Raw genomic sequence first — 72,089 nt, 5'->3', positions numbered from 1 at the left:
TTCTACTAGAAATCCAGGAATACACTTAAATAAAATTTTATTTTATTAATCATAACAACATCTACATACTCTTGAAAAACAGCATCTATGGACATAAATATAGAAATGATTCAACATAAAAGCAATTTTCAGCCCACCTGAAGTTTCTTGGGTCCCTTGCAATAACTCCAAGGATAACTCCAAAAATATCTGGGGAACTACCAAAATAGAGAATGAAAAGCTAAACGAGCATCCCTAAATAGAAGCTAGATCTTATTCATCTAAAGAAGATATCAAAAGTTGGGAAGCACTTAAACATGATGGTCAGGGAAGTCTTTCTGAGGAGGTGATATTTTATGCTGAAACTTAAAGAACCAAAAGAACTAGGTACACAGAACTGGGGGAAGAGCATTCCGAAGAGAGGTACACATGGCTGGGAAAGGCCCAAAATGGAATGTGCTGCACATTCCATTTAGAGAGGTTAGATGAGTGCTGTAAGGCAGATTCTTATAGTTTATCAAGGGTGTGTATTAAGACTAAACTCAAGGAGAAAACAATGAAATTTTAAAGCAGGGCAATGACATAATGCAGGTATATTTTGAGAAAAATCACTTCTGCTGCTAAATTGGTAATGGATTGGAATGGAGAGAGACAGAAAATGAAAGGAAACAGACTCATGCATTAGTCCAAGTAAAAGATGATAATGGTCTGGAACAAAGGCCAAGACAGTAAAGACAGGAAGGAAAGGAAGAATGTGAGAACATTTGGAATTAACAAGACCCAGTGATAGGTTGACTACTTGGGGTAAGGGCAACTGGGAAATCAGAAATTACTCCTAATTTTCGGGTTTGTATTACGGGGTGGTTGATCATCTTCCTGAGACATGGAAGATTGTGAATGAAGACTTACTGTGTTTCCCTGAAAAGAAGACCGGGTCTTATATTAAGTTCTGCTCCAAAACACACATTAGGGCTTATGTTCAGGGGATGTCATCCTGAAAAATCATGCTAGGGCTTATTTTCCGGTTAGGTCTTATTTTCAGGGAAACACGGTAAGTGTAGTGGAGAAAAATATATGACGTATACATGACAGTTTTCTCATAAAATTGTTTACGCAACTTATTACAAGTAAGAGAACAAGTAGGAAATAAGTAAGAGAATGAGTAGGAAACACTAGATGCTACAGGAAAATTTGACTAGAATCTATTAATATATATTTTTTCAAGTTAAAAGCATTCTAACAGACCTCTAAGATTTCTATTAACTTGGACATGTCAGCCTTTTAGTGAAAATCTTCTTCCCACAGTTTGCTAGCAGAAACTTCAACCTTAACTGTCCATACTGGCTTGATTTTTGTCCTTTCTTGTATAGCCTAAGTTCAAGTGGAGGCTTGTGTTTTAGTTACTGTCAGCCCTGAGCCCTGAGGAAGGGGAATGGCAAGAGACTGCTTAGTAACTAGTCATGACAATATCCACCCACCCTGTGACTTCATTTCTGTTTTAATGGAAGGAAGGGTAAGTGAGTGGATATTGCTCTAGGGTTGTCTGCCTAAAAAAGTGTGATACTAAATTATAGTTCTAAACCTGGCATATCCTGAAAAAAATGCAAGATGTTAATATTTTCCACATATTTATTATGAAAAATTTCAATATACAGCAAAATGGAAAAAAAATTACAGTAAACACTTATATACCCACCACCTAGATTCTGTCAGTAATATTTTAGCAAAGGTGCTTTATAATGTATCTTTTAATTTATCCATCCTTCTATCAATTAATTCATCTTAATTTTTTATGCACTTCAAGGTAAATTATGAACAGTCCACTTTCCGCCATACATACTTTGGCATGTATATCATAAAATAAAGTTAACATTGGTTCAGTGTTTTTTTTCTTTTGATGAAAACAACTATATGTATAATGCACAAGTCTTAAGTGTACATTCACTGAATTTTGACAAATCTATGCATCTGTGTAACGCAAACCCTATAAAAATATAGAATATTACCATCGCCCCAGAAATATTTCTCAAACTCCTTCCTGTTCAATCTTTACTTCCACTTCACCAGAAGCAACCACTGTTTTGAATTTTTTCCATTCTAGAACTTAATAGCAATGAATTCATTATATATATATATATATGTATGTATATATATGTTTATGTATACATACATATATTTATAAACACTCTTTTATGTCTGTTTTTTCTTTAACTCAATCTTTTTGAAATTCACCCATTTTTTATGTATATCCCATTCCTTTTTATTTATGAGTAGTATTCTAATGTATGGATACACCATGGTTTGTTTGCCCCTCTCCTCCTGTTCCACTTTCTGCTCTTATGAATAAAACTGTTGCGAATTTTCTTAAAGAATTATTTTTTCAGACATACATATTTACTATTTTGGGTAAATACCTAAGATGAGAATGCAGGGTCATGACAGAGATGCATTTTGAGATGTATAAGTACCGTGTTCCCTGAAAATAAGACCTAGCCGGACCATCAGCTCTGATGTGTCTTTTGGAGTAAAAATCAACCTTATATAAGACCAGGTATATAATATAGCATAATATAACATAACATAACATAACATAACAACACATAACACCATGTCTTATATTAATTTTTGCTCCAAAAGATGCATTAGAGCTGATAATCCACTAGGTCTTATTTTCAGGGAAACATGGTAACTTCCAGAACTTTTTCCCAAATTAGTTGTACCATTTTACATTCCAACTCGTAAGAATCCCAGTTACTCCACACTCTTACCAACATTTGGTTTATCCATTTTTGAAATGCTAGACATCTCAGTGAGTGTATAATGACATACTGTTTTGGTTTTAATTTGAATTTAGCCTGATGACTAATGATATGGATTGTTTTTTTGGTTGTGTTTATTACCATTCCTGTAATTTATTTTTATGAAGTATCTCTTCAAATGTTTTGCCTATTTTTTAATTGGGTTGTCTGTTTTTATTATTGAGTTGTAAGAGTTCTTATACATCTTTCATATTAGTCCTTTGTCAGATATATGTCTTGCAAATATTTTCCTAGCCTATAACTATTTATTTTCCTAGTGGTGTTTGTTAATAATCAGAAGTTTTAAACTTCAAGAAAGTCTAATTTATCATTTTTATTTATTTTGGGATACAGAGTAGGGCAAAGATCTCGGTTTTGTTGTTGTTGTTTTTAATATAGATATCCAGTTATTTGGTACCATTTATTGAAAAGACTTTCCTATCCCAAGCAAACAATTACCATCTCATTATATATTGTTTACTTTGAATTGTAGTTCTTTAAAATACCATTTTTCTGCAAATTTTATGTGCTTTTTTATTTTTAACAAATGTAAAACAAGCACTTTTTACATTGTGTCAATAGTATAAAACCTGCCTCATCCTCCCCAGCTAAAGCCAGTCATGATAGACCAGTTGAAGCTGGCTCATGCTGTCATTTCCCTCTCATAGACAAAGGCTTTTATTACAAAGAGTAGAACAACAACTCTATACACTCTGATAATTCAGAGATCCAGGGAAATGATGAGTTAGCTTTGACTCATATGGCACTTCTTTAATGCTTACTAGTTGTGGTTTATGGCTTATCCCCTACCACTCCCTTACAGACATCCTGCCCTAAACAATTCTAAAATATTTATTCCCAGAAAAGTCCAGGCTTTTCTCACTTCCAGAGATCTGCATGTGCTACTATCTTTACCCATAATGTCCTTCTCCCGATGTCTGAGGAACTCTATTCATGTCAGATGAAAGTTTCCTGGGCCTCCTCATACATGTTAACTATGCCCTCCCAGATGTTCCCATGGCAAGTTGGTCATCAGTGCATTATATTATTTACCTGCATTCCTTTAACTATTCATCCTGTATTTCTCTCTCCTCCCCCACACAGCATCTGAGCCTCTGGAAAGCATAAACCTAGTCTATCTTTCTTGGTACCCCAGTAAGTTAAAGCAATAAACACAACAATAGATTTGTTGGATGAAAGAATTTGAATTTTCTGACATAATTTAAATTGCAAATCTCTTTTATCTTACTCATAAGTACATTTATATTTATAAGATCATGACAAGATCTGACATCCTGATGATTTGGTTTGGAAACTTGAATCGTCTTCCTGCATCATAGAATGGAGGAAAACAACTCCTTTGAAAAAATAACAAACAAAATGTGTAATTTTACCTAGTATATATTCTGAAATGTTCTTTATTATTTACCTAGTATATGTTCTGAAATATATGGAGACTGAATGATGATTGTAGTAGGACTTATGAAATATACCTTCGCAAAGAAGTGTATCACGTGTAGCCTACTGTTTTTCAAATTAAATTTCTTTTAGCACACTATTTGAGATTCTGAAAAGAAAGTATACTAAGAAGTAGATGAAGTCCCAACTCTGCTATTTCCTAGCTCTGTGAAAGTATCAATGAGAACAGGCTGTTTTGCTGCAGTAACAGTGACCTTGAAAATCACAGTGGTTTCCTTCACAAGACTCATCATCATGGATCCTCCACTGCAAAATTTTACATTGCCATCACTCTGGGAATCAGGCTAGTTGAGCAGCCTGTATTTGCTATACTGCCAATCATTGAGGCAAAGGGAAAAGTCACGTGGCAAACCATATCCTGACTCTTGCAACTTCTTGGGAATGTCACCCACATTACTAGCGGCCACTCCAGAGTTCATCAGGGCAGGATGCATAATCTTCCATTACTTCCATTGGCAAAAGTAATTAATCTACCAAATAAATAATCTTGGGGAAAACACATTCTATTTTTATCTCAGTTTCTTCATCTATAAAATGACAATAATATAATGATAATAGTAATTATTTCATAGGCTTATACAGATCAATGGAGACAATGATACAAAACAGCACAGTACTTGGCATGTCATTATTGCTCAGTAAATGTCTGTTTAAAAACTTAAAAGGAAAGAACATCAGTTTCTCTGTCAACTAAGTAATAGACTAACAGAGCTACATAGGATCTGAGGTTGTAGGTGGGTGGTTAAACTAGCTAGAGATGACTGGGATGGCTCAGCTGTGAACATATGCCTAGAATCTTGGTTCTTTTCCATGTGGAGTCTGTTGGGCTGAAACATGAGAGATGACTCCTGCACTCACATGTCCAATGCCTAGGCTAGGATAACTGTAACTTCTGGGGGCTGGTCAACATTATTCTCTAGCCACACATGGTGGACGCAAGGTTTACATGGCAGCTGGCTTCTTCCAGAACAAACATTACGAGAGGAAGTGTTCCAAGAGGCCCAAGAAGTAGATGCAAGCCTTTTTCTGATGTAGCCTCAGAGGTCCAGAATATCACAGTAAAATTCTGTGTATTTCATTAGTCAAGCACATCCCTAAAACCGACAGTGTCTCTATATCAAAATAAGTTAAAGATATCTCTATATCAAAATAAGTTAAAAAGAAAAAAACTAGGGTGGGTATTTCTGTGGAAAAAAGTGTTATCATAGGTGTGTTTTATTGATTTTGCATTTCCCCAATGGCTAGAGATTGAACATCTTTTCATGTGCTTATCTGCCATCCATATATCTTCTTCAGTGAAGTATCTGCTCAGATTGTTGACCCATTTTCTAAATTGTGTTGTTTTCTTATTATTTTAAGTTTTCAGAGGTTTTTATATATCCTAAATATAAGACCTTTGTCAAATACGTGATTTATGATGATTTTTTTCGCACTCCACAGTGATGTCTTATTCTATTTGCAGGACTTTTGTAGAACAAAGATTTTTCTTAAAGATTGATAAAGTCCAATTTACCAATATTTTTTTTTTTTCTTTCATGGACCATTCTTTTGATGTCATAGCATAGAAAACTTTGCTTAACTCAAGGTCACAAAGATTTTCTCCTATGTTTTCTTTTAAAGGTTTTGAAGTTAGAAATCATTAAATCACTTTGGGTTAATTTTGTATTTTGTATAGTGTGAGGCAAAGATTACATTGTTTTGTTTTTTGCAGATGGATGTACAATTGTTCCAATCCCACTTACTGAAAAGCCTATCATTTTTTCATTGAATTGCCTTTGCACCTTTGTAAAAAATAAACTGACTGTGTTGGGTATATTTTTGCACTCTATTCTATTCCATTGATATGTGTCTATCCCTTTCCAGTTATCGCATTATATTGATTAGTGTGATTATTCTTACATTATCTTGAGAGCTTTATAATACATTTTAAAATAAGACAGTTTAAATCCTCTTTGTTCTTTTCAAAAAATTATTTTGCTCATTCTAGTTTTATTTTGCCTTTTCATATAAATTTTAGAATTAGCTTATCTAAATATGCAAAAAACATAAGTTGGTATTTTGATTTGTATGGCATTAAATCTATAAATAAGTATGGGAAATATTGGTATCTTAACTCTGTTTAGTATTCCAATCCACGAGACCTGTATGTCTCTCCATTTATTTAGGCGTAGTTTTTCTTCTTTCTTCTTCTTCTTCTTCTTCTTCTTCTTCTTCTTCTTCTTCTTCTTCTTCCTCTTCCTCTTCCTCTTCCTCTTCCTCTTATAAAATCAGAATTCTATAGATTTTAGTATACAGATCTTGTACATTTTGCTGGATTTATACTTAAGTATATCTGTATTTGGAGCTACCATATGCATAAAATGCATGCTTTAATTGCAATTGTTAGTTATTCATTGATATATGGAAATATGATTTATTTTTTGTATGTTGACATTGTATAATGAGAACCTGTAAAACTCAATTATTAGTTCCAGGAGTTTTAATGTGGATTCTTTGGATTTTTCTATGTAGATGACCATATCATTTGAAAATACAGACAACTTCAATTTTGCTTTCCTATGTGTATATATGTTCTTAATTTTTTTTCTGGTCTTAATACAATGACTAAACCATCTGATAAAATCCTAAATAGGCATGGGGAGAGTGGACATCCTGCCTTATTCAAAATCTTAGGCATAAATAATTTGGCCTTTCACCATTAAGTATGACACTAGCAACAGGTGTTTTATAGATGTCCTTTATCAGCTTAAGGAAGTCTCCCCCCTTTTTTTATGGATGCATATTAAATTTTGTCTGTATATTAAATGCTATCTCTGCATGAATAGTTATAAACATGCAGTTTATCTTTTTAGTCTACTAATAGGTGGATTATATTAATTGTCTTTAACTAGCCTGGCATCCCAGGAAAAATCTCACTTGGTTGTTGTATGTTATTTATTTTATATGTGACTAGATCTGAATTGTTATCATTTTCTTGATGAATTTTGTGGCTATAATTATAAGGTAAATTGGGCTCTCATTTTCTTTTCTTGTACTGTCTTTTGGCATCAAAGTAATTCTGCCCGCATAAAATGAGTTTGGAAATAGTCTCTCTTCCTTAATTTCCTGGAAGATATTGTGTATAACTGGTGCTATTCCTTCTTCAAAAGTTTGGTAGAATTCACCACCAAAACAATCTAGGACTGGAGATCTCTTATTTGAAAAGTTTTAAAGTACAAATACAATTTCCCTAACAGTCATAGGTCTTTTCAAGCTACCTACTTCAGTGAGTTTCAGTATTTTGCAGCCGTCAAGGAACTGATCCACTTTATCTACATTGTTGAATGTGTGTGCGTAGAGTTGTTTTTGGTATTTCCTTATTAGCATTTTCATGCCTGTAATGATACATCCTTTTTCATTGTTGACAGTGATAATTTTGTCTTTTCTCTTTTTTAACTTGGTTACTCCAACTAATAGTTTATCAATTTTATTGATCTTTTCTAAGAAACAGCTTTTGATATCAATTTTTCCCTGTATTTTGTTCTGTTTTCTATTTATTTCTGATTTTATCTTCATTATTCAATTCTTTCTGATTCCTTTCGGTACTGCGTTTCCCTGAAAATAAGACCTAGCTAGACAATCAGCTCTAATGCGTCTTTTGGAGCAAAAATTAATATAAGACCTGGTCTTATTTTACTATAATATAAGACTGGGTATAATATAATATAATATAATATAATATAATATAATATAATATAATATAATATAATACCGGGTCATATTAATTTTTGCTCCAAAAGATGCATTAGAGCTGATTGTCCAGCTAGGTCTTATTTTCAGGGAAACAGGGTAATATCGCTCTTCATTTTCTAGTTTCTTATGGTAGAAACTTAAATTGTTGATTTGAAATTTCATCTTTTCTAATATAAGCACTTAACGATATAAATTTCCTCCAGAGAACTGACATAGCTGCATTCCATATATTTTCATAGATTGCATTTAAAATTTATTTCAGGTCAAAATATATTCTAATTTCCCTTGAGGCTTCATCTTTGATTTCATGGATTATTTAGAAGAATGCTTTTATTTGGGGATTTTCCAAAAATCTTTCCGTTATAGATTTCTAGTTCAATTACACAACTGTCAGAGAATATACGTTGCATTAATTCAATTCTTTTACATTTTGTTAAGGTCTGTTTTATGATGCAACTATCTTGATGAATGTTTCACAGACACTCAAAAAATACATATATTCTCCTGTTGTTAGGTGGAGTATCCTATGAATATTAAGTAGATCCAACTGACTGATGATACTGTTCAGTTCTTTATACTTGCTGACTTACTGTCAATTTGTTTCATCAAATACTAAGAAAGAAGTATGGAAGTCTTCACAGCCATAATTGTGGATTTGTCTATTTCATGTTTCAGTTCTATCAGTTTTTGCTTCATGCATTTTGCAGTTTTTTTAAGACCATAAAAATCTAGAATCATTTGATCTCCTTGAGGAATGATCCTTTTATCATTATGTGATATCTCTCTTTGTTCTTTTAAATTTTCCTTGCTCTGAAGCCTATTTTGTCTGATGTGAGTATATCCCCTCCGGCTTTTAATTGTTTACTGAATTGCATCTGTCTTCATCCTTTTACATTTAACATATGTAACCTCCAGTGGAGAATGTTGATGTTATAGCTGTTTTTGCTGTTGTTACTGTAGGCTGGTTAGGTTCTCCGCATATTTTGACTAACATTCTGTGGACTGTGGTTCCAATATTAGTTCACTATCCAAAGGCTTTGCCATGCCATTTACCCTTTTTCTGTGTGTCCACAATCCAGTGGCCAGTCTGGGACCTGGGCTGTATTGTACCCCATAGTTCAGTTTTCAAAGCATTTGATATGCTATTTAGTATCAGATCCACCCCTGGCTAAGGGGTGAGCCCAAGAGTTCATATGCATTTTATGGGTTCATTTTCTCAGGCTGTCCCCTCCATTCAATCTCTCCAGCACTATTCAACTCTCTGAGGTCCTTCTTTCTGGTCTTCTGTCTAGAGAGTCAAGGCTTGAGTTTCCATGCACCACTATATACTTTCCATGACTGAGTTGGCTTCTGGGTTTGGTTCTTTGAAAGACTAGAAGAATTACTGATTAGAGGCTATGAATCTGTTGAAATTTTAGGCTATTTTGTGTATAAATGTCAAAATGTATGATTCTTTTCTTTTTTGTTGTTGTTGTTGAATGAGTATTCTTTGAATCATCAACTTTGAGTCACCAGTGATCCAAAAAGTATTAAGAACTTTCTATCAGAGGTAAAATAGAATGGAAGCAAGAGCAGAGACAGAGACTTTATTTTCATGGCTCCAAGTGTCCATGTAGCTTTTGACAACTTTTCTAGGCTTTCATTTTCTCTTCTGGAAGCCCTGAAAAACCTCTGATTCTGTGGTTCTGGAATTTTACCTATTTTCCGTCTTCTCTTTCCAAACTAGGACCAAACTATAGCCCATCCTTTCAACCTCACTTTTGCCAATACTACCAACTTTTTGCTTATTTTTTTTTTTAATTTAATCCTACCAAACTAGCAAAACATCAAAATAAACATCCTTGTTCTTCAATCAACTTAAGTTGTACTGAGGCTGTTAGATAAAGTCACCCAAACTTTTATATCCAAGCTTCACAGTCTCCCACTCAATTCTGTTCTCACTGCCTCTTAGGGATTTATTCAATGTTTCCCTAGAAAGCTCCTTTTTTCTTTCCTCACTATAAAAACGTCCAGCAGAAGAGACTGGACATTTCTCTCCTGATAGATAGACTATCATCTATCTATTACCTATCTCCTATGACTGCTGTCTGACTATGCTTTAATATTGCTTTCTCAAAGCAAGTTCATCAGAGGAAAAGTACTTCAACACCCAACTGGATAGCCTATCGTCTTTTCACAAAAAGTGAAATGTTGTTCTTTGTGCACACTGTAACTGAAGAATGCACCAGCTGAATACCTGAACTGGTCCTAAATCAAACTGTTTAAGTGGGAGATGTGTCTTCAGTTTCCTGCTGCATTCGGCCTCTGCTTGCAGGTCCTTTTTGTGCCCTCTGAGCGCTTAACTCAAGCTCTTTAGCTGGCCTGAATCCTCAGACTTGCCTGCTCTCTTCTATAAAAGGCTAAATTATTAGGATAAAAAAATCATACTGAACTGTTAAAGTCATACTCCAGGAAACATTCACATTTTAAATAAGCTTGTCAAGAGAAGTTACTCCTAAATTGTAGATTTTCTAGCATGCTGATACTTGAAGAGGAGCTAGTATGAAGTAGAGGCACCCCTAAAATAAAGGGGGGGAAACCTTCTAACATAAAGGACTGAAGAGTATTTTGTCTTGTTTGATGGTGCGGTATGGGGTGTGAGAAAAATAATTTGTACATTTTGCTGTTTACAATATTCTAAACTTCAAAATACTTACAAAATGAGATGGACAAATGAGAGAAAAAATGTATTACATTACCTTAAAATGAATCTCTAATCAAACAGAATGCATAAAAACGCTTCACAAGCTGTGTGTAATGATAATATAATGATCTGAGAGGATTTGTAAAACACTTCCTATTATTCAGTCATATTAATAGTCTTAATAGTACAGAGAAAAGATCTATTTCACCCACAAATAGCAATTATAACTGATTGCATGTGTTACCTATTTTTATTTCAGCTGTAGAAAACTATGTTACAAAGTGTTTTATGTAGAACAGCCTTCTCACAAAGGTTTCTAAGAAAAAGAGAACACATGGCTATATAAGTTTAAGAAAAGCTATAAACTAGTCCCCCTCTTGGAGATTTAAAATGTATTTGACAACATAAAAAGCTCTGAGTGGCTGTGCAATAAAGACATCCAACTTTTTTGGCAAAACTTTCTCCAAATTGATTAGACTACTGAACTCTTCTTTTCACATAAGGCCCATGAACACTGTGAGCCAGAATACTACAAAGCATATTTTGGGAAACACCCTAATAGACTCCTGTCAGTTGGGAGGGATATATTTTTACAAATCCCCAAATTCATGAATACCACTCTGAAGAGCAGAGAGTTAGTAGCACATCATTTCTATCATAAAATACACAAATGTTGATGTTCATTGGAACAAGCACTAAAATTCAGTTTTTTGAATTGTTTTTCCTGTTCCCGTGAGGAGTACATGATATTTCATTCATGTTGTAAATCTCAACTACCTTCCACAGAATTAGGCGTCAAACTCTGCTTTTATCCCAAAATTTTGTGGTTTAAAACACCACTTTTTTAAACTTCTTCACTTTTTCTGTATTTCTATCATAAGGATTAGCAAAGGATAATTTGGGGGACAATTTATATCTCTGACACTCTTTCTCCCACTCTCTATACACACACGTACATACACACAACTTTTGGGTGTTTTTTTTTATTTTGTGAAGTAATAAACAGCAAATTGTGGCCAAAGGCACATGTGCATATAAGCAGAAAAAATATGCAAACCAATATATATAATCAGCTTTATCCTTTAACACACAATGACCTATCTAACCATAAAGCAGAAATGTAGTGGAAATGGCAGTATCCTATTTGAGATGGTTTTGGAGTGTGCATTCTAGGTGACCTTGAGCAAGTTACTCATTTATCATTTCTTAAATGAGAACACAATAGTTATTTGAAAACTGATTGAGGCAGAGTATATAAATGCCTGGTACTTAGTAAGTAATAGAACAGCAGTAGTAATTATGTAAAGAACAGCCTTGTGGCACAAATGTTATTAAAATCTAAGTTTTTAAAAATTGCATGTTTGCCCTCATACACAGATATCAAAGCTACAAGCATGTTTGATTTTATCCGTGCCTTTTTTAAGCTAATTCAGATTTATGTTACATTAAAGATTCAATAAACATCTATTGGAACACTCTTTTCCAGCCCTAAATAGAATGTTATTTTCTGACCCACATTATGCAAGCAAACAACCTCCCTGCACTAGTCATCTTTTCTGAGTAGAGACAAATAGGACACTTATTTTACATACTTCTCCTTGTCTTGTATTTCTTGATAAATTAACAATAATTTTCTTTGCAGAGATACGCTAATGTTTTACCTATTCCTATTTAGGTCAGCGCTCAGTAAGTATTTTAATAAAGAAATGAATAGTAGATGAAAGTACCATTAGTATGAAGAGCAGAGATTTACAGCAATGACTGACACAGAAAGAAAGAAAACCATACCCATATTCTATTTTCCTAAATACAAGTTACTCTTTTTTTTCTTTTATTAGATTGGTGCAAAGCGATTGCGGTTTTGCAATTATTTTAACCTTTTAAACTGCAATGACTTTTGCACCAACCTAATAATATCTTCTATTTGACCTTTCAAATAGTCTATATATGACCTGAAACAAAACAAGGTGTGAATAAAACGTAATGGTAGAAAACCTTCATATTTAATTTTCCGTTGTTCAACTTCCCTGTCCTGCAGCAGTCAAATGGGACAGAATCTCTCTGATGCAATGTCACAAATGGCAGAAATACAGTATTTAATGCACTGCCATCTCTCTCTGTCTTACACACACACACACACACACACACACACACACAAACACACACACAGATGGAAATCCATAGTACAGTACGTGGTGTTTTGTAACTGAAATCAAACAAAACACAAACAATGGCTGGATTACTATGACAACTGAGTCGATACCATGGTTTCCAGGAACCTTTAGCAACTGCCTTTCATTTAAAGTATTTGCTCTGCTACCATATATATATATATATATATATATATATATATATGACTCAAAATGTGTGCCTCAGCCATTTAAAGAAGTTTCCTCAATCGGTGTGCTTCTAGACATTCACAAATAAGGCCACAGAAAATGAGTTGTGCTCAGGGCTGGGCCACTTCACAAACCTCACTCTCGGAGAACCAAGAAGGTCTCTTCATTGTCCTACAGGCTATGGAAAAACTGCAGTAGTGAGACTGCACTAGTCATCTTTTTAAAATTAAATACCACAGCATTCCTAATTTCAGAGGGGGATGGTGTGCGTTTCATGTGCTATCATTTTTTCTTTCCTGGAGAAAAAATTCCGATATGAAATAAGAGGTCACCTTTCTTAAACAAAATTGTTAGATAAAATCAATTTACCCCTCCAAATAATCCTGTAGTGTAGGTATGATTAGGTCTATTTTATGAATGATGAATTTTATGAATGATGAGGGAGGTTAAGCAAATTGTACCAAGTCCACAGTTTGTAAACAAGAACCTAGATAACAACACAGTCACTCTGAAATCATATTCAATATTTCCCAATTTGGACCTTTCTATGTCTTATACTGCTTTTATGAGCATGGTTCAGAAAACAGTGTTTCAGGAACATTCTGTCTAACAAATATTTAATGAAGGCAGACAGTACAACTAAGAATAGTGCTATTGTTGTAAGCCTCCACTAGTTCTATGTGTACATATGAGACGGTAACAATAAATAAATAAATAAATAAATAAATAAATAAATAAATAAATAAATAAATAATACATAAATAATCCAGTGAATACTTTTGAAAGCTAGATGCATTTAAAAAGCATATAATAATCTTCTTTCAAAGACATCTTGAAAGAATCATAATGAAAAATGTAAAGATGCATTTTGATCCCAGATCACACTACTGAAAAATAATTGATTATTTAATCTATTTATATAATAGTTTTTTTTCCCAGGAATGAAATAAAAATTGCACAACTTTAGTGAGTTATAAAAGAATGAGTAACTTGATGGTGACAAATTCACAATATTATTGCCTATATAGTTTTTCTGTTTATACTCAATTAACTGACAATCTTTTATCACTCAGGTCAGTTTTATGCTCTAGGAGACATAAAAGCAAATATATATGGCACATGTGCCAACCCAGAGGAGCCTCCCAGGAAGTTGTTTAGACAGAATTCAAAGACATACAAGAGTTAGAATGCATTAGAAGACAATATATAATCAAATGTTATGAAACATCTTGCCCCCATCTAGGCACTATTGCTAGAGACATAATTTCCCCAAAACCACCTAAATACTCATTTACTCTGTGAAGCCTTCCCTGAATTTTCTAAGTCATAGGTTCCTCCCTTGATCACTTTTTATTTGCGCCACATTTTTGTCATTTATCATGCACATCTCTGAATTTTAAAATTTGTTAACATATAACCTGTTTTCCCAACTAGATCACAAGTTTCCTGATCAGGAACCATGTATTATTTTTCTTATATCTTCAAGTCTAGATGCTTTATTGTGCACAAAGAATCACTACTGATTTTTTCCTAATTATCATAAAAACGATGACAATTGTTAGTGAAATATGAATTCACAGAATGGAGCAACCACAGGGGCAACTCTGATATGAAGCTGTTATGCTGTAGGCACACTAGTTATTTTGACTGTAAGTTCCTCAAGCACAAGAATTATATCGTTTTCATATCTACTCCTTTGTCCTAGCATGAGGCCTGACGCATAGCAGAAATGGCAATGTTTGACTAAGGAAGGAAAGTAGAAAGGGAAGAATCGAAAGGAAGGAGAGATAAATCCAGTTATCAAATAATAGATCCTGATAAGAAAAAAAGTAGGGAATTCCAGACAAAAAGAACATTATCAGCAAAGGAAGAGTGATTACAATTGGCAGTGTGTGAGTGTGTATGTGTGTGTGTGAAACGATGTGGAAGCTGTTCTAACTGGAACAAGAAAATTTACTCCATGATGGCATGGCACAATATGTAGAACAGGAAAGGCATTTTCCATGCTGTGGAGATCATAGTGTGAAAGTTCGAATAAATAATTTAGAATTGAGGCTAGAGGCAATGGAACCATTATAGGTTCTTAAGATGATGAAAAGCATTTTTAGGAAAACTACTTGGAAACAGCATCATGCAAGGTAGATGAGAAAGGAAACATTAAAGAAGGAAAATCCATTTAGATTCAATTATGATAATGTAATCATGGGGTGATGAACCTGAACTATAGCAGGGTCACCAAATATAAAATCTTTTTTGAGAAAAATCAATGGGGGTTAATGGATTAACTGAATGTAAAAGGGACAGAGACATAGTAAATATTCCCAAACTTCTAAATGCACGAGAGAGGTAGAGCTCACAAATTGTGGTGCTATAAATTAAAATAAGGAAGTACAGAAAATAATCTTGGACACAATGATCTTATATGGCATGAGTTAGCAGAAGAACCTCATATTAGAGATAAAATAAGTAAAACCTCTAGTTCTGTAAAAAGCATGGAGAAGGTACTCAGATGTTGACTTTTTATTTTCATTAAGTCACTTAACATATCTGAGTATTTATGTTTCCTGAAATATTAAAAGGACACATAAATTCCTGTTATAATGACGACATTGTGAGGATAAAATAATATGGTGATTTCAGAATTCTTGGTTATTGTCAAATCTTACATAAGTTATAAATCAGAGATCAGAAACAAGTGTAAATTTTTTCCTGGTCCATATAGAGGTGGTTTATCTGCTTTTTCTAGAATCTTGCAGAAGAATGTGCTGTCCCATATTCACTTTCAAAGGGAGAGAAGATAACAAAATTATAGAGAACACAAAATTTATTTCCTGATAAAAAGAAAAGAAAAATCCTAGAATTGGCTGAGCTTTCTTCTGTCAACCCAGTACCTCTATTTTCTTAACTATAAAACAAGAACAGACAAGCCATAGACATTTAACTGATTTGGTCTACAAGCTTCAACAAACACAAGAACTGGAATGCCAAATAAGTAGAAAAGGGAAAAGGTGGTACTGGGTGATAAGGATTTACGGCTTTTTAAATTATAGCAGATCCACAAAGAGCTAGAACCAAGTAGAAGGAAGGGATCTGATCACAGGGGGATTTGGATTAAAAGTGGAGACAGCATTCAGTAATGATTAAGTGCAAGGACTCAAATCAGATAGAAGAGTGTTCATCTTGTGGTAAAACATAGACTCTAGACTGTGGCTATGGGAAAATGGCTGAATTTACCTAAGTCACAAATTGTAACGTGGACACAGTAAGAGAACCTAAATTTGTGGAGATGGTAAAGTACAAAATAACTACTCAATAAACAGTAGCTAACATTATTAAAAGAAAACAGAGTGATATCTTATTTAATTAGCATGAGGACACCACTAATTTCTAGTCTTTAAATATAATAGCAAAAAAACGAAAGAGAGGGAGAGATAGAACCAAAAGGAGGACAGAAAAGAGATGAGAAGAAACACAGCAAGGATAGGTAAAGAAGGAGAAATGGGACAAAAATAACAGAATAAGGGAGAAAAGTATTAGGAAAAGGTGAAAAGAGCAATGGTAAAAAGGAACAGGGAAAAGATTCTTAAAATACTTATAATTTGAAATTCTCATAATTTATTTGTTGTTTAAACAGAAGCAGAACAAAATAAAATGTAACTCTGAATGAAACTGGAAAACTCATTGTAAAGCTTAATTGGAGAGCAGAAGGATAATAGAGGAAAGAACGTTGGTGTTGGGCATATGAAAACTGATTAGAATAAAATATGACTTGATCTAATTATTTCCTGTCTTCTTTTTTCATATATCTATAGCTATATAAAAAGCTATATAAAATGCTTAAGCAATGTGCATTGCAAGCTTTCCTAATCAAATATGGTTTGACCTTTATACACTATTTTAAACAAAGTACACTTATATAATTAGGAACGGTACTGTAACACAAAGCAAAGATATTATATTACACCAGGAAACTTAAGTTCTATAAAACAGAGGCTACATTCCAGCGAACTATCAAATCTTTCTTTATAATCTCTATTCATACAATTTGGAATGATGTAATGCCAGGTTATATATCAAGTAAACCATTCTTTTAATGAATCTCTGACCCAAATGCCTGAGGAATCTGTCTGGAGTTGATGGCACGTTGAAGAAATGGATATGCTGTGGTCTATCTATTATAAATTATACAGTTCTTACCCAAGAACCAAAAAATTAATTCAATTTAAGTTGCTCACATTGTGCTTAGAAAATGAGTATCAATAAATGATGAAAGTTCATTGAGTTAAGACTTAATGCAACTTTTTATAACTTGAGAAATCCTTTATACAGACTTAAGATTTACAGATTTAGTGAACAGAGACTTTTGCAAACTTTTAATGTGTAAGTCATGTACAATTCAGGGTTGGCCACAGGGAAAATTGTGTAGCACCTGCAGTTATATTTGATGACCCATCACCTCTCAAACCTCCCTCCCTCCCACACACCCAGATGCATACACCCAGGGACCCATTTCCCTCTCCCAACACAGGGTCCCCAACCAAATCCCTCCCCTCTAGTTTTGGCTTTGACACTTTCCTACAATATTATCTTATATCTTAATCCCTCCTACCCAGTTAAGGATTGCTACCCAACATGGCACAACACAAGCTAGGTTAAATGGTCTGTAAACATTCATGGATTGAATTCCTTTCTAGCTGATATATTTAAAATTGAAAGGTACAGTTTAAACAAGAAAATTCAGTGGTAGTGCTGTGGGGAAGATAATTTTGCTACATCATTTATTAAAAAATATAGAGAACTCATTGTTTTGTCACATGTAGTCAACTTTTGACTATTTTATTCCATGTTTCACCAAGTAATAATCCTTCCAGTTTCTAGAGTTATCTTTTGCTCCCTAATTAAAGAAGTTATTCCAAAATCATATACTGTGCCAGAGCAGGCAACCTACTTCACTATGGAAGAGGTAGAATACAAATTTGCCACGTGGTAGCCAGATGGATTATTGGCACTATATAGAGTTAGGGTTTTAATATCTAGCCTTAACTAAAGCTATTTAGGAAATTCCCTATAATTAAGATATAGAGTTATTGGATAAATTACATTTGCACTTATTAAAATACCCAAGATTCCCCTTCAAAAAATTCTACTTAATTTCTTTCTTCTAGTTAAGAAAAAAAAAACACCACTTGTTACAAGGTATGCATAAACATTTAAGAATAAAGTGAAAAGCACTAAAAAGAAATTTTAAATAAACCAATGTTCTGAGTTCCTTTTATAATTAAAGTAAATATAAAAACCATAAGATTAAATTAAACCCTCCCATAATCTCACCACATAGTGATAGCTTCTTCATTATTTGATAAGTACACACACACACACACATATATATATATATTATATACGAATTTAGATGATTGCTATATATCTCTGTGTATATGTATAAATATGTGTGTGTGTGTATTGCTGACATCTGCATTTTTTTTAGTTTGTTTTGCTGTTGTTGTTGTTAACAACACATTGTCGATATTTCCCATGCTGTTAAGTTTTTTTCAATCACTTCCCTTTTATTGGCTGCAGAGTTGTCCAAGCTAGGGCTATATATAATTTATTTAACGAATTCCTTATTGTCAGACTTTTATGTAGCAGCTTTTGTTTGCGTGATTAGTTTTCTTTGGGCTTTGTATTGAACATATTTATAAATAAATCTTTCCATATATTGCTGATTTCCTTTATAGAGATAAATTCCTAGAAAATGAATTGTTAAGTGTAATGGTATGGCTGACTTTAAAATTTTATCATTGGCCCTCTAAAAACATTACCAATTTACATGTACCAACAGTATATTTAATTCACCCCAGATACAGTCACAGCTCAGGTGTTTTTAAAGTAATAAGAAAATAAATGACTAGACAGACAGATAGACAGACAGACAGACGGACAGATAGATGATTTGCTTTCTGTTTTTTCTTGCAAAGGAGTCGTAACAACCTACTTACAAGTAGTCAAAATTTGTCTTTTCAGAATCCCATTATTCCCCATAAATCATCTCTAGCACAAAACCAAAACTGAGAAAGAGAAAATGAGAATGAGAGGTGTTTCTGCTCCAAATGTCTACACAGCTGTCAAATGAAATCGGTTGCTATTGTTGCTACTGTACATACATGTCTGCATGAAACTATAAGCTTTTTACCTATCAGAAGAGCTCTCTCTTCCCTTACCCCTTTCTTCCCTTCTTCCCTCCCCATCTTTCTTTTTGAGAACACATCTTGTGCTAAGGTACCTCAGACATTTATGATCATGTCTTTTTAACTGACCCCTTAAGAACTAGCATTAACTCACAAACTCAATCTGAATATGAAGTGTTTCTGGTAGAGCATAATGTAATTTAGATGGAACTTAGCAATGTTCTTAAAACAAATGTTGAAGTGTTTGAACTACCAAAGTATAGCCTAAAATTATAAGCCAAAGGAATTGAGGGTCAGCCACCACAAAATCAGTTACAACACATGGGTTGGGTATAGGAAGATTACAAAAAGAGACAAGAGGTTGAGCAATTGCACTCTCACTGTCTTTTATCTTCTGGAATGGCAGGATGCCTTGGGCTTTTTTCCTCCTGTAACTTTGCCATGCCTTTGGCATTTTCCACATCAGATTGGCAACGAGAAGTTTCCGTGGTCAAAAGGTCATACACTTCTGTCCAGCCCTGATTATTGCATAAGTTTTTATACATACAGCACCCTTTCATGATTGCTTTGCTCCTCTTTCATTTCTTTTAGGGTCATCACTTTATACACCAAAGGATTTATTCCCACAACTATTCAGATATGGGCTCCATCAAGTGCCATATTCAGTTTCCATTACTAGCCCATGCTAGAAAAGAAGGTGGTAATACAGAGAAATGAAAGCTGGAGAACAAGAACAGTCTCCTAGAATACACGAATGTCTCTTCATGATTCACTATAAATGAAGCGTCCATGAAAGTACTTATGTTTTTTATCTACTTTAATTTTTATCTCTACCTCATTTAGAATATGAATTCCCCCAAAACATCAGAAGCAGTAAGTCCATGTTGGCTTCTGAAAAATACATGTTCAGCAATGGAACCCCTTAACAGTTCTGAAAGAGCGCTAATATCCGTCTGTACATAATGGAAACAACAGGAGTTTGGGATTCAAATATTTAGGGCAAATCCCAGCTTCACCACTTGATGCCACTGGAACACTGGATGAGTGTTTCACATCTTGGAGCTTCAAATTCCTCTTATAACCAGAGGGTTAATACTGCTTCTCTAGGTTATGAGGATTAAATAACACAAAATATGTGAAGAGTCAGTCCTAAAATGTTTAATACACAACAGCTCCCCTTGTAGCTATAACTGTTGTAGAGTTTTCCCTACTATCACCATGATTTCTGCTGCTCTGATTTAAAAGTGTTTTTCTACTTCAAAAAATGTTCTGCTGATTCATCAAATGGATATAATAATCAGTAACTATCTGCCTTAATATTTTGAGGATATAATTATAGTATTTAGCTTTAATAGAAGTTGCATATACTCAAAATATCTCATTAGAGTTACAAAAGCAGTCTCATTGAATCATACCTACTTCTGAGAGAAAATCACGTTTATATCTCCTTCCTCCATCTTCCCTTCTCCCTCTCAGTATCTCTTTCTGTCTTTATACATAGAGCAAGGCTACTATAGCTTAAGAAGGCTAACTTTGAACTGCATAGTGCTCTTAACTCAGAAGGCTAAGATCAGCAATTCCAACATGGGGAGTTTTAATTCCCAGATAATTTATTCATATATGCCTGCACATAGAATTATTGTGATCTTTTTAAAATTAAAAAATGTGCAAAAATATTTATTCCTATTCTGTTCCTCCTAAGACTCCTGAAAGGCATTTCTGCCTTTCCTTCCATACCTATAACACTAAGGACAAAGAGAAGCTAGAAGCCTAAAGTATGGAGAGGAATTGAGCTAATCCTAAGATATTGCCAGAAATGAGCATTGACCATGAAGCCATGACATTACAGTGGGAATTCTGTGGCACGTGCCACATCTACAGGTCAAAACCTTTTTGGAAAGTCACAGTTCTCTCTAACCTTCGTAAATACCTCTCTCTCTCTAACCGGTCTCATTGCTTTTCTCTGCCCTCACTGGAGTTGTAGGTCAGTGTGCTTAGCTTTCATGTTGAATAAAAGCAATGCTTCAAATAAAACCTGTCAAGGCTTTTTCAAATCAAATTCATAAGATTGTCTCTAAGCTATACATAGAAATAGGATATTTATTTAGGCCTTTTATGTTTATTTTAATGTTTATATTATATATTGTTAAAGCCCGCCTCAAATTCAATTTTAGAAATTGTCAAGGTATTTGGTGAAAGACATCAAAGGTGGATTATATGAATTATGTCCATGACTATGTCACTAGATTGCAGGATAAGGATTTCTGTGGTCAAAGTTTTCTAGCCTTTAAAAGCATACTTGAAAAAAAAAAAAAAAAAGCTAACAGACATTATTATCTAACTCACAGGTGATTATTAATAAAGGGGCAAACTAGCCTGTCATTTTTAATACATTTGCCCCGGTTAGGAAAAAGCCTATTATCTATTTTCTTCCCTGTGACTTGAAGCCTTCAACGCTACCCCCATACCTCACTGCCAAATATAAAAACGTACCAAGTAAAAAGAAGATTCCAGTTCTCTCATATTATTCACAGTCTCATATCTGAAGTGTACCCCAAGACTAAACACCATTCATTCTGCAGTGTTATGGGTTGAATTGTGTCCCCCCAAAAGATAAGTTGAAATACTAACCGATGATACCTCCAAATGTGACCTTATTTGGGAATGGGGTTGTTGCAGTTTTAATTTGCTAAATTAAGATATACTGGGGGGGGGGGAGATATACTGGAGTAGGGTGGGCCCTTAATCCAATTTGACCCATATCTTTATCAGAAATATGGACACAGATACAGAAGGGAAGACAGCCTGGTGACAATGCAGACAGAGACTGGAGTGAAAACAAAGAATACTTGGGGCCACAACTTGCTGGAAGAAGTAAGAAAGGACCCTCCCCTAAAGGCTTCAGAGACAGCATGGCCCTCTCAACATCTTGATTTTGGATTTCTCATCTCTAGAACTTTAAGAGGATATATTCCTGGTGTTGTAAGCCACTCAGTCGGTGGGACTTTGTTATGGTAGCCCAAGGACACTGACGCACATGTTTTTATGAGGTCTCTAATCTTTCTGCTTTAGACTTTGGGACTTAATTTGCCCAATCATCACTTTTCCCAACCCTTAGACTTACAACTGCACTCTTTTTTTCTGTCTTTAAGTTGTATTTCCTTTCTTCACTATAGTTAATTATCATCCTCCAATATTTTACAAAACAGAGGTGTACTGGAGCCAGCCCACACCATTTTGCAGGAGCCAACTGTAAAACTTTAGGAATTTTGCAGCCCATTGCTAACCACAGCTATTATTTTAAAAATCATACTGGATGAGTTTTAAATTAGGTAAGTTATACTAAAACAAAGGTAACAAATAATCAAAACTCATCACTTCCTAATTCCTTGACTACATTTTCCTATAATCTATACTCATAAGGCTATTCATGTCTAAGGTGTCCAAATGGTGGAAATGCTACATAATGCTGCACTACTGTCCATCTTTTTCCTAACTCATGTTGGTAGCTTGAAATCAGCCATGGTGGAATCTTTACACCATGAAAACTGTCAAAAGCTACAAGTCAGTTATTTTCATACTTTCAGAGAGATGGATGTAAACATTTATCAGCACATAATCTAAATAACCTATACATCCATTCTATAAGCCAAACGGGGATGGCTACAGAGGAACAGACCCAGGTTAGCTTCACCGAAGAGATCTCTTTTCAGAGCCCTGTTTTGTACCTTTCAGAGGAATTCAGAGTTCAGCAAAAGAAGTAAAAGCAAATAAAGGACTCCTGCAAATAATGAAGGCAGAGAGATTTGAGAGGGATTGTGAAGAGGGGATAAGGCCGACTTAGATTCTGGTGACCTACTTTTGGTATTGTCTACTAAATCTCCCAGGGAAGTGTTTAGCTCCGATTATAAATATTAATTAGATTCCAATCAGAGTACTATTTAGAGGATCTGTGCTCCTTGGACAGAGACATTTCAGATAGACAGATGATAGATAGATGATAGATAGACAGGTATAGATAGACAAACAGACAGTGATAGATATCACATCCACATGCATAAATTGCTCAAGTTGCTAACAAACTAGATGATTTCATGCTGTAAAACAGACTCTACCCAACTACAAAATTATAGGTGAGTTAAACTGCTCTATAAATGGGCAGGGTAAAATCTTTGTAGCTCTAGCAGATATATAATTTCACTTTGTATGGATAGAATCAACATTCTTGGGTTTTGTTATAGACATCTTCCTTGTGAAGCACCTCATCAGCTGAACAAAAATATCTATAGAAACAGCACCTCTACACATGTAAAACAAAGATCCAAAGAAGCTGATACCCATTAAATAAGTTACTTCCTAAAATTCTGAAGGATAATTGAAGGCTGTAAACTGCTTGATATTATTCTGCATTGTGGGGAATGGAGTCTCTTATTAGAGAATCTGCCCTAGTCCTTGAACTCTGTGCTAACAAGTGTTAGGAATGCTCCAAACTTTCAATCAATGCCAGAGAGAAGGTGGAAGGCCTTTTCTCTTTTAAGCACAATGCCAGCAGCAGATGAAGGAGTGGCATTACTCACACCATACTAAGTCTTGCTAAGTTTACTTTTGTTGTAACTACTGTGTCTCATACTGGGAAGTGTTCTAAGTGTGGAATGTATGAAGCATGCATCACATCACTGTTTTTGTGACTGAGACATTCTTTTGAAAGCTGTCATCTGAAGTCCAACAATGTTCCTATTAAATTAGCCACAAGCTTTCTTTTAACGATAAATAAGAGGCTCCCTTTCCTTCTCTGTAAACACAATTCAACTGGGGAAGAAGCTTAGTCTCCTCAAGTTCTCCATAGCTTCACAGCCATTCTAAGATTCCTTAGGCAGTCTCGATAGAACAAAAGGCATATGCAGCTCATACATAAAGCAGTCAGAAAAGAAAGAAAATATAAGGTAGTTTGGATCTAACATGTATCACAAACACAAATACAATGAACTACTTTCATCATTTTATTTTTCAATATATTAGGCTTGAGGAAACACCCTGAGTATAGGTTGTTGCTGGCAGACGCTATTAATTAAGGAAACGAGGTGGCTGGAGATGGACAGAAAGACAAACAGGAAAGGCTCAGCAAAACATACAATGGTTGCTCTGCAGAGTTTCCCCCTATTTCTCTCTCAGTTCTCCCTATGTGCCCTCTTCTTCTCATTGATGACCCTACTCACTCCTACCCCAAGCCTCCATTCTAGATCTATTACTGCCAAGTTCTTGTCAACCAGTGCCCCAAATCAAGATGTGTAATTATGTCAGGCTAATAGCAACTGGTTAAACCTCTCACACATTTTGTTTTTAAATCATAGAAAAATCTTTAAAGCAAACAAAAATATTCTCAAGACCCAAAGGTAAAAACAAAACAAAACTCATTATTATTATTATTATTATTATTATTATTTACATTTTGGATAAGGAATGTTCTCAGATCAGACCACATAAGCAGTAATGATAGGGTTAATACAACCTAGTAGAGGCTTAATAAGAGTTCTGTGATTCTAATATGTTTTGAAAATCAGCATTTTGGCATTCAGAATGACTCTATTTTAAACTAAAATTGTCAGAAAGCATTAAGAAATTGTCAAAGTCTTAACTAAGCATTTCTTACAATGTTTGTGTTCATTTTATATTGCACTAGCACAAAGTATTACTTTCCATAAATATCATATTTTTAATTTCAGAGGGTTTTTTCTCTGCAGACATTTAAAACGCAAAACAAAACAAAACCAAAAAAAAAGCCTTCTGTTTTAGTTATCATCAGTATCAAATACTAATTTTACTGTATGTGATTAAGCAAAGGAGGTCTTTTTTTTTGCAGGTCATGTTGATGATAATTTGACAATAAGCTCTTTTTATTGACCAAGTTCAAGGTAGATAACTGCATTTGTATGCGACTCTTCTCAGCCAGCCTTATGCTGAACTTTGCAAGGGCTTCATAATAAAAAGCAGTCCTTGACTGAGATGCAAGCCTTCCATAATTATATGTCACAGTGCAATTCTTATTCAATGAGCTTGTGGTATTCCAAATTTAGGACAAAGCATGTAGGTTTATCAGTGAGTTGAGATTTACTCTTGTTCTCCTTTGAGTCCATAAATGGTTGTTCCAACTTTCAAATGGCCACTTAATTTATAACTCTTTATTTTAAGAGTAAGAAATAACATACAAATTTCTGACATGTTGACAAGAGAACTTGAGCAACTTTCTCCCAACATGAACTATTTCATCCAGAAGGCCTGTTTCCTATCCCTATGCTGCCTAGATATGGCTGTGTTAAAAAACAAACGCTGAGATGTATGCATATCTGCCCATGAGTCTACAAGTGGAAAACCTGAATGATGTCTTTTAGAATGAAGGCTCAGGACCAAGAACACAAATACTTATTTGTCCCAGAAAAAAAAAGGGCCAGATTTTGAAATATTCCAATGGAACCCCAAAATTAGAGTTTACCGTATTGAAAATAGTATCCTCTACTTGAAGATTATTAGCACAAATTCAATTTGGAATCAAACCTAAAATCCATATAGCTCATAATAACCTACTTGATAGAGGTATCGCAGATCAATAGGTGGCATTCTTTTATGAAAGACAACTTTTGCACTAGTTATGCTCAATATTTTAAAGTAGCTCAATAATTTCCCCCTTTTAAAATCCACCACTACCTTCAATAGCCATATAAATTATTATGGCTATTTAATTCTTCACTTCTGCTTGTAGGGCGTACTGTCACATTTGGTAAAGCAATTAATTTAGGTTGTACATTCTCACTGAACTTTTGGTGAAATATTGACACTTTTTATAAGTATAAAATTATTAGTAAAGGCTTCTAAGGCTAGATTTTTGCCTCAGGAAGATAGGGGATGTGGAATGACACTAAATTTAATGTCGTTTAAAGTCATTTCTTTGCCTCTAATATTTGTTAACTGCTGTAAAGGTTTCAGGTACCAAGAAATTTCGCCGGTAAAACTGAACATCGAATACCCATATTAGGAACTCCCAACTAAAACATGACGCTGAAACTACCACTAGAAGCGGATGTGGGAAATTTTCTGTTGTTCGCCTTGCCAGTGATATACGGTACAGGGGTTGGCCCTGGTTTGGTCCACCTGCCAGAGGAGTTTAAAGTTTCCGAGGCTCGGAAGAACACAATGACTTGGATCAAACAGCCTAAATGGAAAGAAGGATATTTCCGCTGCATCGAGGAAGCCATTCAACTCCTACTAAACTATCTTTTTTTTTTAATGCGTCCCTGCACGCGACTGACCTTCTCTATCACTGACTAGAGGTTATTTCTGACAGTCCAGGCTACTCCGAAAGCTTGGAGATTCATGGCTGGAAAATGAAACGACGCGGGAAGTGTGGCCACATCATTATATTGTGTCGCGTGGTAGCAGATGGGCAGTCGGTAAATTGCGCAGGGATGTGAACGCATAGTTTTGTGCGTTTATTCCTCCATAAAGCTAAAACAGACCTCTTTTTTTTTTTTTTTTTTTTTGCTCTGTACTACTTGCATTTCCCCCGTCTGCAATATCAATTAACTCAACTTTGCAGTGAGGTGGCCAAATAGAAAGAAGATGAAGTGGTCTCTATAATCTTAGTTAAGAGTCTGAGGAGTTACAGCGCCCAGGGAACTGCAGCTGCGACCCGCCGCGTCCTGTGCACATTGCAGGGTTGAAACCGCGCAGGCGGTTATGGAGCGGACAGTGCACTCGATCTGCCGAGGATAGAGACCGGGGCGGCGGAAGGGTTCTCTGATCTCGCAGCAGCCTTGGAGGCCGCCGCTGCCTCTCATCCATAGCGTTTTATTACCATTATCATCGTTCTTGAAAAGTCATGGAAGACGGGCCGCTGCCAGACCTCAGAGACATCGAGCTGAAGCTGGGACGCAAAGTACCTGAGAGCCTAGTGCGCTCGCTCCGTGGGGAGGAGTCGGTTCCCCTGGAAAAGGACAGGGACCCCTGCGGGGGGAGCGGCGGTGGTGGCCGAGGCTGCAGTAGCAGCAGCAGCAGCAGCAGCAGCAGCTGCAGCTTCCCTCCCTCCTCGTCGTCCTCCTCTTCGTCCTCCCCAACCTCTGGCTCCCCACGACGTAGCCACTCCAGCGCCCTGGAGAGGCTAGAAACCAAGCTTCACCTCCTCAGACAAGAGATGGTGAGTGTGGTGCGCCCGCTGTGGGAGTGGGGCCCCGGGCCGAAAGATGCGGCATCAGAAGATGGGGCCAGGGAGAAAGGGTGGCTGGGGCTGCAGATCTGACTGCTGTGCGCGTAGGAAATGAGGGGTAGAGGAGCGCGTATGGGGTGCGCTTCTGGAGGCAACCGCTGTGAGGCTTGTTTACCACGGACTTTGCTCGGTCAGGGTTTGCTAAGCCAGCAGAGTCTGCTCTGCTCTGTGTACTTTCTGATAGCGCGAACTGGGGGCTCCCACGTCTGACCATTCAGCTGCCAGCCCGCAGCCTCGCCTGCACTAGCCCGCGGAGGGTTTGCAGTTACTACACCCATCCGGGGCCTGCTAAGATCCCTTCACACTTTCGGTTCAAAAGGTGGCTCAGTCCACGGCAAAAATACTTCCTGGTTTGCCGAAAGGTGGCGCGGCGGGTCCCCGCAGCCTTCCTTCCTTGCTCACTCCCCTTCCACCACTACCGCCTCCGCCCTTTGGTTGCAGCTGTTCCAAGGCCACTGTTGAACTGATTCTCCACAGCTGGTTCTGAAAACAATGGCCCAGTCGTCCTTGAAGTTCTTACGAATAGATTGTTACACTGTTTTGATCCAAGAGAGCAGGTGATCCGCAGGCCTAGGGATTTGTTAATGACCACTTACCTTTCTCCCTCAGTCTTTGATCTGCAATTGTTTTCTGTGCTGTTTGTATATATTAGCCTAAGAATTGGACGATGGGACTACTAGTACAGGGTCAGAGAATACTCATTATTCTGGATGTATTTAGATGGAGGCACTTATTTACTTGCCATAAGCTCTTGCGCAAGTCATTTCGCCTCAGTGGACCTGTTTATTTGTACATGAATTGATTGGAGGAAATGATTCCTTCCTAAATCTTTTGAAGAAAGTGGCCACAAAGCAATAGTATTTTCTACCAGCTTAAAGAGGAGGAAAGTTGAAACAGGCCTTCAGTCACTCAGAGGATGGTGACAAGAATGTTCTACATAAATGACCCTGTCTACTAGGTGGGGCTTTGCCTTAAAAAGTAACCAAAGGTGTTTCCTAGCTCCTCTCTTTCTGCAGTTGGAACCCTTGGGAAGAAATAAATTCCACTGCATAAAGTAATCTTGGCAAATATATTAGTGCAAAAAGCCAGTCTTCAGAGATCATGTCCTGTGTTCAGAATTTTCACCATACTATCCACACACAGATTCTAGGATAGCCCTCTAAAAACCTCTCTCAAGATCTTTAAAGACAGTCTATAATTTTTATGTCTCAAGTATTCATTTTCTTCCTACTTGGAATGCCCAGGTGTGTGTGTGTGTGTGTGTGTGTGTGTGTGTGTGTACATTATATATGGGCATTTGTGTATATATATTCATACATCATGTGTAATGCAAATGATTTTATATGTATGTTTCTCTGTCTAAATACATACACAGGTTATAAATACTAGTTATTCAGCAAGTATTATTAAGTCTTTACTATACCTGGTAACTAACTGGGTGCCGAAAATACAAAATGAAAAAGTCAAGGAGCTTGTCTATTTAGGGTTCTTGAATTTCATGCACTCATTTGCCATTTATTATTTGTAGTATATCAAGCCACATATGTTCTAGAACTCTGTAGGGGGAAAAAATCTGGTTATTATCAACTAAAGACACTGTTGGGGAGGAAAACTTTTGCTTCTTCTCTTCTTAGTTCCTTGGCTAGTCTAACGAGTACACTGACGTAAGACAGATTAACAGGAGAAAATCAAATTTAATTTTGTACGTACTGTAGTCCCATTAAAATATGAGACACAAGGGCAAGTCGGGTAATTGTGACTTACACGCCATCCTAAGAAACAGAATGGGATAAGGACCTGGGGCTTCCAAGGGGAGAAGGGTAATTCATAGGACAGTAAGAAAAGCAGATGTTTGGGCATTAGATGTTTGCCCTGCTATATAGATAGGTCATTCAGATAAAAGATATTTCTGGTAATAGCTTTTTCTCTGAACCAGATCAACTGTTTAAATTCTTTCAGGTAGTTATGGGAGACATAAAAGTTTTTCTGGAGCCTGCTGGGTCTTGATTGTCTTCAGCTCAAAATAATCTACATGCCAAAGTGGCATATATTGGTGTTACATATTCTGTCCCCTTCAACACTTTCTATACCTATTTTTCTTAAGGAAAGTGCCATAGAGTTAATAAAAATGTTCCCCCAAACCAGATTTTGCTATGTATAATTATTATTGTATATTAATAGATTTTTTTAAAGCATATAGAAACAGTAATAGCAGAGGCAGATTGCTAAATTGACCATTATAATTTCTATGTGAAGTATCTATATCCATGAATTTAGGAGCATTTATGCCAGTACAGATGTTAAGTGTTTAACTTTGTACTCTAATAAAAGTTTCCATTGAGAAAATGATAACATTGGCTATGGAAGTTTAGAAAGAAGGGATTGAAAACAGGTATAGTCCCTTGTCAATGAGACAGTTTTCCCTCATTTTACATGATGCTTGTGGGTACTAAAAATCCCAGCTTCAGCATAATTGCAAAGCAACAGATTTGCTTTTGTGTACACGTGGCAGTTTTGTTATAAACACTGAACAGATGCAGTTCTGCAGTTCTTCCTATCCCCTACCATTTCTATGTAGAAAAGTTGAGCTATGAGCTCTTAATCATGACTTTGATGTCCTTTTGAACCCTCTACATGGAATTAACCTTCTTGGTATTATGCATGACCACACATTTCATGCTCATTATTTTGAGTGGTTCACAGATTTTTTTCCTCTGGATAGTCTGGACTTATCAAATTCTGGTCCTGCCCTCAGAACTCCTTCCTAAGAAACACGTTAGCCATGAACAAGCCTTTCTAGAGACTCCCAGGTATTAAGCCTTCCATTTTTTCCTGTTAGAATGGATAGTAGACCATTGACACAATACAGCACAGGCTTTCAGGAAAGAAAGCGCAATGCTTAAAGTTCTTGACATACATATGATTTTATCATTGTTTCTCTTATCTCCTTTTATGCTTTTATAAATAGTTTCCATAACTCTTATCTGTAAATGTTATAATCAATGATCTCAGAGGTCTGTGCAATGCAGTTGTAATGGAAACAAGTTGAAAGAGATTGAAGAGGGGGGACAAGCTGTTTCTGTGGTCAAATTTCTTAATGTTGAAACCCTTAACAGCACTATACACAATAAAGGGTATAGGATGGAAAATATTGGAACAGAAAATTTTCAGAAATATATTTGGTACAATAGGCCAATTCAAGGTAACTATCAGGACATTTTGAGGATGTTTTAGATATACGGAAATCTGACAATACAATAGGCACATGAAGAGACACACAAAGGAAATTTATAAGGAAATTGGGAATAGATTTCAGACCTCTTGTATAAAGTCTGCCCAATAATATGTGTTCACTACTTTTCAGTTCACAAAGTGTTTTAATATCTGCCACGTCATTTGAGCCTACGGCATCCTGGGAAAGAGGAACTATTTTCATCCATATTTTACAAATGTGATTGCTGTAGCTTAGAGATGGTTGAGAAAGCAGGCCAAGGTCACAAAGCTCATTATTGAACAGAATCACAACTTGCAGTCATATCATCTCACTCTACATGCTGTGCTTTTTCACCCATTCCAGTCTGCATCCCAACAATTTCCCTTCAAATTGTAGTTTTTATGAATCTGTGATAGCTTAGCACCCCCTCGAGTACTAAGGGACCAACAAAAACAATCCCTCACGATGCATGTCAAGGTTGTTTGAGATATGGCTTCATTCAATAATCAACAAACCTTTATAAAGTGCCTACTGTGTACCAGTCCTGCCTCAAGACCTCGGGAATACAGAATAAAATGCCTACTTTAGAAAGTCAGTCTTCAGAGATCCTGTCCTATATTTGGATTGTTCATCCCACTGTGCATACAAAGAATCCTTTTGCAAAATTATCTTAAGAATGGGACTTTAAGCATTACTTATCAAATAGTTTTACTCTAAGTTTTAGAATATTTCATGATATCCAAAATACTTTTCCAATAACTGTAAATAATCTCTGTCAAAACCTGTGTGTTACCTATGAGTGATATATTTTATATCGCACTTTTACAAGATGTTCAAAGTGTTTTAGTGCTATCTTAATATGTCTATAGCATCCCTCTAGTTTGAGAGTGAAAGTTGTTTTCATCAATTTACTGTGGAAGAAATTTGAAATATAAAGATTATAAAAGCAATCCCTAAAGAACAATAACTTGGAATTAGAAGGAGTCTGATGCACCCTCCCACGTCTGTCTTCCTACATAATTACTGGTCATGAATTTAAAATATAGTTTGAAGTGAAGTATATACTACCTGCTGATGCCATCTTCTGGATCTTAGTGAATTCTTTATTATTTGGGGATGGTTAATGCGGTGCTATTATGGACACTAATCTGAAAAGATTGTGTCCTGATTTCCATATTGTGAGCAATTATTTGCATAGCAGCTATATAATAGTGAGGTATAAACAATCTCAAGCTAGTTAGTTATCTTTTCTTACTATTAAAACATTTAAATACCTCACCCAACCCCTCAACTCTTGCTTTAATAAAGTTTTCTGGGCAATACCCAGGACTAGACACAAACACACATACATACAGACACATACATGATACTAGAACATAAATCAAAATGTCAAAATTTTTGAGAATGTTGTATTTATACTTTGTTATTATGGATACTTTTCATGTGTTTACCCCTGCGTTAAATGACTTATTTTGTAATAAAAAGAAAAAAAAATAAAGTTTATTGGGGTGACAGTTAGTAAAGTTACACAGATTTCAGGTGTACAATTCTGTAATACATCATCTATATCTCACATGTGTTAACCACCCAGAGTCAGTTCTCCTTCCATCACTATATACCCTCAAAAATAGATAATAATTTCATTAAATTAACTTCACAGTTGCTTCAGACATACTTCAAATAGTCTAGAAGACTTCTATCATTTGTTCTATCATTTAGTTATTTTTAAGTTGGACAAAATTTTAAGGAAAACCCTTAGGTACATAATTGAGAAGCTGTAAAGTGGAAGGCACCTTCCTTGATGAGTTCACAAGACAGCTGAAAAGATAAAATGGAAATATAAAAAGATAAAATGGGAACTGGCCAGGGAAAGATTACAAACCAACACGTCAGCAGATGCATGATGCCACAGCAGAGATCAGACATAAGTGTTGAGACTAACAAATAAAGATGAGGAGATTTCTCATAGCAAATGTGCCTTGTACAAAGAATTAAAAGTGCTGATAACTGTAAATTAAGAGCTTAATATTAGGGAGAAAGACATCAAGGAGATGAGGAAATGTGATTCCTAACAGTGGCTTCTTCTGTCATTTTGCATACAGATGTCATTACACTTCCTTAATCTAATAAGCAAATCTTGTTGAAACATGTTGCCTTACACAGTGGCTCAAAATTGACAGCACTGCAGACAAAGGCCGTAATCTTACTTCACTAGAAACATATAAGGCAGAATTTAGAGGATTTATACATACCTTGAAAACAGTGATATTTTTAAAAAAACCAATGAGCCCTGCTATGTCCCTAAGAATGTACGTTGAGTGATTGGTACACACACGAGGAACATATTCTGACAAAAAATAATTACCTCCCATTTTATTCAAGTTGCATAACCATACTGCCCTGATCTTGAGAGACAACATTTCCTGAGAATTTTAAAACCGGTTATGTTCATTTCCGTGATAGCATAAGAATACATATTTCACCTTCCATTTTGTAGTGATGAGTCATAATTAAAAGACGTTTTCAAATACTGAGACTTTAGTTTTTTAAGGTACTACTTGTGAAACTGGAATTTTTAGCTAGAAATCTCTGGGGGGTCCCCAAGAATTTGTTATTTATTTCTTTTCTTTGTAGGACATTCTTTTTTGTTCTTCTTAAAAGGTGGTTCATTCAATACTCAAGTGGTGGACCTCTGAGTTTGGAGGACCCTTCACAAGCTTTGGAATCAGATAAGCTGGGATTCCAGTCATGTCTATAGCAAATCAGGATACAACCAACAGGGTCAGCAGGCTGCCAAGGCCCCACACCCTATCCCTGTGTAGACTTTTGTCCCATCTTCCCTAGTGGGAGGGCCTGTCCAGCTGTCACTGGCCCTCATCCTAGTCTTGACTCTTTCACTCACCAGTATATGGCACTGAGCAAATTATATAACCACTTTAGGACTCAGCTTTCTTGTTCACAGAAGGATAAAAGCATCTCTATAAAGGCATTGAGAGAACTCAATGAAATAATATAAGAAAATCAAATATTACATAGGCCTTTGAAAACAGTGAGGATGCTGACAGTTAAAAGGTATTATATCATTTACATGGCTGTTCTTTTGATTTTACACAAGTAGCCCTAGAAGGGCAGTGTGGCTTTGTGATTGATCCAAAGTGTAGGCACCTTTTCTACCAGACTGACTAGCATAGCACCTCCCATGTCATCAGATCTTCCACAGACCACATTTCTATACAAAAGCAAAAAGGAAATATGTGCAGCCAGGTCAATTCCCACATGGGCCAGTGAGCTGTGCCCTCCACAACTAGATTAAAAACAATGACTTGACTTGGAGCTGATGGGTCCTGGAAAAACACACTGTTCCCCAATCTTCCCCAATTTAAAAAAAATAAAATTAAAATAAAATTAAATAAATAAATAAATAAATAAATAAATAAATAAAATAAAATAAAGAACCTAATTTCCAGGAGCCTCAGTAGTCTGAGACTGGTATTTGGTTGCTTACTGTGAGACCTTTCTATGTGTAAAACTCTCACTTTAGTTCCCTGAGAGATTCTGTTCAGGATAAAGCGTTAAACATCTTGCATTTATCTCATTAAAACCTTATAATAACCTTCACTAAACATAATTTTCACAACTATTTTATAGACAAAGCTTTGAGCTTTATTGTTAATGCTCATGACTACCAACACAGTCAGAGGATAAGCTAGGTTGGGGTCAGAATCTGAGCTTTTCACCATGACTGTGGTGTTACGTCTCATGCGTTAGAGGACCGTGATGTTCATGTTGACACCCAGGATTACATGTATATACCTGTTCTTCTTCCAGAATTTCAAAATACTAAACATGTTAAATGATATGCTTATTTTCCATAAGCCCTCCCAGGAAGAACAATAACAAAAGACATGTCTCTGTCGTAGGAACACTCAAGAGTTGGTTGCACATGTTCAGGTTGCCTGGTTCTCAGCAATCATACCCTTTTTCTGCCACTATCAGCAAGATCTCCATAAATACTTCTTCCCACTTCAAAAGAGCTGCTAGTGAAGAATTCCCTGCCCTAACCAGTTCAAGGCTTAGAGCTTCGTAGTGAAGTTCAATTGTGTTTATGACGTAGAGTTTTAAAAGCCTACCATTCGTAACATTTTAGTTCCCTGAGAGATTCTGTTCAGGATAAAGCGTGAATCTTAGATAAATCACGAGAAAGAACTGGAAAGCTGACACCTGGCATGATTTCTCAAATGCATACTTGACCCAAACTGTGCTCAATGTAAACTATGTTTATAGAATTCACAAGGAAAATAGGTTATATTTTCAAACATACATTTCAAAAGTCTCAGTCTGAGACTTCAAAATAAAATGTAATAATTCATCTTTCTAAAGCAGTGCTTGACGTTTACATGTAGCTATCATTATGTTCATTTTATAGATAAGGAAACTATGGCTTACAGGGGTTAACTTACTAAGTCACTACAAGTGGTTTCCCAGCCATTTATTCAAATAAGAACAACTATGAGCCTGGCTATGTGCTGCATCCAAATTAGTCCCAAATCATACTATATCTAAGTACCAGGAAGTGTGGTCATTTATTGTGAACATTTTCACAGCAATTTCATAATGGATCTTTTGGTATTCCTTTAAAAGCATTATTTCTTTTTTAAAATTAAATCTATGCTTTCTCATTATAAAACTTCCAGAAATAATAGACGTATTATAAAAAGAAAAAAAGTCTCCCTTCACCTCCCCCAAGTTACTCTATATCCCAAAGGAAACCACTGCTGAGAGTTTGGTCTCTTTTTATGGCTCTGCCTGCGTGTATATGCACACAAACACTTACACAATTTTGGTTTGTTTAGATTTCATTTTCCTTATTTTACATAATAACATTTTATTATGTTATCTGACATTTACTGGATGATTACAATATGTCAGTTAGTACTGTAAACAGTAGTATGTCATTTCATCCTCACTCCTCACCCACTATGGGGTGTTAGGTAATATAAACAGATTCCTGCTAGAGCTTAAGAAATGTTTACCTAGTAAATTTTAATCTTATTTGTCACTTCTCTTATATGAACCTCAACTATCATCTGATTAAAATAGAGTAATTATGTCACTTTTTGTAATAAGCGATTCTCCAAGTATTTAATAGTTCTTTTAGAAAGTAAATTCCATCCACAGATTTCTGACTTCATCAGAATACTTCATTCTACAACTGAGTAAAAAATCTTCAAATTGGAATGTACATCTTCTTAATCATATACTGTTTTAATATAAACTTGTTGAGTTTGCAGGTGATAATATTCATAAAACCTTTGCAGTTGGACCCAAAGGCTAACATGGCACAAGGTAATCCATGCCACACGGAAAAGGCAAAATGGCCACCCAAGAATTTAGTGTGCCTTCTGTCATTGTGATTCAAAAACATCTGAAATTTGTTCAGACTTTGGAATGCTCATTATGAAAACAACAACATTCTGTTTCTAGAGGTCAGACATAATCAGAACATTTTATTCTTCCACTGGAGAAATACTTAATATCCTTCAAATTGGCTCGTACAAGAAATTGATATATAAAACTAGAACCGTATTACTGACTAATAAGCCCTGTCTGTAAAGGCCTAGGTCATGGAAAGCTAGAAGACTGGCGAAGCGAGGAATCAGGGCAAGAGTAAGACAGGAATTGGATTGTGTCTCGGTTGGGTCTGCCAGCATGTCCAGTGCAGTCAAGCCTATGTTCTGAATGACATAGCTTATTCTTCAAGATGTTAATCCCATCAATCAGGAGCCTGGCATATCTGGACTGTCTGTAGGAATGAGTTTTCAGTTTTGGCCTCTGGTGTCTTAGGATCGGTTTCAGATTTTCAGATGATGATCATTTCCCTCATTTCTAAGTTCTAGGGGACACATCACAGTCATATGCATGCCCCTTCCCCCCCACTATCACATTGCTTTTGTAGAATAATTTTTCTTTAAAAAAAAAAAATTTGATGAATAATATAGCTTTTTTTATGTTAACTGAAACATGATCAGGATTATTGGTTTGTAATTTTAAAATTATGGAATTTTCTTTTTTTTCCCCTGCATTTTAAATTAGGACACTTGAAATGAGCCAGATTTAAGTCTTAAACTTTCCATATATTTAGTGAGCAGGATAAAATTCTTGCTATATTAATACGCTCCTCAGTAAACTCATAAAAAGGTTTTAACACCAATATTCCATATGGTGAGATATGTCTATTACAATTCAGTAACTGCTAGCCCAGGATATTATTCTAAATTTCCCTGATGTTTTTTTTTTTGTTTTGTTTTTTTTTTTTGCGAAGACATTTAACTAGACACTTGTCTACATTGATTTGTTGTTTTGATGCCAACCAAACAAAGCTTGATACCAAAATTGGGAAGAAAAGTCTCTCCTCGTGGTGATAAAGTCCAACTTTTAAGGCTGCTCAATTCAGAGAACCACCTTTAGTTCCTTCACTGACAATATAATCATAGCTACTACTGGCTTTTTATTGATGTAAAGTTAATTTTGTTTCCAGGTTTTTTCTTAATTTCATAAAATTATTATTATTAAAATGATACAATTACTAAAACATGCAAATGGTATAAAGGGATCTAACGTGGAAAATAAAAGTTCCCCACATCGCTTTTCCCAATTTCCATTCCTTAGAGACAACTACGAAGGATATGATTTTACACATCCTGCTAGACATTTTCTGAACATGTGAAAGCATAGCTGTAGTTTCTTACATAACTTTTGTTATAATTATAGACATATATTTGTGAATGTATGTGCATGCATAATTTTCTAATTGAGACACTTAGGAGTTTATGTTGTATGTTGCAGCTGTTTTTCCAGATTCAGCAAATACTCTGGTATTGATTATATATACAGTGCTTCGAAGCACAACTTACAGTGCTGCCACTTTGGAGAGATGACTGGCAAAGGACAGCAGTCACAGAGAGTCACTTCATTTGTATAAAAATACTGCAGTGGATGAGGCAAAAGGACAGAGTCAATAATGTCTAAAAATAGAAAAGAGCATCACAGACCCTAGGGTAGGAAGAAATTGTAGAGGTCATCTAGAGCAATTCCCCACTGGTCTCCTGGTCAGTTGGTCATCCATTTTTTGCTTGAACTTCTTCAGTGATAGGGATTTCACTGCCTCCCAAGACAGAATGCTCCATTTCCAGAAACCACTATTCATTACATTTGTTAATTGGCAATTGCAGTTATTCCTCAAAAGACAAACTCTATAATCATTCACTATGGGGAAAAAATGTTCCAGTGTGTGTATGTACGAGCCATAACTTAAGCTGGAAGCACTATCAGGTGTAAAATATAATAAAAACTCAATGAATTCCCCCTAGATTTATACGTATATGACTAAAATGAAAGACTTTCTTGCCTTTCTTGCAAAATGAGAAAAGAATGGCAATGCCATGTATTGGCAAGGATGGAGAGAAATGAGCCCTCTCCCACACTGCTGCTAGAAGGCACCTGTAGAGGTCAACTTGACACTACATTAAAAAAAGAAAACAAAAAGGATACCATCTGGCATAGCAATTATGATGCCAGTAATACTTAGGATAAATATAAAAATGTATCCTAATGAAAAATCAATGAATTTGTACAAAAATATCATTCAGGTGTGTACTTTTAGTATTATGTATGAATGAAAAATTGAAATACTCTGAATGACCCATAATAGTAGGTAGGTTATTTATGTGCATATGATAGAAAATTTTGTAGCTATTAAAATTATGTCATAAACTTATTTATGGAAGAAACAAAATAGTTTGAGATATAACATGCTCAGAACAAAGGGCTAGAAATAAAATATCCTATGTCAATAGTGGTATCTATTGGATGGTAGGGTTATGGGTGATAATTCTGTTTGTTTTGTTTTTCTGTCAAGCTCTTTTATTTTATCCCAGTTCTCTGCACTAAGTATATATTGCATTTCGATTTAAAAAATACATTTTTTAAATAAAAAAATATGTGCTTTAGAATAAGGTAGAGCTAAATTCAAGGAATTATAGACCTGCCTTTCATCAGCTAAGTATCTTTAAGCACATAATGAGTTTAATATATGTAAAATAGCTGGAATTCTGCCTGCTAAATAGTAAGTGCTCATTAAGCATTAGTTTTTTTGTCCTTCCCATTTGATTAATGGCTTAACTCTTTGACAGTTACAGGAAAAGATGAGGCTAGAAGCGTTCTTACTATTCATCTTTATATTTCTTCCTTTTATTCCATTTCATAGAAGACAGGGCATGGCTACATAAAAAATAACTTCTTGTCCTGCACATACTGTGTCTGAGGAGGTAAATTTGGCATTGAGCATCCTACTCAGAAGCAACACCTGTAATGCTTAGTGCCCAAGTAAGAACTGGCCACTTCAACTCTGGGATGTCCTCTCTGTAGAATAAGATGAATTGAACACCAACTGACCGTTCAGGACTTTAGTCATAATAGCTGATGCTAATCATGGACAAATTCACTGTAAGGCAATGAAGTTGACGACTACTCACTGAAATATTTACAGTGTTTCACAGTCTCTTCATATGAGCCTTATGCTTCTTGATGCTTCTTGCCAGAAATAGGTGAGTAGGAAATATTAAGACTCGGATAGATGTTCATATATGTTTTTAGAAAGAAAATCAGTCACTGTTCAGAATGCAGAAAAGGATAAGAAAAAATCAAATACAGACAAAGCACTTTTTTAGGATTTCATGGGCAAGAATCTGAAACTATACCATCTTAAAAGGTGATGATAAAACTGTATTGCGAAGAAATAATATGCAAGAAGCTCCCAAGTATAACTTAATGTAATCACCGAGACTAGTCATTTTAGTCACACTATAAAACATAATTACTTAATGGAAGACTAATATTGTTTATTGAAAAAAGCACTTCTTCAGTAAAAGCACAATATTTAAAATACATTTATAAGTCCCTGGGGCTGAGTATTTCCACAGAGTGAAAGTCCGACAAATTTCTATATGTATATGACTTTATATGTCACTTTCCTCCTGTGCCAAGTTTTAGGCTATATATTTCAACTTGGTGAACAGTACTGCTCACTCTCTTTTCCTCCCTGTCTACAATCACCTAGTGGGCAGAGGCTTCTATTTCCCTAATGCCCAGACAGTTAGTTAGGAACTCAGCATTTAATGTCTAAAGTATAGCCTAGTCCTGCTTCTAATTTTTGTGTTTGCAATGTATTACCAACATTTCCTTTTTGTAATGCAGAACACAAATCCCTCCTCCGCCTACCACCAGACAAGACCAGTTACCTGGAACTTAAGTTCTTGGTTAAAGAAAAACTAAAACATCTTTCTAATATCTGTCACTGTGCCATTTGACTAACGGAGGGAGGGAGGGGGAGAAAGAGGGAAGGAGAGAAGAAAGGAGGGAACTTTCCTGCCTTCCTTGAAGTGATATAGCAGAATTTCTTCCTGGTTGTAGGACCTATTCTATCCTCAGATATCATCAGTCTCAGGAACCACTGTTCTCAGGAGTACTGGAAGAATGTAGAAATGAAAGAGTTACTTTTCTTCTCCAATAAGTGCATAAAGAAAGTACACGTTTTAGTGTCTGCCATCCTCTTTTCCTACTCTGGAATGAGGTTTTGAAATTTCAGAGTGAAAAGAAAGAACTTAAAAGACAAAAAAAAAAATATTTGTATTACTGTATAGTATGCATATTGCTACATAGTACAGTCTGTGTGGTTTTGGTTGAATACAAGTAATCATTTATTTCAGCAGCCTAATTTTGTACCTGGATAGCATTAATCATTAGGGCGTTAGTTCTCTGACTATTCTTGGCACAGTGCTCAACACGGACTTGGGGACGTATGAGGACAGTGTGATGTGAGCACATTGTATCTGAGGTGTTTGAGGGAGTTTAGCAAAGTTGCAGTGAGCATCTCTTTATCAGTGTCCAGGTGGGGAAGCTCGATGGACAGAATGAAAAAGCCAGGTTTCCTGAGTGTTCCTTATAAGATTCTAGAATTTGAAGGAGTTTCAAGGAATCAACCCATTTTTCTGTTTTTAATTGGGACCTAGATTCAAAAGATGAAAAATGGCCACAAATACCCTGGTACTGGCTGCTAAACCAGCAACTGCATGGGCTTTCTCTGGACTATTTTGTCCCTATGTGAATGTTTTAAATTATCACTTCCCCAAAGCATTAGATTTACCACCTTCCAAGAAGCTACACTAATAGGCTTTTGCTACTTTTATTCATCTTATTTCTTATTTATATCATCCACAGGAGTTCCAAATATGTGGCAGGCATTTTAAAATACCTTTTATTTTAAAATGTTAAACACTACATAAAACCTACAAAAATAGTACCAAAAATCACTTTGCACCACTTACCAGACCCCCCCATGTTAACATTTTACATTTACCTCCTCATTCTCTCTCCTCTTCCCTTCCTCTGTCTCTGTCACTGTCTGCTTCTCTCTCTCTCTCTACACACACATACACTTTTCCTTAAACATTCTTCAACTTAAAAGTGGCACATATGGCGTTACTTTACCTCTAAGTACTTTAGTGAGCATTGCTCATAAACGAGAACAGTTATGGGTCCTAAACGCTGCCCTTCCTCGCTCCTGTATATACTGCAGTCATAATTAATGACTTAAGTCACTTTTTCCTGCAGAGTTCAGACCTGTTCCAAGAATATCTTTCAACAGAGCACCACAAGTGGCCACCTCACCTCAATCAGAAACCTAGCCGAACCCAGCATCAGTTAGATAATAGAAGACGGTCTAACTGAAGCATAGTAGGGGCAATCAGAAAAACATGCCCTCAATTTCTCATCTTCCTGTTGACTTAAAGCCAGAAAGACACAAAATCATCTTTTCAGCCGGAGCCTGTGATCCATAAGAAAATATAAAATAGTAACTGGAAGGTTTTGGACTACAGGTGGTAGTCGGTAAATATATTTTGAATGCTGGATACAGTAACACTATTGCCTTCTACTGGATGGGAACAAAGATTTGAAGATCCAGTTTTGTTAAGAGAGGGAAAAGAGAGAAAAGGACACAGGAAAAGGAAATAATTTTTTGAGCATTTCTGTCTAAGAAAATTTTGCACTATACTCCAGTTTACAAAGTATTTTTACATATGCTATCTTCTCTCCTCTAAGGTTATAATGATTAGACAATGAAAATAACATTTGCTACATATGTTTCAGTATAATGTTGATAGCATATGTTTGCAAGAATATAATATTTGCCCAATAAATGTAACTATTAATAATAGCCTTTTACCTGATACTATAGTTACTTGGCCAAGGAAGTAATGAATGATGTTATACTATCACTATCATCAGGTGCTATATTAAATTTAGTTTTTAAAACTCAAACTCCTTTTGAGAATAATATTTCATAGTAAAATCCATATGTTGAATTAACTCTTGAAAAATATCCACTTGTTTTTCATTAATCTGGCTACGCTTAGAGTTTTCCAGAAACTGGCTCTGACCACCCCGATGAAATGAAATAGAATTTTCACTTTTATATTCTACTCCTTAACTTTGAGTTTACTGCTTCATTTTTAAAAATATTTTGTGTGTGTTTGCTTTGTAATGTAATACTTTTTCCAATTATTCCTTATTTGGAAATGCCAGAATTAGTATGTGAGAAGAAAGTCAGGATAACTAAGAGATTTATGGTCCTCTTTATATGTGCACTTTTGTCTGTGGGGATAAATTGAACTAGAATATGACAAGGATTATTGGGAAGACATCGGACTCATTATGATGAAAACAGGTTATATGTGGTTTTAATAGAGACCAAACTTAAATAAGGATATAAAAATGGATCTTGAAATTTCCCCCCACGCTGTCAGTTCCCCTCCCTCCAATCACCATCCTTCAGTAGCCTAGGAAATTCTATAAATTACCACAATGTCTACAAACATGTGTTCTGCTTCAAGGTAATCTAGTGCCACAGGGAAATTAAATCTGCATCCTCTACACCAGTATGCTTTCTGTAAAATAAAACTATTTTCTTAGATGCTTGTATTGGTATAAGATCTTTGGGTTATCACTTAATCAGATTGATTTTTATTAGCATACATATTTGTTGTTCATGACCTTGATCTACACTTGGGAGTACATTTAAACCGATAAACATTCAAGGTAAACTTTTGAGGGGCTTGTTTGGTTATTCAATGGCAGTAGTATTTAATTGCCCCCCTTTCCAACCAGGTTACAATTTTTAAGTGGGATTTCCATTTCATAGAAGATGGAAAACTTATTCAGTGAAGCAACTGACTACTTCCACTCAAAGCTAAAATCCTAACATGGATCCACACATGATAAGATCAGAAATTTTGAGAAGATCTTAATGTCATGTATTATATTGTATACTATAACTTGAAGCGCAGTTTAAAAGATACAGTAAAAAAGCTTCTTCAAATGGTACTCCTTTCAGACATGATACAAAGTAATCTTTTTGGTGAACCATAGCTTTACTTGGCACCAGACATGGAAAATCAACATGCTTTGAAGCACAGTGCCAACACAAAATGGAACTTCTTGGATATTTTGGTTTAATTAATAAATGAGATGAGTTCAGAATATGATCATTAGCAGTCAATAATAAATAAATAACAACATTGAGCTTACAAATGGATACTACTTTCTGTGTTGGAGTCTTTTAAGTAATCACAGCACAACCATCTTACTTTATTGGCATTAATAAGCAAGTGGGTTGAAATAATTATTGTTAGAGTCTGTAACACTGTTATGTTCAAAACCACTAACCATTAAGTCTCCTAGGAGCACTATCAAATGCTCACATTGCTGAGTTGGAAATGGAGATAGGGAGATGGTGATTTACAGTACATAAAGACAAGGCCAGGTTTTCCACTTTCCATAGTGGTTGTTCTAGGTGCCATGGAGCAGCCAATATAATAAAAGAACTTCCATTTATACTTTAATTCCAAAAGCCCAGACATCATTACTGGGAATGCTCAGCAATTTCATAACATTAAGCATTGGGTTATTTTTGTTTGCTTTCAGCCTTAAGACAAATTGATTCTATTTGTATTTCATCCAAAATTCTTTAGGGAGAAATACTCTTTTACTTATTTATTTATTTATTTTTACATCATTGAGTTGATTCTGTGTCATCAGTATCAAATAACTTGAAAAAGTTATCCTCTACACAAAAATAACCCAAAGCCTTCTTGTAAGCAGAATTTGGTGCTATTCAAGTTTGCTAACTCTTCTGAGAACAAATAAAATAAGTGTACACTAAGCAATTCACACACTTGGAAATGAGTCCAACAATAACCTATTTGCCATCTCTTGACTTTATACATGATATTAATATGGACCCAGGCCAAAATATTAGTTGTTCCAATTAAACACATATTTCCAAATCCTCACTCCTCATTGGGCCTTAAAGACAGATGAAAACTCTCAGTTGCATACCATTTAAGTATAAATATTCACCCTGGGCACTGTTCTGCACCTCTGCTTCTAGAAATGTTACTATCATAGTAATCAAGTGAATGCAATATATATTTTTAAGCATCAACTACATCCCACTCCTGTATAAGCCCCAGAAGAAACACATATGGAAGTTCATGACATGGATCTCAGGTTACTTGCAAATCAATCAGGTCAATAAGGCACGAGGTAGGTTCTACTAAAACAAGACCAATATTTAACCTCCATGGTATTAAAATTTCTGGTCTCATTCTAAAGGCCCAGGATTTTTTTTAAATGTTATAAGAAACAAATTAAAATATAACCATTTAATACTGTGCCACTTAAGACCTAGTCATTTACATCTTCACATACAACCCCAGTCCCACCTCAGTTCTTCAGATGCTCTGTGTGCACTCTTATTTCTTGACATTTGTGTATGTTGTTCCTTTTGCCTGGATATTTCTTCCTCCCTTGCCTCTCTCTCTCTCAAACTTTGTTCAGTTAACTCTGACTTTTTATCCTTCAAATCATACCACTGATAACACTGTACTGTTTTTTCTTATTTTTTCTTTTTTTACTTTTTATATTCCTCTCTAGACTATAAGTTCTTTCATAGCTAGAACCATGTCCAGTTTAGTTCATCTCTATAAATTCGCAGAGTATAAGAGCTCATTCAGCATTGGAGGAATAAATTACTGAAGCTATCTAGAAAGTGACTTTCAGAGAAGGTAACTGTAGGTAGAGGTAGGGGGAGAACAAGCATTGATTACCTAGGAATCTGTAATGAGACTGATTGAGGTAGGTGGGAAGGTTATGTTGGAGTTAATAAAAATAAGACAGAAAAGGTAAAACAATCCCAATTAATAGACAATTCTGAGCTAAGAAGTTTGAATATGGTTGGATAGGCAATAAGGACCAAATGTACTTGTTATTTTAGGGGAGTTATGTAATGAAAGCTGTGTTATATTTTTGCATACTTACTCCAGTTTTTTTCTTAAAACTTTCTTCTTGAGAACTAAACAGTTTCCATGTGTTTTCTATTATGGGATCCTTAAAGTATGCTGTACTTTTGAAATACTCATAAACAAGAAAGCACACTGTTGATTACTGAAGAATGAAAGTATGCAATAAAATAAAAAACTGACAAAAATATTTTTGGACAGAAAGTTATACTTGTACTGATACAAATATTTCAAAAATGTTTGTTTTCTTCCTATCAGATATAATTTCATAATTACACAAATTTTATAATTACACAATATGCCCTAAAGAAATCAAAGTTGCCTTTATTAGTATGTTGTTGTTTTCTAAACAAAAAATTAACATTTTAATCATTCAATTGACACTTATCCATGATTAGCTCTTTATATAATTTTGTTTATCATTGTATGATTTATTTTGTAATTAACTTTTTTTCTGACTAAAATGCAATATAAACTCCTGATAGACATTTTAGAAAGTACCTAAATATAAGGAAGGGGGAAACAAAAATTCACGATTACATTACCCGAAGCCATTATTGTATATTTTTGTCTTATTTTATTCAATTATTTTTTCCTGTGCTTTTCCTTTGCATTGTTGAAATTATAATATATACCTTATGTTTTTTTTGTAGGGCCTACTTTTCTGCTTGACATGGTATATGTGATTACTGAGGAATCAGTTTGCAATAAAAGATCACATATGATACAATGTGATTTTTCTAAACCTAATTGTTATTACCTGAAAGATATTTCACTTTATGAGCATTTCTCTCACATTGAATATTTAACTTCTTTCTTATGTATTTGTTGTGGAGACATTTCGGGTTATTTCTTTAATTCCTAGGCTGAGGGAATAAATGCCATTTCTTTGCAACATGATTTTCCAATTCTTGATTTTTTTTTCCTTGTCAGACTGAGTATTCTAATAGGTGTTTGGGTTTGTTTGTTTGTTTGTTTGTTTGTTTCTTAAGGGGCATATGCATGCTGTGTTTTCTGAGCTCTTGCAATAGAAGAAAGGGAGCATGTAAGCACACCAGGATCAGAGCCAGATAGATTGAGGTCTGAATCCCAGCTCCATTACTTCGTAGTTACATGACATTTACAAATTAGAGATCCTCTCTGAGTTTCAATTTAAAGATAATAATATCTACCATTGAGATTAAGTGGAAAAAAATATATATAAAGTACTTGTCATAGTGCCTAGAACAAGCGCTTTAGTAAAGGCTAGCTATTATTGTTTATGCTACTATTGTTGTTGTAATTCTTTGCCATCATTATGGAAGTAAACTTGGATTACTTAAAATTTCTGTGTGGGACTGGGGTTACAAAAACAATAAGAAATCAAAATACAAACACATTATTAAAAACAAAACCTCCTCCACTATTTTTAAAAGGCACTGCTGCCAGGACTCTCCCTATACCTGCCATCAATGCAAAGGAGTTACTAATGGGAACTGCTTATTTCCCAGAATTCAACACACCCGCTGCAGGTCCTCTTTACCACACTTCCTGAGCAATGACTTCTGATACCTGCAAAACCAGCCTAAAAAGATGTTATCGCTATTATTAAAGATTAGCAATGGGCATCACATTCTGATCAGTTCAAAGTAGCACATACAGAGTATTAGGAGAGGCCAATGCTGAGTTTTAGGTGATTGAAAAAAAATGACATTTCAAAATCAGTAGACAGATAGTGGGGAAGGAAAATAAGCTCTTTTACTATTTTAGAGGAGGCTAAGTATAACGCTGAGTACATTTTTAAACGGCATCCACCAAGATTTTAATTAGTAGAAAATAACCTCAAATTCTAATGATAAGTTTAAGCTTTTATTGTAATTTTGTCTTCTTTTTCTGTATTATAATTTTATTAAATTATTATTATTATTTTATTCTATTATTATTAGAATAAGCTTTTGAGTTTTAATTTCAGAAAGTTCTTTAAGGATTTTTTTTTTTAAGGAGAGCGCAGCTCACAGACCATGTGGGGATTGAACCGGCAACCCTGGTGTTATTAGCACCACACTCTAACCAACTGAGCTAACCGGCCACCCTTTAAGTATTTTATTTCAATAGGAATTATATATTTTCTTTAATAGAGAGAGATTAAATCAAACCAAATAGAGTCTTATTTAGAAAATTCACACCCAAGGGAAAACATGATTTGGTATCATCTTTGCTAATTATATGGCAAACAGTTATATCCAACAAAATCCAGCTACTGTTTAGTTTACCATGTATGAATATGTTTTTCTGTTTTTCTCATCTGAGTTTACAATTATATTTATGGAACCAATTCCAGATAGATAATGGAATATTCCTTAAAAATGAATATAAATTAAATGCTAATTATTTGGGCATGCATCCCATCTTAGGTTATCTCTGTAATGTTTTATAGGTATTAGTCAAAATTTTATCATAAGCATCATTCTTATTTCTAATTTATAAAAAAAGCCATGTGTAATTATCAATTGTAAATGTTTCATGAATGAAATTTTCAGTGTAATTTTAGGATCAAACATCATCTGAGCAAAAATAGTAAAAAAAACTTGGTACTGTTATGAAATTGGGTGTCTGGACATGTCCTGATGAATTCATCATGTACCATCTGCTTCAATAATTCTTGCCTCCAGCAGCCATATTTTGCTAGTTGGTGTTGTAGGTTCTTATATTTGCTTGACTCTTTCTAATACAGATTAGTCTATGTGGCTATGACGTGAAACATACTAGCAAACTACAGGTCCTATATTTTAATAGGACACTTAAAAGCTATAGGAAAATTAGGACCCAATTAAGTCTGTATTGCCTTGATTGTCTTCTTCCCCATCATTTTCACCTTATGTGTGATAAGAATTGAGAAAAGTGAACCACCCTATTCCCATTGGCTCTTTTGTATGTGGTATCATTTTAGCTAATTATACGGCAAACAGTTATATCCAATAAATTCCAATTACTATTTAGTATAACATGTATGAATATACTGTTTTCTTTTTTATCATCTGAGCTCTTTTTAAATGTGACCCATCTGTTGCCATATGCCAGGCATCTGCTTTTATTACCCTCATTTGTGATCCTTCAAAGATAGAAGTGATAAATTAACATTGAGTGTATGCTAATTTTTACTGCAAGAGAACAGCGATTTGCAAATCATTTAATCTGGCAGCAATGATTGTCGGATGTAAGAGAATACACAAGGATATGAATAGAAATCAGCAATGTATTTTCATTCCCAGCTACCTGTTTTTGAATAGCTATAAAACTTTCAGATACTCGTAATCCCTTCGTGGCTCCATTTCTTAACAATAAAATGTCAGGAGTGATCCTTGATAATAAAATGTGTATAATATTTACATTAAAGTGAATATGACATTGTCTAACAAGGTTGAATTTTTCATGAATAATTATGGAGGTCAGTACCTGTTCAAGCCAAGTTGTAGAATTTTTTCTTTTTCAAAAGATGATTCAGTTTCACCCAAACCTAAACTGTCACCAGAAAGTTAACAGAATATTAAAGGATAATAGAATAGAATATCACACTTATCAGACTATAATGTAATATTTCTCAATTACTTAGTATTGTGGAAATATCAATGAATTGGAATCTGAAGACCAAAGTGTCAGTCCTATTCTTTTTCAGTAAATGGTGATACAATTTTGGGCAATCTTGAATCTGAACATGCCTCATACAATGTGGTAGCATGACTTAATTATTAACTATAGTATCTTTTAGCACTAGCAGTATGCTCCTGCTGTTTTCTCAAATTCTTTCAGCTTCAAATAGTCAGTATACCAAGGTGCCATTTTGGGGGAAGCTTATCCTAAATGCCATCACAGGTCCTTTACATTTTTTTATTTCTTTATGACTCAGTTTTGGTAGGTTTTATGCTTCTAGAAATGTATCCACTTCTACTCGATTATCTAATTTGTTGGCATATAATTATTCACCATAGTCTCTTATAATTCTTTTTATTTTGTGGCATCAGTTGTAATGTCGGCTCTTTCATTTCTGATGTTATTTGAGTGTTCTCTTTTTTTCTTAGTCTAGCTTAGAGTTTGTCAGTTTTGTTGATCTTTTAAAAAAATCAACTTTCTATTCTCTATTTCTATTGAAATCTTTTTTTTTCTTTTAATTTTCTTCTTTCTGCTAATTTTGGATTTATTTTGTTTTTCTTTTCTACTTTCTTGAGGTGTCAAGTTAGGCTGCTGTTTGGAGATCTTTTTTCTTTTCTAATGTAGGTGCTTACCACTATAAACTTCAGGAAGTAACTAATTTTACTGAGTATCATTGGGCCAGGGTCTATGTTGCATATACACATTATCTCACACAGTTCTTCCAACCCTACTAATCGAATAATCCATTTTATGGATTAAAAAAATTGATGAAGAGAAAATATTAAGTAACATGTCCAACTGACTAAAATCCAAGAAGCTAATTCTGGGAAGAATTGCATTTTATTCCTGCTCTTTCAAGAGCCAAACCCATATTTTTTCTAGGAGACAAATCTGTCTGAGATACCATTTTCATACACTGTTTTCATTTCGAACGTCATAAGGACACAGCAAAGAAATGCCCAAACATACTGAGTCAAAAAGGAACAAATAAGACAAAACAAAGCAAAAAAAAAAAAAAATGTTCCTTTGTTGGTTTAAGAGAAAGCACATAGGTAAACTCTCTATATATGGTCACACACATATATATGAATATTAAATTATATTATGGTATTATGATTATAGCAATATAATCAACATGTGAGCAAGAATCTGTTAAGATCATCTGAATGTCTGATAATTCTATAATTTTCCCAATGGAAAAGAAATAGTGTCTGGATGATAGTCTTTCTTGACAAGGTCAAATAAAAACTGTTAACTCTTATTTTAATTTTTTTTTATTAGTTTCCGGTGTACAAAACAATGTAATAGACATTTACACCCCTCAAAAAGTGATAACCCTCTTCTCCCCATCTATTGACCCTCTGACATCATAGTGTGTTTCCCCGAAAATAAGACCTAGACCCGGTCTTATATAATATAAAATAATATACTATACTATACTATACTATACTATACTATACTATACTATACTATAATATAATAATAATATAATACTGGGTCTTATATTAATTTTTGTTCCAAAAGACGCGTTAGAGCTGATTATCTGGCTAGGTCTTATTTTCGGGGAAACACGGTATATTGCTGTAACAATTCCATTGACTCTATTCCCTATGCTGTACTCCACATCCTGTGACTATATATGTATTAAATTACAGTTGACATTCATTATTATTCAGCTTCAGTTTCAGGTGTACAGTGCAGTGGTCAGGCATCTACACCGTCCATGAAGTTGTCTCCCGAATAACAGATTTGCCCATCTGACGCCTTACAAAGTGTTTACATTATTGATTATATTTCCCAACGTGCCTTTTGTATCCTCGCGGCAATATTATGGTTACTAATTTATGCTTTCTAATCCCCTTACCTGCTCCCTCATACCCACCCCCTTCCCATCTAGAAACCCTCAGTTTTTTCTCTGTATCTCTGAGACTGTGGAACTACCTTATGACCCAGTAATTCCACTCTTAGGTAGCTACCCAGAGAAATCCAAAATGCTAATTAGAAAAAATATATGCACCCCTAGGTTCATTGCAGCACTATTTACAATAGCCAAAACTTGGAAACAACCGAAATGCCCATGGGTAGACGACTGGATTAAGAAACTATGGTACACTTATTTTAATTTTGACTAGGTATAAAGTTAATTGTGATACCTAAAGTGTAAAAGCAACTGAAAATATTTACGGCTTTTACATAATGATAAAGATCAAATTCTTATCTTGGTACAAAAATATTTTCCCAATGAGTTGCATACGCTGAGAATGTCATATCCTAATTATAATAATCATACTGCAGTTCCACATAGCACCTTTCATCCAAAATCATCTATAAGTAATTGTTAAAACTATAAATTATCATCCGCAAGTTCTAACTAATCTAGCTGCATCTCTCTGAAGTAACATCAGGATACTATTTAAAAGGCGATTAAGTATATTAAAAATGGCTAAAGCTATTGCTCGTAGTGAAGTGAATTAGGAGTACCTGGAACTATTTCTTAGGAATCTGTATTCTTGTTCCTTAGAATGGAGCACCAGACCATTTTTTTTTTTCTAATGGGAAACATAGAAATGTTTCTTAAATCATCCATCATTTTAGGAAAATTTTACTGTATTGCATTAATTAAACTGCTATAAAAATACAATCTAAGAAGGAAATCTTGCTTTGAGAACATTTAAAAAGAAAGTGTGTTTAGCAGTTAAGTTAGGAACAATTAATGTTATTGCATTTGAAAGGCATTTAACAAACTTCCTTTCTGTTCATTAAAAAAAAAAAAAAAAGGCAGGATAAACATTGACTTCAGAGAAAATCAAGTATGTCCCCAAATTAGAAGAACAAATCAAAACCCAACAGGAAGAACACATTTGTCATGAGAATTCTAACAATAAATTGGGGTTTATGGGGAGGAAATGGGAGATCAGAATAAGAATTTGGAGTCAAGACCTCAGCCTTTCTATGTCATATACTTGAAAAACACTTGAGCCTGTCTTTGCTTTTCATGGAAAAATGGAAAATCGCTTTGCTTCACATATACAAATGGGCTCTCTTTGAATTGTTAGCCTGATTTCCCCTAAGAGTGAATCTATCACTTTGTGTTCAGGAGAATAAAATAGAAGATTACTCACAGTTTAGCAAAATAGTCCTGGAAAACTTAATATCCATTCCAGAAAGAGCCTTAAATGACAAAAATGGCTTGGTGTCAATCTAAGCTGCAGTCCTTTTCTAACTTCCCTACACAATCAAGTTATTTTTTAATATCCTTTGTTGCTGCAATTAGTAAATGTTTGCCCACACTAAATAACAGGCCTAAGATGCTAATGAAACCCCCTTATATTCTTTTTTTTTTTTTAGTTTCAGGTGCACAAAACAATGTAATAGTTAGACAATTTTCATTTATATCCCTCACTCTGTGTCAACCCCCCTCCCCGCATCCACTATCCCTTTGACATTGCACACAGCCGTTACATTTCCACTGTTTCTATTCCTAATGCTGTACTCCACTTCTTGTAACTATATACATTATATATATTATATACATTATATACATTATATACATTATATATATATATATATATATATATATATATATATATATAAACTTGTAGTTGATTTGACATTCATTATTGTTCAGCTTCAGGTGTACAGTGCAGTGATCAATAATGTTGTAAAGATTCTGTAGGGTATCTGATGGACACTTATCTCTCTAGGGAGACCACTTCAGGGAAGATGTAGATGCCTGATCCCTTACATTCTTTTGAGGTCAGTTAGAAGTCAGTAACCTGGAGCATAGCAGTGAGGTAATGCTCTGATCAAGAGCTTTTTTTGAAGACAGCATGGTGAGCTCTAGTGTGGAGTGGGCAGACTGTCCCAACATTTCTCAGAGTTCCCGTTGCTGAATATTTCAGATAGAATATGCCTCCAAATTACTTTTCCACCTTTACCTTCTACCACATTCTAGATCTTCAGTCCCTCTGGCTTGCTACTTCCTGAGCATGGAATGAACTTTTACATATCTAGGCCTTTGCTTATTTTCCTCATTGCAGGCTCAAATTACAATGCCCTTCTTGACATAGGCCATTCATACACGTCTCTCTACATCCAAATCCATCTTATTTTTTCATTGTTTAACTGACATATACCTTCTTTTCCCAAAGAAAATCAACCCATACTTATTCTCTGCTACATTACCATATACATATATTCCTGTGTTTTGTTTTTTTTCATTTCTCATCCATTTCTTCATTCATTATATGTTTATTGACTTGCCATGTACTAATAATCCTAGTTAGAAACTGGAATTAATGGACAGGATAAACCCACTGCCGTAGAGGAGTTTATGCATACCACGTTTTTGTAATCTGTTTTTATATTCAATTGTCACCAGTGTGCTTGTTTCTCCCATATCTAAAAATTCTCTATCTTGAAATATCCCTTTTGTTCATATGCAAACTCTTTGTACCAACATAGTCACCTCCCAGAGTAAAACTCTAAGATCATTACAAATATGCTGTTGGACACATGGAAAAATCTCTTTTCTTGGCAAACCGTATGCTGATCATATACTGTTAAGTGCTGTATCTAAGAATCAAGACATTTTAGGGCTAGAAGGAAATTTAAAGATCATCTTCAGTATTATCATCTAACAGACAGGAAAACAAAGGCCTGGGTGCTTTACATGACTTGTTACAAGTCCCAGGTTAAGTTAGTAATGGAACCAAGACTAGAACTAAAATTTTAGATTTCCTTGCTATTCTCACTGAGCACACTATCAATAGGTAGTTGGGTCCCAGGGCATCACTGGTGTAAATAAATAACAAATCAGCCATCACTTCTGTTTTTCATATTATGTAATGTTTTGCATATTATATCTGATGGAAATGGGTCAATATAGATATAAACATGACAAATTGCATTACATTCAAAGGAGAGTAAACTCTCAGATATGCTGGTATATTCATCTACATTAATTAGACTACAATTGTATGAGAATACTAAAATGGAAAAATAATATATTTTAGGCAGTATCATTTCAATGACTGTAATTAATTTCATTGAAAATAAATCAAACACAATTTTTCAAAATGGTATCTTGCGAAGGGACAGTTTAAACACTTTAATTTCTGAAAGACTGAAGATAGTAGCACATAAATTTAGTCCGTGATAATCTGTAGCACCAGAGATATCATCAAGCTATTTGTGGAAAATAAAATGTAAACAGTTTAAGATTATGGGCACTGAATTATCACAATACTCCCGTATATGCTGAATCACACATACCCAGAGAGATTAAACCACTGGAAATAAAGAGCAAATCCAGTCCTCAGGGAATTCACATTGGTTCACACTGAAAAGATAAAACTTATTTATTCTTATTTTAAGTGTTAAATTTACTAGGGTATAAATGTTCTCTTATGCAATAAGGGTAACTTTTCTAATAAATAGTAGCTAAGAAGTGATTAAATAAGGGTAAAAAGAAGTAAAAAACCTAGAACAGATATTTAACAGAAACTTTTATTACAGTAGAGTCACAGTTTTTAAGTTCCTTCCCATCATCTGCTTTATCTATACTGTTCTGGGCCATCTGCATTTGTGCTGGGCCAAACAAGATTTCCGCCTGTGGTTATTATGTGATTCTATCAAAGCATATTTTTCAAACAACAACAAAAAAGTTAAAAACATGACTCATACACATAACTCAAGTATATGCTAAAGATTATTAAACTTTTTAATGAGGTGAACCATCAGGATGGAAAAGATAAAGGAAGAAACAGGGGAGCGAGGTCAAATAATTCCTTAGGAAAGATATACTGAGTTAAATTCACCTGGAAGTGCCTTTTTGGGTTTCTTCTTTTTCTTTTTTTAAATACCTGTAACACTGGGACCCTGGGGCAACAGAATGCCTAAATCCCACTTGCCTGTTTTTGTAAATACTTTTATTGGAACACAGGCATGCCCAGTCTTTTACTATAGCTGCTATTACTGCTATCTAGCAGTCTTCATCTAAAGCACTTGCCCAGAGGCTCTTGCAGGAACCTCAAAGACATCTTAAAAATTTTTCCCCTTTAATTTAGGGTCTTATCTTGGGAAGGCAAAATTAAAAGGGTTTCAATATTATTCGCGTACATTTAGTTATTTGATTAAAAACACTACCATATGTGTCGATAAACAATGAATGGTTATAGTTTGGAGTAAGAATACAACACAATTTTAAATAACCCCCTTCCCCTAAAAAAAAAAAAAAAAAGGAAAAGAAAAAAGCAAGGACAGGCCTGCGTCAGCACAAAGCATGGAAAATTTTCAGGTTGATAAGGAATCTCTGCTATCTGGGCAGATAACACAGAAGAATAACCTTTTACTATCTCTTGTTAAGAGCAAAGCAAATTCTTCTATGACAATTTTTCATTCCAACAGATGGAAAAAAACTAGTTCTAGCTTTGCTTTAATATAGTATTTAGCAGTCATTTATTCGCATGCTCCTTTGAAAATTTATCTTCCAATAAGTCCACCTTAAACTGAGCAAACTTTACTAACATTTTTACGCGTTTTATTATTTTCAGAATTATTTTTTTGTAGATACTATAATTCAAGTCAAACAAAGCTTTTTGTTTTTTGTTTTTCTGTATATCCGGCTTTCTGTATCAAGTCCAGTTCTGTCCTTCACTTTCTTCTTTCACATTCTGTAACAATTTAATTAAGAACAAAAATACTCTCTTCTTTGATATACAAAACCTTATTTTAGTTATAGTTCTTTGCCATGATTATTCCAAGTGTAGTCTCAACCACCCAGATAAGCCATAATTTTTAATAAAACTTACTAATCTTTCAGAGAGAAACTGGAACTAGAGTAATCACTGCCTGTCATATACAAGCATTTCAACAGTGCAGCAAAGCTTACACACGACACAAGATCTCCACAGCCAAAAACCTACTCTTCACACCTTAGTAGGAGACAAAATTAATGTTCTTTATAGTGACCCAAAGATATAGTCCCTTTATTACTATTAAAATAAAAAGCAAAGATATCCATAAAAATTAGGAACCAGTGTTTCAATATTCGATCTTTGCTTATCAGTAAACCAATATAAAAAATTTAGGAAGTTAATATTAATTAGTCTCTTTATTAGAAAATAAATCCAAATTTCAAAAAATAAAATAAAATAAGTTTTATTCTCTATACTGAAGAAATCAAGAAAAAGACATTTAACTATTTACAACCTAAAATTACCAAACAATTCATGTCTGAAGATTCACTTTGATTCTTCTACAAAAATGCTTCTGAACTAGCATTGTGTGTAAGGAATGTTTTTTGTTCTTTTTCTTGTTTCTGCTTTTTCTTCCTTTTTTTTCTCCTTAAAGAAGTCAGTACATTCAGTGTATTAGAGTTTTCTTTTTTCGCTTTCTGAAAATCTGAGAATATTAAATTTTTGCAAGTATTTATTAGCCTCTATAATTAGTAATTTATTTTTCTTAAGAGACTTTATAATTTATTAATGTACTCTAGAGGTAGGAAACTATTTCATTTTCCTATCAGTGAGCAGTAAAAGTTTTTTCTCAAAGACGGGACTTTGAAACTTCAATTTTGAAACTTCAGGATTTTGAAACTTCAATTTTACCACCTCAGGCACAGGGTTTTGAAACTTCAATTTTACCACCTCAGGCACAGGATACAAGAAAACACAGAGCACACATTCTCAAAGGTTTATTCTCCTTATCAGTAGAAATATTTTCCATGGATTTGAGCACATCGATAACAAACAATATAGACCAACCAACCGTGTTTTGTGTCATCTCTTACCCAACAGAGAACAGATTCTTATCACCCTAATAGGGATCACCACATGATCACATCATGAAATTATACTGTCAATCATTGCTACCAAATGGGGAAGAATTTACAGATTATGCGACCTTGACTGGCCTAGTGGTTCAGTACCCATGAGTCCCTGGAATTGGCTAATTTACTGGAATTGGGCAACTCTGTTTAACGAACTAGTTCTAGCTCGTGAGCACATTGAAAATCTTTAGAGAAACTTCCAAATCCATCAAAGTATAATGTTCAAGAATTGAAAACATGACTCTCATATAAACATTGAGGGAGCACGTGTCAGAGATTTATTTAGCTCATTCAGTGAGAGAACCTGCAAGATGGTATCAATACCATGTTTCCCCAAAAATAAAACCTAGCTGGACTATCAGATCTAATGCGTCTTTTGGAGCAAAAATTAATATAAGATCCAGTCTTATTATATCATATATCATATCATATCATACCCAGTCTTACATTAAAATAAGACCAGGTCTTATATTAATTTTTGCTCCAAAAGATGCATTAGAGCTAATGGTCCGAATCGGTCTTAATTTCAGGGAAACACGGTATAAGAAATGCCCAAACCTATAGAGAATTTTCACAAGAGTTTACCTGAACCAAAACTGACATCAATTGCCGGGAAGCAAGATCTCAAATGCTCCAGAGAATGACAGTTTATAGTTTCTTTTATGCATTTGAAATTAAGGAGAGAACATAAGGAAGATTACATTGAAGGTGGGAGAAAGCAAAGTGGGGAATGGATCACAGGATAGTTAAGAAGATTACGTGCTTTCTTGAGGGTGGTTATGGCTTATTTTAAAAGTATGTTACCAGATGCACAAAAACAATGGACAGGACTTGCTTAAGGCAAAGATAAGCCTTTTACTAAAGAAGTCATGGGGTGTGACTACCCACTATGACCTGCCCAGTTAGGAATTCATGATCAGATCACCCTGTGAGGTTACCTTCTATAGAACCCCTTTTCCATCTGTAATGGTATGGCTGGCTCAAAAGAGAATTAGAGGAATGGATGGTATATTTTCTCAGGAAAGACATATGAAATCATTTTGTTAAACTAGCGGCAAAGAGTTTAATGTCCAGCAGGACAAAAAAGCCATAGCCTGTGAGATTATTTATTTTTTAACTAGACAGAAGTCATTTTCGTGTCTTCCAGACACAAATCTGTAAGTCAATTTATAACTCCGTAAGTCTGGGCCAAATTAGTAGTAAATGGGTCACATAGATAATTAAATAATACCTCAGTGGGCCTCTTAGGCTGTGCTTCAGCATATTCTTAGAGGCATTCAAACTATTTACATATATTCAAGCTCACTGCTTCTTTCCTTGGCTGTGTCTAGTCTACTGATACATTCATTAAAGGCATTCTTCATTTACATTACAGTGTTTTTGTTTTACAGTATTTCCTTTTGATTCTTCGAATTTTCATTTCTGCTTACTTTACCCACCTGTTCTCACATGTTGACCAGATTTTTCATCAGTTTCCTTAGCATATTAATCATTGGAATTTTTAGACTGGGAATTTAAAGTAACTAAGTCTGTGCTATATCTGAGTCTGTCATTTCTTCTTCAGAGTAGTAAACCACCTTTTGATAGGAAGAAGGAAGGTTGTTGAGTGGGAGATGCAGATGGCCTCCTCAATGAAGACCTTGACTTTCCAGGAACACTTTTTGTCTCCATCATTAAAAATTTACCTACTTTACTTTTTTTACTTTTTTCAAACTATAAAACAAGTTATCAGTAGAGTAGCATTCCACAGACAGAGTGAGCCAGCATCCATTACCCAAAATATTAATAATACACAAGTAAAAATATGTCTAGGCCCTTGCTACTCAAAGTGCAGTCCATTTACCAACAGCACTGGTGTATTCGTTAGTCATGCTGCATGACAAGTGCCCTAAAACTTAGCAAGATGAACAACAAATACATTATCTCACAGCTTCTGGAGTCAGAAGTCTGGGCGCAGATTAACTGAGTACCTCTGACTCAGGGTCTCTTTGCAAATCTGCAATCAACATGCCAGTTGGGGCTACAGTCACCTCAAGGCAGGATTCTGGGAGGATCTGCTTCCAAGCTTATTCAGGTAGCCTGTAGCAGCTGGCAGGCCTAGCTTCTTACTAGCTGTTATACAGAGATTTCAGTTCCTTATCATGCAGATCTCACAATAGAACAGTTCACATCCAGAAGGATGGCTCTCATCAGAGCAGTTAGAGAGGGGCCCAAGACAGAAACCACAACCTTTCTGTAACCTTTTCTCAGGAGTGACATCTATCCCATCATTTTGCCATACTGTTCCTTAAAAAACAAGTCATTAGGTCAGTCCACACTCAAGGGAAGGGACCTACACAAAAATAAAGATACCAGGAGAAAGGGAGTCATTGAGAGATATCTTAGAGGTTGCCTACCTCTATTGGCATCAACTGGGAACTTAGAAATGCAGGGTGACAGAACTAGTGAAGAGAATCTGAATTTTAACAAGATTCCAAGGTGATCCATATGTGTATTAAAGATTGAGGAACACTATTCTATGGAGCAAAGCCCAGGCACTTTATTCTGTTGCAGAGGCTGCTTCCTCACTTAATTTTACTCACTAGTTAATGCTACTTTCTAAGAAGTACAAAGATCCATTTGCTTTGCAATTCAGTTCCTCCCTACTCAACAGATAGGGGAAAGAAAAGACAAAAAACTTAGGGCACTGAAGTACTACTGTACTTAGAACTGGAGATGGAAGAAGAAAAAGGGGTCATAAGGACTGTGACAAACAGATCTAATACCAACATCAAGAAATTATTGAAAGAGAAGATTAAGTATTGGGTTGTGGAGGGATATCTAGAACCATGTAAAGAAAGGACTAGAGTCCTGTTTGCTCAACAACCCTTAAGTTCACTGCTGAGTAACTGCATTAGAAATGCTGTTTATAATAGGGTCCCTTACTACTTGATTCTGCTTGGTTCTGTTTACCAACATAGATAAGTATGTAGCATATTTTAGAAACATACCCAACAAAAATTATAATAAAAATGCAAATGCTAAACTTAGTTTTAGATGTCAATTAGTGCCTTTCCAAGTACATTTTGTGTCTCAATGATGCTTAAAGAATAATTTATATTAATATTTAAAACCTTTCCTTAAAAAACACTAATAACTTTGGTATAAATATTTTACATTTTCCTCAAATTCTTAGTGAAAAAGATAAAATTCCATTGAGCTTTTAATCTTGTATAGGAAAATGACCTAAGGGGGCAAATGAAAGTCTCTAATCTATTTATCACAAAAATGCAGTAGATTAGGTAAAGCCTGCATTCTGTACCTTCAATGGTGTAGTAAAGCCATCTCCCACTGGGGTGCGTGAGATGTTTGTTAAATTTTCAGTTTTATGAACTAGTTTTTAGTCATAGTCATTATTAAAACAAAGCATTTATATAAATGTACAAATTAAAAAGTTATATGAAACATAAAGTAATAAATACTCAAAATTCATAACTTTATAATGATCTTACTGCATTTTACTGTTAAGTATTTTCTTGAGGTTATTTAAAACATTTATTGTATCTATAGGTTGAAAATACTATATAATGCTGTGCTATTGAGTATCTCATACCAACCCTATGTGACATCACATTGTTAGCTTGAAATTGACCATGCTAGGAGTATTTACAGCACAGAATTGGAAAACACTATAAATCAGAACTTAACTTTTATTTTGTCATAAAACAGTGATGGGAAAAATGTTAATACTACAGATTAAATTTAAAGGTGTGTCATATCTTTAGCTATTACGCTATCAATAGCACAAAAACATTGGAAAATATTCTTCACGTATTCAAAAACTGTTAGCCAATTTAGTAAAGAAGCTCTCCTCACTGACAAATGAGTAAAGTTCAGACATGACTAGTGCTAAGGCACATAGCTAGTGTTGCAGCTGAAAGAGGTTTCAGTTTAACGAATATAATCTACACTAGGGTGAAAAATAGTTTCACAGTAGATCACATATCAGATTTAATGACAGAAAATTACTGAGAAAAGAGTTAGTGGATCGGGATCAATTCTGTGTGTTGAAGTATGGTTGAACTGCAACCATAGGTTCAGTTCAGGAAACATGAACAAAAAATGTTTAGCAAAAATGAATAAAAGCATTCTCTGAGAATCAGTTAGTTATAATGAGATTTACAATGAAAGGTGCTGTATATTTTAGTATTATTTGTAAAGTGTGTGCTGCACGTTTTGTATCAGAACAATTTCTATTATATATATATAATATTTATATGTAGTTTTCCCAGGGGGCCAGTTGTTGAGCATTTACCAACACATCACCCTGTCCCTTCCTTTCCTTCCAGTGTAAGCACGGCTACTACATATCACAGAGGGACACATTACCATATCCTAATCTTCCATGTAATAATACTATTTAAGCTCTAAATTAGAAAATGCACACACAGAAAGAACATTTCTTATAAATGAGTGGAAACACTTCTTGTCTGGCCTGTTGTGTGAGTTTCTCAGCTACAAGTGTGGGGAGTCCATGTTTTTGTTACATCATTCCAAATGATTTTGAGTTCAATTGTGTATATATTGAAAGCATTCAGGAAAAGAGTTCTTCTGTATTAGGATATGGAAAAGCAATTGACTTCACAGGCAACCACGTATCAGTTGGGCCTAAAACCTGATGGAATAAGACTGAAAAGTTCCCTGTCTTACTTTGTTAATCGGAGGACTCACCAGCAGAAACTATACAGATTTCATGAGCAGGCAGGAATTTATGTTTAAGATTCAGGGGAGTCATATGTGCCCCTTTCAAATAAACCTGATGCAGCTTCCTAATTTATCAAAACAACATCAATCAGTCAGCTGTGCTGAGAACAGTATTTTTTATATATGTAATTTAGTCTTTGGGGAAACTAGTCTTCTATAATTTGGGGAAAAGAGTAAACTGTGTTATTGTTCAATTCCACACATAAACAAAACAAATGGAGGAAGACAAAGCTGACGGATATAAAAATGGAATCCTCTGTTGCCCAGTTAAGACACAAATATTGTTGTAATTTTGAACTGGCTGAGAAAGCAGAGGAAAACTTTGGTGGAATAGCACTGACTTGTAAATGGCCGCAGGCTTTTCTCCTGAAGCATTCCAAACCAAAAGCAGTGGACGGAAATGTTGCAGAATGTCTTCTGAGACTGCAAATAGACAATAATATCCTATGGACCCCTGAGAAACGAGTTAGAGGAGTGCTTTATAAATAAAGCTATTAATAAAACTGCCAGAAATTTTAAGGATGGGTAGGCAGAAAATCTTCTGTGATTGTCAAATTGAGGATGTGGTAAATTTGGAGAGGAAGCAAATTTGGACCCAAGAAGGTTATGCAAAGTGAATATGCAGATAAACTGGAATAAACTGCTGGAAAAAAATATTCCAAGCACCCTTCCAACAGCTCTTTAATGCATACAGATGCTTTTAATTTTTTTTTTTTTTTTTTGCTTTTGTTTTAAAATAAATATGGCTAGAAAAGAGGCCTTCCACCAATTACAAATCTGAAAAAATAAATGCTGATTGGTTTCTTCTAATTTGAAACATGGATTAGAGCATCACGTTAAAAGGCAAATCTAACCTGTTTTGCTTTCTTCATGTACATGATTATGGACTTGCTTGCAAAGTAGTCTGTCTAGCTTCTAATTCATATTACAGCTTGCTGGACATTTGGAATTTAGATCATGGATATTGTGGGTTTTACAGTAGGAATGCATGGCTGAGATGGCTTGCTTTTATCTGATTAGTCAATTTTCATAAATAAAAGGATAAAAATAGTGAAGGAGAGCTTTGAGAGAGAGATGTGTACATGGTGCTATCCAAGCCTGCAGTATCACACAAAAAAAAGGGAACAATGTTACTATCTGGACGATGCAATTCAGCAGCTCATGTGCCTACTGCAGTTAATATATAGACATATTAAAGATGATATGTATGTTTACCTTGGAGCAGAACACAAATATGATTTTTATTTAAACCCAAATGTCAACAGCTTAAATTACTATTACAACACAATTTCTGATAAGGTGATAAAAATTCACATAAACCTCGAACTTCTGTCTTTAGCTAAGAGTTTTTACTCGTGAAATCTTTTCTTGGAGATACTGAACAGCAAAATTGGTTGTTCTGTCTCCTCTATAGCTTGCACAATTTTCTCATAGCAGATGCAATTTAGTAATCCAATGGCCACAGGAATGACAAAGAATCAGAGAGAATGTCAGAATGGAGGGGAATCTTGAGATGACCTTATCTACAGAATGTTCTTACCAAATAACATCTCAAATGAAACCTCAATAGGAAAAGCAGACAAAAGGGATAACTGGCTTCCTCAGCCAAATGAAGTCTTCACTATTGGGCAGAAATCAGTCTTTGTTCTCATACTTCTTTACTATCTCCACTGAGTCTGCTCAGTGCAGAATAAAACCCCACGATTTTTTTTCAGGTATATGGAACTGCGGTCCTATGTGCCAAGGCACTTTGCTCAAAGGTCACACAGGTAGGCAGTGGCAGTGGCAGAACCCTGCACCGTGTTCTTCCTGCAACACCACAGAAGTAGTTGACTTGTTTGGCAAGTCCCTTATTAATTGCAAATTTGACCACATTCTCTCTTTCTTGGGTTCTATTGAGCCAGTTCAAAACCTTTGTATTCTTTCAGGATTAAAATGATAGTCTGGAAGGAAACATAGATCAGGAGAAGTTTATTATTTAGAATATTTGCTCTTTGAAGATCCCTCATTTCAAATTTTACCATAGACCCAATTCACCACTTGTTCAAAAATGACATGAAATTTCAGCATTCATTCCGTCTAGAGTCCAGATCTGTCCTGCTACAATCGTGAAGCATGAGAGACTTAAGCATGAAGATGAACTGCACTGCAGTAACTCGGGCAGAGTGAGAGAGAATGAAGAGGAAAAGAGGAAAGGACATCCACATCTCTGTAGATCAATTAGTGTAGACTTGTATTTGTTTCTGTAAATGTCCTATTTGTTCCCTCTGTTTAACTCATTTCACCATGTGTTTACAGAACACCTGTGCTGTGCTAGTTCCAGTAATCACCTCCGAACAAACAGAATAATGTTTGAAGAGTGATTCACACCTTCAGGTCCACTTCCTTTCAGAGATACTATCTCATAATATGTATATTTAAGTTAGGAAGAGCCTTGCACCCTTTTCTCAGAGTCTTGTTAATGAATAGGAATGGGACTGCGTGCTGGGAATGCTTCAGTACAGAAATGCTCTTTCCAGAAGCTGCCTCTTTCCTTCCTTTCAAGTCATAAATCACTGGCCCACAGCAGAACCCAAGGGAGGGGTGTTCCTGACAGATGAACCAACCTGAAATCACCCTTCAGCCCTTGATTAAATACTAATCAAGCACCTATGAGATACGTGTAGGTCTTGGGCACAGAGTGGTGAACAGGACAGACCAAGTCCCCTGCACTCTGTGGTACTTACATACTAATGGGAGACACAGAAAATACATAGCAAGTAATAAGCAGAATGATTTCAACTAGTCATAATATTATGAAGGGAAGAAACAAGAAACCACTGTTTTCCTGCCAACGGGACAAGTCTACTCTCTTCTTAATCGATGGCCAGACTTCATAAGGACTGGCATGAATAATAGTGAGGAAAGGAGAGGCAGGTACTGGAGACAGAAGTGACCTTGTGATTTAGTTCTGTGGTAGATTGCTCTTACTTTCAAATTTCATCAGTAGCAGCATACCACTCCTTGGTTCTTAGAGAAAGCAGTGAGTGTGGAGCAAGCAGCCTGGAGCTCCTTCCAGGTAATGGACGGGTAACCGTGTGAACCGGCTGGCCCCACTTTCCCACCGTGGGAAGCTGTTTACTCTGCACAGAGAGGACAGAGTTAGACCCAGTAAATCTGTAATCATTATCAGCCGGATCAACACGTTCTAGCTGACTTGCTTTCTTCATATTTTTCCCCAATCAGTGGTTCAATGGCCTGCGAATGTTTGCTTTCAGAAGAAAAGAATTTTTCTTTTCATTTAAATAAATCACGTCATGGTTAAAGGAAGCTTTTGTTATTTCATAGTCTACTCCCTTCTTATTCATAGCGCTCAATAACATTTAAATTTTTTTTATTTGATGCAGCCACTGTGTAGCTCAGACAAAAACTGTGAAAAATCACCCTAAGTATGTTTTAACCCCTGAGTGACACAGATGCTAGGAATGTGTATTATTAATGTCTTAAGAGCTGAACTTCCACAGATCCTAAAATTATGGCTATTTCTAAAAAAAAAAAAGATCAATCAATGCTTATGACAGACCTGAAGAGATAGAAGAAATGTAAGACATGGTTTCTTTTTTAAAGGACTTTAAAGCTTAATTGAAGAAATGGCTAAAAGACAGTAATAGATTGCAATGTCAGGCAGTACGAAATTAAGCTATAACGTGAGATACAAAACTAAAAGGACTACAGAGGAGGCTGGAATCAGCAAGTAGTGCTTGATGGAAGAAGTACGACTTTAAGAATGGAGAGGATTTAGAAAGGAAGAGAGTAAAAGTATTTCAAGTAAGGGGCAGAAGTATAACAGGGAGAACACCCAGAGCTGGCCATGGGCTGGAACACTTTCGGGGGAAAGGGTGGGGATGTGAACAAATGCAGCTGTGGTTCATTTGGGGTGCTCTCAGGAAATGGTCGCATTTACATTGTACCATGCCTACAATGGGCACAGTGAGTTTTATCAGCTACTGATGCCTAACTGAAGAATTTTGTAAGACGTTGGCTAATATTGATTTTCTAGGCTCCTCGTGGGACTGAGGTAAACTGTCACTGATTTCTAAATATTTGTTATATTACACATAATTTGAGCAGTATTTTGGTAGCTCATGGGGTGTGGGGGTGAATTTGAACATGAAGACTGCCAGAAAGCCTCTTTCCCCAACACATCACTGCAAGTTCATTGAGATGACATCAGAAGTAAAAAAGGATCTCAAGACTTACGAAATTCACACCCTTCTGTTCGTGAACACCTCAGAGAGAAATGAGTTTCACTGGTGACCTTCTGCAGAATTTGTTTTCAGTGCTTTTCACAGAGAAGATAAGGAGATCACCCAAGTCACTTTATTCAATATCCTAGCAAAATTAAGGGTTTTTAAATTGTACTTTGCACTTTTTATATTTAGACATGTATATTTTAACCTGTGATCTTACATCTTTGAAGCCACTGGTAGAAATTCCATCTCTCCTAATGTTTGTTCATCAGATTCACACAATCCAAAGTTCACCATCAGTTATGGATTAACTCCTAACCAGGAAATATTTTTACGATATGAATGCATACATTTGAAGACAATAGACTCCTTTCTCCTTTATTGCTTGAGTCACTCATGACTAATTCTAGAAACCCACAAATCTGAATTAGCCCTGGATCCTTTTTTTTTTTTTTTTTTTTTTTTTAAGATTTTTATTGGGGAAGGGGAACGGGACTTTATTGGGGAACCGTGTGTACTTCCAAGACTTTTTTCCAAGTCAAGTTGTTGTCCTTTCAATCTTAGTTGTGGAGGGTGCCGTTCAGCTTCAAATTGTTGTCCTTTCAGTCTTAGCTGTGGAGGGCACAGCTCAGCTCCAGGTCCAGTTGCCGTTGCTCGTTGCAGGGGGCACTGCCCACCATCCCTTGCGGGAGTCAAACCAGCAACCTTGTGGTTGAGAGCCCACTGGCCCATGTGGGAATGGGACCGGCAGCCTTCGGAGTTAGGAGCTCAGAGCTCCAACTGCCTGAGCCACCGGGCCTGCCCTAGCCCTGGATCTTAAAGAGAGAATGAGCAAAGCCCAGCCTCTTGGGTTAAAGACCCCAACTGAAAGAAAAGGAATCCATTTGAAACTATAATGAATGACTAGAACCTCTAGTGGCCAAACATGTCCCTGTCTCCCAGTCCAGGCACTGGAGTCTTTATAGGAGCTATGTCTCTCCAACTCCAAGAACAAGGGCAATCCTGAGAGTTCTTGCAGCATTCCCCTCCCCACCTTCCCCAGTATCACCACACCCTTGATGTTCCCATTGAACTGTAAGGCCTACAAAGCCTTGTGGCTTTGAAGACACATTTCTCTGAAGTTAACTGAGAACTACCAGAAAAACTACACACCTTGAAGGCACTTAGGGAAGTTTTAGAACCTTCTCAGAGTCTCATATCCCAATTTTGATCGGGGTTGCCCTTGAGGTCTCTGAAACAAATAATAATATAGATCTACACTTCAATATCTATAGACTTCATCTTTTAACGTGTATCAGCCTATTGTATTGGTTCCCTTTTGGATTCAATATTAAAGCAATTTGGTTCCTCTTAAAAATAAAAGCATTATTCAGTACTACGTGTATGTCAATATAGTCACAAAGAGAACAGACCTTTTCTGTACTCTTTTTTTCTTTTTCTTTGTCTGTAAAATGGGGGTACACATAATAATACCTGTGGTACAGGATTGCTTCTGTAATGAATGTTGAGGTTTTATAATGATGCATGGCACGTTATCACTCAAAAAATAGGAGATACTACAATGATGATATGACGAATCCTTAATTTCTCCACATTCCTCTTCTCCCCACCTCTTAGCATCCCCACACGTATTCCCAAGTAAACTTGGATAAACTATTAATCTGGCCAGAGAGAGAATAAGTTTCTTAGCAGAGATGCTGACATTCGATATGATATTTCCAGGCATCTTGATCAGGATTGGGAATGCAGTGGGAGTTTTACTGTCCCTTTTGGAGTCTGGCAGGAAGGGAGTTATTTGATTATGATTCCTACCATCGGTCAGCAGTTTTCAAAACAGCTTGAGATCAAGAGAATTTATATTTTAATTTTGTAAATTTAAGATTATGGACTGAAGAAGACAGAATCCAAATTAATTTTGGGTCTTTCAAAGATGTCGAGTAACTGTCATATCTTTCCTTTCCCCCTCTTCTCCACAGGTTAATCTCAGAGCCACAGATGTCAGGCTCATGCGCCAGTTGCTCGTTATCAATGAGAGCATTGAGTCCATCAAGTGGATGATTGATGAGAAAGCCACGATTACTAGCCGAGGCAGCAGTCTCAGTGGCAGCCTGTGTAGTTTACTGGAGAGTCAGAGCACCTCCTTGCGTGGCAGCTACAATAGCCTACATGATGGCAGTGATGGGCTGGATGGTATCTCTGTGGGAAGCTACCTGGACACTTTGGCAGATGATGTCCCAGGACATCAGACCCCGTCAGACTTGGACCAATTCAGTGATAGCTCCATAATAGAGGACTCCCAGGCATTGCACAAGCATCCCAAATTGGATTCCGAATACTACTGCTTTGGCTAATGATCCAGGTTTTTGCATGGGATTGGTGTGCAATTAAATCATATTTATCTTTCTTCTCCGCTGCTATATTTTTGGTGTGATTTTTTTTTTCTTTTTTTATATGACAGCCTTAGGGGGAAAAAAAGCTTATTTTGAAACTGCTTGATGATATTTCTGTTGCTCCTAATATTTCTAATCTAGACTGATTTATCTTTCTCTCTTATATCTCTATTTTTATTTATTACAATGATTTTTCTCCCTTCTTTTATAATGGCACAAATAAAGAAGGGGGAAAGAATAAGCAATAATTATGTTTTTACTTTTGTTTTCAGAGCAAGGGGTCAGGGATACAAGAAAAACTTTGCTAAATTTTACAATAAACCAAAGTCTGATAACAGTTAATTTTGTTGCTTGTATTCTTAAGTGGTTCAAAGTTTCATTTTCCAGAAGAAGTTGAGGTTTATTACTGTTTGTGTATCAGGTTGAACCAAATGTTTGAGATAAAAGTTGGGCATTATTTCTAGGCCACAACTTCCTAGAGTAAAGTCAACAATCCTTTTAGTCACACACTTCTTATGACAATCATTTGGAAGCCCCAAATATGTGCGCTCTGTTCAGCTCAAACTGTGTTGATACTGTAGATCAGCATTTTGTCATCAGTAATTCTAACTCAAACTGTAGATTAACTTGTCTGATAATATATATGATTCTCCTAAATTGCAAATAATTTAGATCAGATGTGAAGGTGATTAGAAGTTAAGGTGTCCTAAATTAAAGTGTATTTTGAAATTTTGTTGACATTTACTTGTATACAGTTTTCAGTTCTAATAGGATATGCAGAAACTTGGGTATATACATATGGATGGATGGATGGATAGCTTGGGAGGCAGAATTCATTTATGAAGTCTAATATAATATCCTTTCATCCTGCAATGGATACATAATCTCTCAGCTTTCTGCAATGACATGAAAATTAAACTCATGTAGTGAACATTTAGTTTTGATGTGTTATTATTAATCCTCCACATTTCTTTTGCCTTGGTGATTCCTAGTGAATGTATTTAGTGAGATTTCAAACTGTTTTTTGTAATGATACATGTTTCTGCACTTAGTATTTTACAATATGAATCCAAAAATCTTCCTATGTGTAACTGAAAAATGCCCATATTCAAGACATGGTTCCCCCAAAATTTCCTTTGTTATTACATACCTATTATATACTTGGCAAATGTACTGTTTGTTTCCTGGACATATATTATTCATTTTTCAATTAAAACCTATAGGGTCTATATTTTACACTGGTCCTTTTCTACAAATTGCTTGGTATAATGCTCATCACAATAATTTCATGACATGGGAAATGTCCCTTCTCTATTTGAGGAAACTCAGGCACATATATGGTAGGTAACTGGGTGAAATCACCCAGAAAAGTGTCAAAGCTCAGATTTGAACTGGGTCTGTCTTAGTCCTAACAACACTCTGTCCCTAACCCCATTAGTACCTATTAAAGTTAAATAATAAAGTGTAGATGAGAAAGCAAATATAAGCCTGTGACAAAAAAAAAACAGTGAGCAAACATTTTCCTTCCAGTCAGTGGGAGCTGCATTTTCCAATACTGAGCTTTCTGAACCCTTTCCTAAAATCACATGTCTGGCGTCAGTTTTGTGCCTATAGGTGAACCAGGGTGTTGGCCACAGGCCAACTATCCCTCGTCATATATTTCCTCTTCTCTGCTTATTTTTACATCCAACTTAATAAGGCTGGTTGGTTGGGTATTTTGTTTGGTTTTAATCTGAAATTAAACCAAGTAATTTTGGTGCAGATTGTTTACCAGATTAAAATCCAAGCGTATGAGTTATGACTTAGCCAATAAAGCATTCTTAGAACAAAGACAGATGAATTTCGAACAGAGAGTAATGAAATTTGTAATAATATGTCTATGGCATTGCAAGCACATCTCCCAAAAGAGGGAAGTGGGCAGACAGCAAGAGTGCAAGATGTATCAAGGGCAAATTCTAACCCCTTCACAATCCAACATTTGCTTAGATCAAGCCAGGCATGCTGAAGACATGTCTGTCCTCCGATCACAGTTTCAGATTATAAATTCAACCTGGCAAATTTCATTTACACCCTCCTTTTCCAAGTCAGCTTCCCCTGCTATTTGTCCATCCCATGCCCTCTATAAATTTCTCCTGGGTGGAAAGGAAATGAAAAAGCATAAGAGTATAATATGAAAGAAGTGCGTGGAATAGTTTTAATTTATATGTTATATTTTAAAGAACCTGTAATGAACATCGGCAAAATACTTAAGAATTTTTTTTTTACGTCTATGAGTTTCCATATTTTATGTGCTTCCCAGTTATGCCTGTTTTTTCAAAAGACACCAAATATAGTCTGTGACTTATATATGTGGAGTCACATATAAGAGAATGATGTTTTGATACTTGATTTTACTAAGAGGAGGGGAATATGCAGTTAAACAACATTAATTACCATCTTTGGTCTGAAGAGAATGAATGTGTTTTCAACTAAAGAATCCCCATAACTAATCTCTGACCTAGAGTATTTTATCTCCGTCAGCACCATAAGGAAAGGAGTAACAATGTTATAGCAAAAGTGCCTTTCAAACTATTCTGCATGCACTGAGTTGTGTTCTCTCAGAGAAATGGAATTTTTCTCAGTTATATTAATCTAGCCATTTTTTATGGACTTGTCTTATAATGAGAGGGAGGATAATTGAAGGTAAGGAATTTAGACAATTTAAAGCTAGTACATTTTGGGGGTTCAGCAAATAAAGGAACTCTAGATGACTAACTCAGAAGTCGTAATTAAACTTCAAAGAAACTGCAATATTTATACTACCAGTCAGACACAAATTGCATAGCGTAAAGTTTGAAGTATTTGTCAACGTTCAGAAATACAGTAAGGATTCTTTGCTGTTGGGTGGATTATAAAGACCTTGGAGCTCCATGAATAACTTCAAACAGATATTTGTATCTCCACTTGAATCAAAATGTGATCACCTCTATTATGCCAAAATAAATGGTCATTTTGAGGGATTCATCTCACTGACATCTCAGCAACAGTTGACACATTTAATGGCTCCTTTCTCAAAAGACTGTCTTCATTTGGCTACTATGAACTCTCTCTTGGATGACCTCATTCCACTGCCTGGTTGTTGGCACACTCTGTTGTTGTTTTCTCTTTAAATTCCTGACCTCCAAACACCAGACTGCCTCTTTGCTCAATTATGGCACCGCTTCCCTTCAAAAATGGTTTTCATCTAGTTTCACAGTTTGAATGTCATCTGCGTGCTGAGATTCTGGAAAGTGTATTTCCAGCCACAGTCTCTTCCTTGAACTCTGGTATCCCATGTTTATATAACTCCACAGCATCTCTACTTAACATCTGATAAGCATCCCAATCTAAACATATCGAAAACTGAAATTTTATGCTTGTTCTGTCATCTTCCCCAGTGCAGTAAATGGTGCCTACACTAATCAGATGCTCCGTCCAAACCCTTGAAATCATTCTTAATTGCTCTCTTTCTCTCACACCACATCCAATCTGTCATGTAAATCTCATGAGCTCTACTTTAGAAATATATTCAGAATGAGCTACAAATTTTCACACTACCATTGCCACCATTCTAATCCAAGTCAATACCAGCTCTTCCTGAGATAGCGGTAAGGAGCAGTCTCAGGGAGATATAGCCATCTTGTCTCCTTGCTTCCACCCTTTCCTTCCAGCAGTTAGTATTCAACATAGCAACCATAATAATCTTTTAAGACACAAGTCAGATTTTACCAACTTCTGTTCTAGCCTCGTAATATACTTCCCCTCCCTCCATGTATAAATCCAAATCTTTATCATAGATTACAAAACCCTAGGCAATTTGCCACCTTTCTACCTGTCTCACCTCATTTTTTTTTCCATTTTTCTCCTTCTTTCTTTGTGAACCTAATTTTCATCCTTACTATGCCTTAAAAATCTACAAGCCCATGCATGTTCCTACCACAGAAGCTTTGCACTTATCATTTTCTCTTTCTGAAATACTCTCCCAAATATTTGTAAGTCTTGATCCCCCAGTTCTTTTTGGTCTCCAATCAAATGGCATCTTGTTGAGAGGATTTCTTACATAGCACACCTGGCACATTCTGTCCTTACCATGGATGATTTGTCTTCATACCATCACCTAATACATATTTTGTGTGTGTACTCTCTGCTTCCGCACAGTAGAATG

General features: G+C 35.4%; 1 protein-coding gene across 1 annotated transcript; it reads left to right on the top strand.

The window, feature by feature from the left end:
* Positions 1 to 26,283: 26,283 nt before the first annotated feature.
* LURAP1L (leucine rich adaptor protein 1 like) lies at positions 26,284 to 68,843 on the top strand. The gene is made up of 2 exons (XM_019716852.2): positions 26,284 to 27,383; positions 67,493 to 68,843. The coding sequence occupies exons 1-2, from the start codon at positions 27,069 to 27,071 to the stop codon at positions 67,865 to 67,867; spliced, it is 690 nt and encodes a 229-aa protein (XP_019572411.2). The 5' UTR covers positions 26,284 to 27,068; the 3' UTR covers positions 67,868 to 68,843.
* Positions 68,844 to 72,089: the final 3,246 nt, after the last annotated feature.

The sequence above is a fragment of the Rhinolophus sinicus genome, linkage group LG04, assembly GCF_036562045.2.
Source record: "Rhinolophus sinicus isolate RSC01 linkage group LG04, ASM3656204v1, whole genome shotgun sequence".
Classification (NCBI taxonomy): Eukaryota; Metazoa; Chordata; class Mammalia; order Chiroptera; family Rhinolophidae; genus Rhinolophus; species Rhinolophus sinicus.
The sequence above is the reverse complement of the archived record's forward strand: the minus strand, read 5'-3'. Positions and strand labels throughout refer to the sequence as shown.

Excerpts from the sequence above, each read along its gene's own strand:
- LURAP1L (XM_019716852.2), top strand. The coding sequence starts at position 27,069 with ATGGAAGACGGGCCGCTGCCAGACCTCAGAGACATCGAGCTGAAGCTG. Across the intron at positions 27,384-67,492 it reads ACCTCCTCAGACAAGAGATG|GTTAATCTCAGAGCCACAGA; the intron begins GTGAGTGTGGTG and ends TCTTCTCCACAG.